Below are 72,089 nucleotides of genomic sequence, written 5' to 3' on the forward strand. Positions count from 1 at the left end.
TTCTTCCTACCCTTGGTTGTTTTTTTGGGTATACTGTTCTCTTCTGCATTTAGTATATGTTGCGTTATTTGGCTTGTAATGACCTCTATGCTTCCCTCTCATGTTAGCAGGTGTACCGACTCCTCACACCATATCCTACATTTCCCCAATCAGCTTTAGCAAAGCACCACCTGGTTATCACACCTCCTTCCTGCATATACACACATTATTATTCATTTTAGTAAGCACTGGATAATGGTCAGTGGAGTTATTCAAAACAAACCATTCGCATGTATGAACCAAACAGTTTGACACTAATATCAGATCCAGGCATGAGACTTTCCCCCTGTGTTCATCTACTCTTGTGCCATGTCCATCATTAAGGCATACTAGTGTTCTTTCCTCCAGCATTTCTTCCACTATATTTCCGTTACTGTCTGTTTGGTTGCTGCCCCATAGACTGTTGTGTGCATGCATGTATGAGCAGCATTACAACTGGATTGTATATTGATACATAAGCTGTATTGGACAATGGCTTGGATTTAATGCTGCAATAATGTCAGCTGTTCGGCAGATGGACAGCCAGAAAACAAAACTTAAAGGAACAGTGAACATTATGTTACGTCAACAGATGGCGCTGTTGGGATGGGATCTGTAATGGAAAAAAGGATTACCCAACACATGGCCAATAGATGGGAATTGTTTATTGTAAAGTGAAAAAACTAAATATGCTTAATTGCAGTGAACACGAAGATGTGTTTTGAGAGCACCTGATGTAGTGAATATTTTCCCACACTCTTCACACCAGTACGGTTTTTCTCCAGTGTGAATACGGTGATGTGTTTTGAGAGCACCTGATGTAGCGAAAGTTGTCCCACACTCTTCACAGCTGTACGGTTTTTCTCCAGTGTGAATACAGTGATGTGTTTTGAGAGCACCTGATGTAGCGAAAGTTGTCCCACACTCTTCACAGCTGTACGGTTTTTCTCCAGTGTGAATACAGTGATGTGTTTTGAGAGCACCTGATGTAGCGAAAGTTGTCCCACACTCTTCACAGTTGTACGGTTTTTCTCCAGTGTGAATACGGTGATGTGTTGTGAGAGAACCTGAACGAGCGAAAGTTTTCCCACACTCTTCACAGCTGTACGGTTTTTCTCCAGTGTGAATACGGTGATGTGTTTTGAGAGCACCTGATGTAGCGAAAGTTGTCCCACACTCTTCACAGCTGTACGGTTTTTCTCCAGTGTGAATAAGGTGATGTGTTTCGAGAGAACTTGAATGAGCGAAAGTTTTCCCACACTCTTCACAGTTGTACGGTTTTTCTCCAGTGTGAATAGGTTGATGTGTTTTGAGATTATCTGATTGAGTGAAAGTTTTCCCACACTCTTCACAGCCGTACCGTTTTTCTCCAGTGTGAACAAGCAGGTGGCGCTTTAAATTTCCAGATGTTGAAAAGGATTGGTCACATTGCTGACAGCTGTGATGTCTTTCTTTTCCTTTCGGTTTCTAGAACGACGGACAGAGAAAGAGAGAAAGTCAATCTAAAAAGCATAAATACACAAGTTAACACAATAAAAACTCACTTAATATAGACCTTGAGTTAACAAAATACTACTTATCTGTTTGTGTTTATTATATTTGTATTATTTTTGATACAGTAATACAGCAATATACTAACCAAAGTATATACCAGAGGTGGGGGACTCGAGTCACATGACTTGACTCTTATATTTTTTGACTTGAGACTTGCTTGACTAACATTGATAAAAGACTCGACTTTGACTTGGTATTCATGACTTGAGACTTGACTTAGGCTTGAGACAGATGACTCGAAAGGACTTTACTTTTTAAAATAAAATATATGCATTTGTTTTTTTATTGTACGAAGTCGCTAGAGGGCAATGAAAGAAAAAAAAAAGAGAGAGAAAGTCTCTTCTCGTTCGCAGGAGAAAGTAGGAAGTGGAGCGCACAAGAGACAGCAGTTTCATTGCAGACTGTTTTGTTTATGTGGGGAAATACATACATTATTTGAGATATATTTCAAACTCTGTCATTTCGGCCAGGGGTGTAGAGTTATTTGTTCAAGCACCGGATCGGCAAAACAGGAGAGTGTGTGAACCAGTCTTCCTTGACCTATGTATTCATGTCTGTGACTCTCACAGTATCTGCTGCCCACAGCTGTTTTATAGAAGGAAAACCTCCTTCACTTCATGAAATCTCTGCAGCACCAGGAGGCAGTAAAGTGTAACTCAGCAGAATCTGAGAAGAGCAGTGCCTTCACTGTGTTTACCTTCATTAGAACCACACACACACACACACACACACACACACACACACACACACACACACACACACACACACACACACACACACACACACACACACACACACACACACACACACACACACACACACACACCCACACACACACACACACACACACACACACACACACACACACACACACACACACACACACACACCACACACACACACACACACACACACACACACACACACACACACAACACACACACACACACACCACACACACACACACACCACACCACACACACACACACACACTGTGTGCTCCTCCGTGGCAAACGGGATTTCGAAAAGTGCTGGGGACATGTCCCCCCCCCTGTCCCCCCTGGAGATTACGCCATGCGTGTGTGTGTGCGTCAAGTGGAATAAATATATGCAAGTTACAACACACACAGTAAAGCTCTGCCCCTCATGTGCTGTATAGGCTGCATGATAGGCTGTTCAATGGGGCTGATGTGTAGATTCTGCCAGAAGGAAAATCAGCGGGGAGGTGCCACATTGCTTTTCTTCCCGACTGCAACGCTGGTCCCGCAAATCAAGCAAGAACGTGATTGGTCGATATTCATTGTGGGGGTGGGGGGAGGAGGGGAGTTAGATAGATATAGAGTTGTAGTAAGTAGATAGAGTTCGCTATGATTTAGGTTTCGTTTGCATGGGGTAGATTCTTTTAATTACATTTCGTTTTTTGTTTTGTGTATTTTTTACATTTTGGATTTTCTTGGCGAGCTATTTTTAGAACGTGCCCGGCGGGCGCCTCACGTTGCCCCTGCAGGCGACTGAGTGCCCGCGGGCACCGTGTTGGCTACCCCTGCTCCAATGCAATAACAGTACTGAAATGAAGGCTATAAGGGCATTAATGGGAGCCCTTTTTTTAAGTAACTAAAACGTTACTTTTCACAGTAACGCATTACTTTTTGGTTTAAGTAACTAGTAGAGTAACTGAGTTACTTTTGAAATGAAGTAACTAGTAATGGTAACTAGATACTGGTTTTCAGTAACTAGCACAACACTGATTAAGAGTGATATTTAATTATTGTTGTGACCAGTCACACATGCATTTCCAAACATTTGGTCTACCTATGTTGCAAATGTATTATCTTTTCAATTTACACACGGCATCTATTGCACGTCTGTCCGTCCTGGGAGAGGGATCCCTCCTCTGTTGCTCTCCCTGAGGTTTCTCCCATTGTTCCCTTAAAACTGTGGGTTTTCTTCGGAAGTGTTTCCTTGTACGATGTGAGGGTCTAAGGACAGAGGGTGTCGTATTGTCATACTGATATTTTGTACAAACTGTGAAGTCCACTGAGACATTGTGATATTGGGCTATAAATAAACATTGATTGATTGATTGACCAGTCGGAGCCTGATACTTAAGTTGCACGTGCATTGGTGTGATTACGGAGCCAGAAAGCGATGCACGTTTACTCGCGTGCGCGGTGCGCCGTGTGTTTGTTTTACAAAAAATGGCGAAGCAAATTAAGTTGTTTGACTGTGGGGTAAAAAGTTCGGCCAACCCGTCAACATCTCAAACGAATGTTCAAAGTGATTCAACTGATAAAGCGCAAGATGAACCTGAACAAAGGCAAGGAGGAAATGTGTAAAGTCTTGGGAGGCGAAATATATAAGTACATTCTGCTCCGTTGTGCATTCATTTCCGGTAAAAGTTCCTTCAAAATAAGAGTCCTGATCTTATTACTACCAAAATAAAAGTGCTAAACGAAACTTTACCTAGGAAAAAATATTGGCATACAAATATAATCACTTCTATAAAAAGGTAACACATTTTAAATATAGTTAGACATATTTAAAGGTAATTTACAGCATTAATAATTAATATATAATTCTTAACTGTGAATGGTTTTCATTTATTTAACATTAGAAATGTATTAGTCTGGCCAATCCAAGACTTCAATGCTGAAGGGCCAATGGATCTATGGTGGGGGTTAGCACAGAGGTCAAGACTTCAATGCTGAAGGGCCAATGGATCTATGGTGGGGGTCAGCACAGAGGTCAAGACTTCAATGCTGAAGGGCCAATGGATCTATGGTGGGGGTCAGCACAAAGGTCAAGACTTCAATGCTGAAGGGCCAATGGATCTATGGTGGGGGTCAGCATAAAGGTCAAGACTTCAATGCTGAAGGGCCAATGGATCTATGGTGGGGGTCAGCACAGAGGTCAAGACTTCAATGCTGAAGGGCCAATGGATCTATGGTGGGGGTCAGCACAGAGGTCAAGACTTCAATGCTGAAGGGCCAATGGATCTATGGTGGGGGTCAGCACAGAGGTCAAGACTTCAATGCTGAAGGGCCAATGGATCTATGGTGGGGGTCAGCACAAAGGTCAAGACTTCAATGCTGAAGGGCCAATGGATCTATGGTGGGGGTCAGCACAGAGGTCAAGACTTCAATGCTGAAGGGCCAATGGATCTATGGTGGGGGTCAGCACAGAGGTCAAGAAAACCCACATTTGAAAGGGAGACAACGGATGACCAAGAAACTAGTGACTTGCTCAATTCATTTGTGAGGGATCTGTGAAGAACAACAGCTGCACTACTGGTATTTTGTATACCAGCAATTGAGGGACAAGTTTACTACCACTTTAGTTTCAAATAAGTGTGTTCATTACTTATTGTAAAGCATTTGACATTTTTTTTGTGTCACGTGCTCATTATTAAGTTGATGCATAACTGTATAGTATCTTAATTATTTAAAATATAAGGGGACTAAAAATGGCAACCGTATTTTCAGTTTTGGCAACCAAAAGCTGATGCCTGGTTGCCAGCCTGGCAACCACTTTTAAAAGTTAGCGTTGAGCCAGTGTAGGCGCAGCCGTGACGTCATCTTCAATGTGTGTCACTACCCGATCTGCAGCCCTGCCCTATCTGCAGTGCGCATGTGCGAGATGGTCCGCCATATTTGACAACTCCATACGGCAACTCTAATAGGACATTTGACACAGTGGCGTTTGGCAAAGCAGAAAAATAACACTCAAAAAATCCGACAATATTAATCTGAACGAGAGAGATGAGTTATTGTTATTACAACGTGACTTCACTATTATTGAACAACTCCTTTCATTGGGTCATTTGATTGGGTTAAGTACATTGTCAGAATAAGTGAGAAATGGATGTAACTTCTGTTAGACAGCCATCATACATACATATTGAAGAAATATTGACTGTGAATGTATGCAATATGTATGGCATTCATAATTTATATCTAATTACATTAACTGTGAATGTCCTTCATTTTATTTCAAATAAAATAAAATATTTTAATAAAGATACGAGACGTTTATGACTCGCGCATGCACGATGCAAATCGGGCAGCCGTCTAGACGTCAAATGTCCTATTAGAATTGCCGTATGGAGTTGTCAAATATGGCGGACCATCTCGCACATGCGTACTGCAGATAGGGCAGGGCTGCAGATCGGGTAGTGACAATGTGAACCACAAAACCAACATCAGCCGTTAGCTGTTAGTCCTCAGAGCTCACAGCTCTTCATATCTGTTCAGAAACTAGACAGAAGTTAAACAAGTACAAACCACAGACTGTCTGTGTCATGGAGAATACAGTCGCTGGTTTATTTATGTCTGTATAGGGCGTTCCGAGCTGAATAAGGGCGTCAAATGAAGGCAAGAAGCCCGCCTGGCGGAAACGCTGGAATTAGGAATATATTGTGATGAAGTGCACACTGACCTGAGCTCCAGGGGTCTCTTTCTTCTCCTCCATGCTGCTCATCAGCTGTCCTGATGAAGACCACAGAGCTGCTTCATTATTAATATGATACAAATATTTAGATATAGTTCATCATAAACTATCAGGAGTGAAGAGGAGGAATTCAAAGAGTTTATTCAATGATATGTTTCTAGATGCTTATATGTAGTGTTTTATCACACCATGTGCAGTGCCTTGTCTCATCTCTATGCTGCTGTGACCTAAACATGTTCCAAATTGATCCATTTAGTCAATGTGATGCTAAGCAGAGGAGAAAATGATAGAAAGGTCAGATAGTTATTAACATTACATTCAAATGACTTTAACCATTACGATACAAAGTTGGTTTTCTGTGTAAATTATTATTAATATAATACAAATATTTAGATATAATTCATCATAATCTGTGTAGCAACTTACATTCTAACTTACAGCTCACAGTTTGTTCACTTTTATTTCATTAAAATGACTTTATTCACATAGAAAGTGACATTAATGGATGTTTGAACCATGGTTATAACGCTATCCGTGTCATTAACCATCACTAAGTTAACACAGAAAGCAAACATTAGCTAGTGAGACTGTTTAATGTACTCCATGTATACAATATTTTCTGTATATTGTGTATTCTTTAGATACTCTAGTGATATGTGTCCTGTGTGTAAACTTGCTGCGAATGCTTCATTTTTATGATATCTTATTGCATCTTTTAAATATGTTTAACTCGTGTAATGCCTGAAAACACTTCTGCTGTGACACAATCATTTCCCAGTTTAAGATAAATCATTATTTAAATAAAGTATATCTATTTATCTAATGAGCTAAACCGTCGCTTAGCTTAGCGTTAGCTGCTAACTGAAGAACCCCATTCATTTCAATGGGAAAAATGCAACGTCACGGTGAATGGCGATGCTAATAAGCTAGTTAGCATATAGTTAAAACCATATCTATGGTAAAGAGCACCAACACAACAACTCAAACCGTCTTAAAGACAACTGGTGTAATAAATAACTAACATAAAGTCAGCTGAGCATTACATATCAACTGTTACTCCCCCAGAGCCGAACTGGAATAATAACTGTAGCTGTTAGCCGATAGCCGTTAGCCGTTAGACGATAGCTTTTAGACGATAGCTGTTAACCGATAGCTTTCAGACGATAGCTGTTAGACTGTAGCTGTTAGACTGTAGCTTTTAGACTGTAGCTGTTAGACTGTAGCTGTTAGACTGTAGCTGTTAGACTGTAGCTGTTAGACTGTAGCTGTTAGACTGTAGCTTTTAGACTGTAGCTGTTAACCTTTTTTTAAAGATAGATTCAGACTATTTTTGTCGCACATTTTAACGTTTTTTTGTGAGTTTCTTTCTTCCAAGATTATAGCTGTTGTGTTAAATAAAATAACTTCTGATTCGTGATTAACTGTAAGCTAAGAGGTGTAAATACACTTAATGAAACCTCTGCAGGTGTTTAATCCACTCACCTCTTATTTTCTCCTTCTTCTCCTCTCGGTTTTTGGCGGATTGCAAAGAACTTTAAAGGTGCATACCGCCACCTACTGGACATGAGTGTGAAGGTCCCGAGTCTGAGACCGCCCCCTGCTTCCTGTCTGTTGCTCAGCAACATGAAAATGTTCCACTCTGACACAACGTCTGTTTCCTTCTCATCATTACTCTTCTTTCCTGAGAAGTGATAAACGTTTCTGGGAGTGGACAGACTTTGTCACTAAGATGGAGTTGTAGAGATATAAAACTTAAATTGTGTGAATTTAAAGTTGAGATTAAGTTCCTGTTTTAAGCTCCAAGCGAGTGGGTGTGTCACCAAATCTACTTTCAGTCTTTTTGCATATTTTTTAATACATTTTCTGCATTTATGTGATCGTTTTAAGTAGTCTGTTGTGGTTGTTTTACATGTCTTGAGGTTGTTTTCGTCATGTTGTGTATATCTGTGGGCTGGAATCATCTTTGGGATCTTTGTGTGTCTTTAGATACATTGTGTGAGATATTCCCCCGGACCCTTTTGGCATTGCGGCCTCTTTGTGATTGTTGTTCATTCATTTAAGTCTTTGTGCATCTTGTTGCGGCGATCCAGCACTCACACAACAGGAAAGAATGAAACAGAGAGGAATCAATAAAACACAAACACAGATATAGCTGATCAGTAATTATTATGTAGTTGTTGCAACAAACAAACACAGCAGCCAGTCGCGGAAATGCCCCCCACAGTAGCAACAATCATACAGCATATATAGCCACTGCAATGAACACACACACATTTTCCCTAAGCATGTTTAACGCACACACATTTTACCATGCAGCCTACCACACAAAGGTCACATGTTTATCTCTCTGAAAGCTATACTTGTATATGTTTAAACGTCATCGTCTCATGACATCCTTAGGATTAGTTAACTAACAAAGGTTAACTGTTTTTATAACCTGAGGCTGTCACGATCTTAGTATTATGTCATGGCAGGGTCAGACTGGGACAATAAGTCAGGCCGGGAATTATACACCCAGCCAAGCCAGTACCAGTTTTTTGTGGCATTTTGCTGGATTTATTTGTCAATATTTACAGCGTTGCTGCCCATAGTGATAGCCCTCTAAATCTACTCCCAAAAAATAAACATATGGAGATGGGTTACTATTTAAAAAAAATTGCAAATCTATTTAGGAACCTATTCATGTGAACATATTTTAAGTGGGGGTGGACCTCAAATCCTATAGGGGGGTCCGGGGGAGAATAAGATATTTTTTTAAATGTTGGACTTAAATGCATCAATCTGGTGCATTTTGAGGGGGAAATAAAGAGAGAGACTACAACTATATGAAACAGAACTGTATACATTTAAATAATCATAAAATCATAAGAACATGGCCATAACCAATAACATACCATATCCAATATGAAAAAACATTGAAACTTGTTTATTTATTTGTTTTTGGTTCATTTATAGTTGTGAGTGTGTCTGTGCTCCTGAATCAGCCTCTCCCTCCTCTCCCTCCTCTCCCTCCTCTCCTCTCCCTCCTCTCCCCCTGCTCCTCTTTGAGGCAGCAGTAAAGACTAGTTTTAGCTCTCAACAAGTTTTTTAAGTTTATCTTCCATTTTTTCACCTAGTTAACGTTTTTTTATTATTATTCATCTATATTTTACTAATCACTCCCCCCTCAAATGGAAATATGTGTTTACATGAATGGTGACCAAACCGTGAGACCCACTGAGAACTAAGTTAACTATCTAAACACTCAGCAGAGTCCTTTACCTCACCTGAGCTGTAGTTATCAGTCTCTCAGTCTGACAGGAGAGGACTCTCCTCCACCTTGTTGTTGAAAGAGCTCCTTATATCCGTTAGCGCAGCTAGCTAGCACCAGATGCTAACAACAACAATAGCCTACACGTAACCGGTGCGCGAGCTTTCTCTCTCTCGCTCGCGCCACACATACACACACCCTCCCGAGCTTGAATGACACACAGAGACCAATCGAGGGCATTAGTGTATGATCTGTATGAAAGTGGCCATGTCGGCAGGCCACGTCATGTACAGCCAGTCACCCTCTGTGAGGCAGAGTCAAACCCACATTTGCGCAGCGTTGCGTTCACAATACATACATAAAAAAAATCCTCAGGCCAGCAGGCCACTTAGCAGGCCAGGCCATCGGGAAACCTCCCGGTGCTCCCGATGGCCAGTCCGGGCCTGTGTCATGGTTTTATTTTGCTATTCTGTTCTCCCTGTGTCTTGTCTTCCTCCCTGTCGTTAGTTTCCCTGGTGCCATTTTCTTAATGTCTTTCGTTTTTTGTAAAGCACTTTGAATTGCCTTGTGTTGAAATGTGCTATATAAATAAATAAATAAATAGCCTTGCCTTGCCTTGTCTCTTCCTGTGTTCAGTGTTGGTTCATTATTTGTCGTTCATGTCTCCCTTCATGTTGGTCACAGTCACCTTTGTTTGGATGCTACCTCGTACCTGTTCATGGATTCTTGTTTTTTCAGCTTTTGAAATTAAAGCTCGCCTTTTGTTTCCTTTTGAAACCTGCTTCCTCCTCAATCTGCATTTGGGTCCTATTTTTCCCCAACCGTGACAGAGGCCTTCTCTGAACTTCCTCTAACCTCGGTGTCAGCTCGCTTAAAATGAATACATCTGTTGATCATTCAGAACGACCATTGTCTCTCTAACTGTGTGACCCAACTCAGTAACACACATCATATGGAATACCATGTGATCTTTAATGAATATCAGAAATACGCTGTATTAAACATTCTGCTATAACACTCTTTCCTTTTTATAATTAAGATCACTTAATCAAAAAAGATTATTATTGCAAGTAACCTATGAGTTCCGCCCTCGAAAGCCCAACATGACTTTCTGAAAAATATTTATCAATGGGTAATCATTTGTACCTACTCACAATAGCCAAAAAAACACCTTTTTGATTATAACACAGAGTGGAAGAAAAGACAATTGCGCTAATCTACTCTACTTAAATGGAAAATTATTTAAAAAACCAAAGTATGCTTAAGAGGAAAACATCTATTTGTCCCATTCAAGTTTAACAAACTTACATACATAATGGAAAATCTTCCAAAACACTTATTGCAAGATAACTGTCGTCCACTCTTTCTACTTCTGTTATATTGTCCAGTAAACACTTCTTCAGGGTGTGCACGTTCCGATCTCCATGCGTAGCCTTTAGATCAGGGGTGCCCAACCTTTTTTGAACCGAGAGCTACTTTTAAAGTTGCCAGTCTGCCGAGATCTACCAGTCCAAATAGAGAGGCGTAACCATTACTGACAGCCAGTACTTCTACTTGTATAAAACTGACCTTTGTACGATTAATACTTCATAAAATACTGCAGATCCTTTATTTTACCTCTTTCTAATCTACACAAATACAAGTATTTAACTGAAGTTACACAACAGTGTTGTTGATACAGAGTTGGAGTTTATTCACACGTCACTACAGTGGGTAATGTTTTCAAGAAGCATTGAACAGTGCTGCCACATATGACACAGGAAAAAAGAAAAGACTCTGAACCCTTTCTTTGCCATTATATAAAAATAGTGTTGCTACAAAAGTATAAATGAGGCTTACTAATAAGACAACTCAGATCTGAAGCTACTCAGGAATCTGCTGCCAAAGTGCAATAAAAAAGTCAACATTAATAGAATCAAACCCTTTTTTTGTTGCATTTTAATAGAGTATAAAAAGAAATGCCTTTAAAATAGGATGCAAGCAACACTAGTTTCTTAACCTGAATTGATAATAGACTATAATCAATTTAAGTTTGCATTCTTATACCATTTTGTACAATAATTATAATGAATAAGTTCAAACAAACTAAAACTTACAGCTGATTAATAACGGTATCTAACTTGAGTTTTTATTATATTGTAGCGACTCTGTATAGGGTGCTGAGTGTGTCACTCAAGCATCCCTGTCTCTCTGCCAATCACAGAGCTGCAGAGTAAGCTGGTCGGTGTGCGGGCCTGTGGTTGGGGGAGCAGAGGGTGAGGACTGGGGGAGTCGTGACGTTGACCCTGTTGTGTGGGTGTGAGTTAGGGAGTGGAGGAGAGAGTGATGATGAACCTGTAACATGTAACCTGTGTCCGTGTGCGGACAAAAGAGTTATTAAACCCCAATAACTTGAAGCCTGTTTCCGACTCCCTTTGTTGAACGTTACAATATCAAAAACCTGTTGAAATGCTACTGGTATTTTTATTGTCCCCAAAAAGCGCGTCGGCAGCCTCCAGGAATGCTTCTTTCACAACTTCGCCGTCTTTGAAAGACTTCATGTGTTTCGCAAGAACGTGACTGACACGATAAGATGCTCTGGTAGCAGCCTTGCTCTTGTTGTTGGGCCTGGTGAAAATGGACTGCTGTGCATTTAGCTGTCCTTTCAGGCCCCTCCCCTTTTGGAGCGTAGGGCAGAATCAGGAGGGAATTCCGTCTCGTAGCGTTTGTGCACCGTTTTGAAATGCCGCTCCTAAATTACTCTTCTTCGATAAAGCCTCGCTCGCATTGCAGATGAGACAGATGGACTTTGAAATGGAATCTTATTTTAGTCCTATTTCCACAGCCGTGTTTATGTTCCTATCGTTCCTGAATCTGGGGGTAACTCTGTTTCCCATGTTAAGCTGCACGCTATGTTCGAGTCATAATCAGGGAAAACACTTTAACTCAAACACCGGAGTTCCTCAGAATAACCTGGAATGTTTTCAGATTAAATAAAAACACACTGACGGGGGCAGAAAGTGTCGAGAGCGGCGTCTTATCAGCGCTTTCAGGGAAACACTAAACCTCCCGCGACGGGTCAGAAAAACGTTGGCGGAAGTAAAGAAATTTCATGTTTTTTCAAAGGAAGGGTTCAGTGTCGGGCTGAAGCTGCTTCTCATTATCCCCCGACACTCACGCTGTACATTACCTCGTCTTCGGTTAACACGAGTGCGACCACTGCTCCCAAGCCCTGTTGTTGCCATTTTATTTTCTGTTAAATAAGGTTAGTTAGACCATGAGTTAGACCCGAGTCTTCCTGACAGTTCACAGTGTGCCGCTGCCCGGTGTAATTCAAATCTACCACCGCGCGCACCACAGACACACAGCTGCTGCCCAGCCGCAGCACCGGAAATGGATCTGCTGGGAGAAAAACTGACTATCAGAAATGTAACGTTATCTTTGATAATATTTCGTCTCCTCATTTTTCGTCAACGAAAGTAAAGAGAGATTTTGGCATAGTTTTTATTTAGTAAACTACATTTTTGTCTCGTCACTTTTCGTCAACGATATTGCATGATGATTTTGTTGCAGTTATTGTTTACTGCCGTCGGTCTCGTCATCGTCTCGTTTTCGTCATGGAAAAAAAGGTCGTTGACGAACATATTTCGTCATAGTTTTAGTCAACGAAATTAACACTATTGTATACCAGAGGTGGGAGTAAGTCATACATGTGCAAGTCTCAAGTTACTGGGGTGAGAGTCAAGCAAGTCAAGTCCTACGAAATCCTGATGAATAACCCCAGTTTAAATCAGTTAAAAGACAGTGGTTATGAAACTAGAGTTTTATTTTCAACATTAACAACAATGGAGAGTGGGGTTCTGAAATCATAAAGTGTGTGTGTGTGTGTGTGTGTGTGTGTGTGTGTGTGTGTGTGTGTGTGTGTGTGTGTGTGTGTGTGTGTGTGTGTGTGTGTGTGTGTGTGTGTGGTTCTAATGAAGGTAAACACAGTGAAGGCACTGCTCTTCTCAGATTCTGCTGAGTTACACTTTACTGCCTCCTGGTGCTGCAGAGATTTCATGAAGTGAAGGAGGTTTTCCTTCTATAAAACAGCTGTGGGCAGCAGATACTGTGAGAGTCACAGACATGAATACATAGGTCAAGGAAGACTGGTTCACACACTCTCCTGTTTTGCCGATCCGGTGCTTGAACAAATAACTCTACACCCCTGGCCGAAATGACAGAGTTTGAAATATATCTCAAATAATGTATGTATTTCCCCACATAAACAAAACAGTCTGCAATGAAACTGCTGTCTCTTGTGCGCTCCACTTCCTACTTTCTCCTGCGAACGAGAAGAGACTTTCTCTCTCTTTTTTTTCTCTTTCATTGCCCTCTAGCGACTTCGTACAATAAAAAAACAAATGCATATATTTTATTTTAAAAAGTAAAGTCCTTTCGAGTCATCTGTCTCAAGCCTAAGTCAAGTCTCAAGTCATGAATACCAAGTCAAAGTCGAGTCTTTTATCAATGTTAGTCAAGCAAGTCTCAAGTCAAAAAATATAAGAGTCAAGTCATGTGACTCGAGTCCCCCACCTCTGGTATATACTTTGGTTAGTATATTGCTGTATTACTGTATCAAAAATAATACAAATATAATAAACACAAACAGATAAGTAGTATTTTGTTAACTCAAGGTCTATATTAAGTGAGTTTTTATTGTGTTAACTTGTGTATTTATGCTTTTTAGATTGACTTTCTCTCTTTCTCTGTCCGTCGTTCTAGAAACCGAAAGGAAAAGAAAGACATCACAGCTGTCAGCAATGTGACCAATCCTTTTCAACATCTGGAAATTTAAAGCGCCACCTGCTTGTTCACACTGGAGAAAAACGGTACGGCTGTGAAGAGTGTGGGAAAACTTTCACTCAATCAGGTAATCTCAAAACACATCACCGTATTCACACTGGAGAAAAACCGTACAACTGTGAAGAGTGTGGGAAAACTTTCGCTCATTCAAGTTCTCTCGAAACACATCACCGTATTCACACTGGAGAAAAACCGTACAACTGTGAAGAGTGTGGGACAACTTTCGCTACATCAGGTGCTCTCAAAACACATCACCGTATTCACACTGGAGAAAAACCGTACAACTGTAAAGAGTGTGGGACAACTTTCGCTACATCAGGTGCTCTCAAAACACATCACCGTATTCACACTGGAGAAAAACCGTACAACTGTGAAGAGTGTGGGACAACTTTCACTTGTTCAAGTAATCTCAAAACACATCAACATATTCACACTGGAGAAAAACCGTACAGCTGTGAAGAGTGTGGGACAACTTTCGCTACATCAGGTGCTCTCAAAACACATCACCGTATTCACACTGGAGAAAAACCGTACTGGTGTGAAGAGTGTGGGAAAATGTTCACTACATCAGGTGCTCTCAAAACACATCTTCGTGTTCACTCAGGAGAAAAACCATAGTGCTGTTAAGAGTGTAGGAGCCGCAATTAAGCATATTTAGTTTTTTCAGTTTACAATAAACAATTCCCATCTATTGGCCATGTGTTGGGTAATCCTTTTTTCCATTACAGATCCCATCCCAACAGCGCCATCTGTTGACGTAACGTCAGAATTGACAGGCATAATGTTCACTGTTCCTTTAAGTTTAGTTTTCTGGCTGTCCATCTGCCGAACAGCTGACATTATTGCAGCATTAAATCCAAGCCATTGTCCAATACAGCTTATGTATCCAATATACAATCCAGTTGTAATGCTGCTCATACATGCATGCACACAACAGTCTATGGGGCAGCAACCATACAGACAGTAACGGAAATATAGTGGAAGAAATGCTGGAGGAAAGAACACTAGTATGCCTTAATGATGGACATGGCACAAGAGTAGATGAACACAGGGGGAAAGTCTCATGCCTGGATCTGATATTAGTGTCAAACTGTTTGGTTCATACATGCGAATGGTTTGTTTTGAATAACTCCACTGACCATTATCCAGTGCTTACTAAAATGAATAATAATGTGTATATATGCAGGAAGGAGGTGTGATAACCAGGTGGTGCTTTGCTAAAGCTGATTGGGGAAATGTAGGATATGGTGTGAGGAGTCGGTACACCTGCTAACATCAGAGGGAAGCATAGAGGTCATTACAAGCCAAATAACGCAACATATACTAAATGCAGAAGAGAACAGTACATGTATACCCAAAAAAACAACCAAGGGTAGGAAGAAAGTGGTGCCATGGTGGAATGAGGAATGCAGCAGGGCTATTAAAGAGCGAAACGATGCACTTAGAGAAAAGAAAATCATGACACAAAATAATGTTATAGAGTTTCAAAGGAAAAGGGCAGCTGCTCGAAGGACAATAAAATACACACAAAAGAGAACATGGAGAGAATTGTGTTCTACCATTGGCAGAGGAGTAACATTAGGTGATGTCTGGTCCATGTTTAAGCGGATGAGTGGGGAAAAGGAAATCCATGGGGAGAGGCTGGCAGTGACAGATGAAGAGAAGGCAGGTATGTTAGGAAGGACACTTGCAGCAGTACATAGTGGGGAGCATCTCAGTGATATTCATAGGCAGCAAAAACAGCACTTACTAGCAGAGAATGAAAAGGTGAAGGAGAAGAGACAGGATAATATCAGCTCTGGATGTGGAATTAGTAAGAGTGAGTAATGATGTGGGAAAAACATTGAAAATGAAAGAGATAATGGCAATAGTGTACTTTGACATTGAAAAGGCGTATGACTCTATGTGGAGGGAGGGGTCACTGATCACATTGAGTATATGGGTATTGGAGGGAGAATGTTCTATTGGGTAAGGGCCTTTTTAACAGACAGGACATTTAGAGTAAAGGTTGGAGCAGATATTTCCAATTATTTAGAAATAGAAAATGGTATCCCCCAAGGGAGTGCAGTCAGTCCAATATTATTTAACATCATGATTAATGACATATTGACATGCTTAGACACATGCATCCAATCGGCTCTGTACGCAGATGATGGGGCTATTTGGATGAGGGAAGACATGCCCCATACGTAATGGAGAAGCTAGAGCGATTAAAAAAGTAGAGGTGGTCATATAACTGGGGATTCAAAATGTCAGAAAGCAAGTCATGCTACAGGTATTTACAAACAAACACAAGATTGATGGCCAACAGCTAACACTATATGATCGTCCAAAGACAAAGGTGAATGAGTTCAAATACCTAGGACTGTGGTTTGATAGCAAAAATGCATATTAATCAAGTGGAAAACAAAATGCTAAAAAGTATTAAATGTATTGCGAGCTGTAGCTGGATGCAACTGGGGCGCAGACAAACAAGCATTGATAGACATTTACAGATCAATGATGAGGTTGTAGACTATAGACTATGGTCGTATAGTGTATGGAGCAGCAGCAAAAACATCGCTTTAAAAAATGGATAGACTACAATATAAAGCATTGCGGCTGTGTATTGGAGCGATAAAGTCATCCCCTATCAATGCAGTTCTGATAGAAGCAGGAGAGACACCTCTGGAGATCAGAAGAGAGAAACTTGCTCTGTCATACTGGGTCAGGCTTCAAGGGAGTGGAGAAGAACATATCACAAACAGAAAACTACAGGATTGCTGGGAATATACAAAGTTCCAGGGGCGTGGGTTTGGCTGGACGAGTGAGGAGAGAACGAGGGCATGTGGAGTGGAGAATATCACGTTTGCCAAAGCAAGCCCATTTAGCCGTGTTCCTCCATGGCTTTCCCCAGAAGCTAACATAGATGTGAGTATCATAGAAAGGAAAAAGAGTGGCAAATAAATGAAGTGGGAATTAAAACGAGTATGTACCTGAATACAAATATTTAGATATAATTCATCATAATCTGTGTAGCAACTTACATTCTAATTTACAGCTGACAGTTTGTTCACTTTTATTTCATTAAAATGACTTTATTCACATAGAAAGTGACATTAATGGTTGTTTGAACCACGGTTATAACGCTATCCGTGTCATTAACTATCACTAAGTTAACACAGAAAGCAAACATTAGCTAGTGAGACTGTTTACTCCATGTATACAGTATTACTAATTAAATGGATGACCATTGGGAGGTGGTGGCGCTTGTCTTTTAAACTCAACCCTGTGAAACATAATATGATGTCTAAACATCTGAGCTCTGTTTAATATATTAAGATTTTTTAGTGGTTTTTGATGTTTTTCACAACTTTGTAGCGGTAGAGAAATGGGATTTGAAAAAAGAAGTTTAATTTATTCAATCTTTCAAAATATGTATTAAGAATATAATGTGAGTCAAAGCATTCAGAGCTTCATGTTGACTCCTTCATAGAGTAAGCAGAGTCAACTGAAATACAGTTCTCTTAATCCTCTCTTAGTTTTCCTCTGATGTTCTGTACATGGTGCTTATCAGAAATGCATCCATCATGGGGCATTTTCCTGCATTTTTAAATGTAATTAAAAGGGTATTTTTCCATCAGTGCAGATGAACCCAGCAGGAAGAGCACAGATCTAATCAGAGCTCAGACTAATGATGTCTGTCAGCCATTAGAATGATTCATTACACCTCTACTTTTACGGCTACAACATCACCGAATGTTGAGGAAGCGCCAGCCAATCAAATCATATGCCAGTACAAGCTCTAGCCAATCAAAGCGCGTGCTTGTGTGTCCGGGGCGGGAGATTAATGTGATTGGTTGTTAGTCGCAGGCCAGACACGCCCACCGGCAAGCTGCCGTGTGGACGCACCGTCACTCAAGTAGAAGTACAGACACTCGTGTTTAAAAATACTCTGGTGAAAGTAGAAGTACTGACTAAACTTCTTTACTCAAGTCAAAGTAAAGAGGCTTTGAAATGTACTTCAGTAAAAAGTACCCATAACTAGCAGCTGTTTTAAAGAGTACCTGACCTCCCTTTATATTAATAGAACAATAATGTCATTGTTAGCTAATGAATGTTTCCATGCTGAACAACGGCAACATGACAACGTTTCCATTGGTCCCTCTTCTTTAGAGAAGACCAGGAAATGATGGATACACGGATCGTGTTCAAATCAATAGGCACGCAATGACTCTAAAGAATAATGATCACGCCACAAAACACACATTCAGACTAAAAGAACCAGCTGTTTGGAAAATGAGAGAAGTAGAAAGTACAAGTATTTGAGTTCAACATGTAAGAAGTAGAAAGTACAGGTATTTGAGTTCAACATGTAAGAAGTAGAAAGTACAGGTATTTGTGTTCAACATGTGAGAAGTAGAAAGTACAGGTATTTGAGTTCAACATGTAAGAAGTAGAAAGTACAGGTATTTGAGTTCAACATGTAAGAAGTAGAAAGTACAGGTATTTGAGTTCAACATGTAAGAAGTAGAAAGTACAGGTATTTGAGTTCAACATGTAAGAAGTAGAAAGTACAGGTATTTGTGTTCAACATGTGAGAAGTAGAAAGTACAGGTATTTGTGTTCAACATGTGAGAAGTAGAAAGTACAGGTATTTGAGTTCAACATGTAAGAAGTAGAAAGTACAGGTATTTGAGTTCAACATGTGAGAAGTAGAAAGTACAGGTATTTGTGTTCAACATGTGAGAAGTAGAAAGTACAGGTATTTGAGTTCAACATGTAAGAAGTAGAAAGTACAGGTATTTGTGTTCAACATGTGAGAAGTAGAAAGTACAGGTATTTGAGTTCAACATGTAAGAAGTAGAAAGTACAGGTATTTGGGTTCAACATGTAAGAAGTAGAAAGTACAGGTATTTGGGTTCAACATGTGAGAAGTAGAAAGTACAGGTATTTGGGTTCAACATGTGAGAAGTAGAAAGTACAGGTATTTGAGTTCAACATGTAAGAAGTAGAAAGTACAGGTATTTGTGTTCAACATGTGAGAAGTAGAAAGTACAGGTATTTGAGTTCAACATGTAAGAAGTAGAAAGTACAGGTATTTGAGTTCAACATGTAAGAAGTAGAAAGTACAGGTATTTGTGTTCAACATGTGAGAAGTAGAAAGTACAGGTATTTGAGTTCAACATGTAAGAAGTAGAAAGTACAGGTATTTGGGTTCAACATGTAAGAAGTAGAAAGTACAGGTATTTGGGTTCAACATGTGAGAAGTAGAAAGTACAGGTATTTGGGTTCAACATGTGAGAAGTAGAAAGTACAGGTATTTGAGTTCAACATGTAAGAAGTAGAAAGTACAGGTATTTGTGTTCAACATGTGAGAAGTAGAAAGTACAGGTATTTGAGTTCAACATGTAAGAAGTAGAAAGTACAGGTATTTGAGTTCAACATGTAAGAAGTAGAAAGTACAGGTATTTGTGTTCAACATGTGAGAAGTAGAAAGTACAGGTATTTGGGTTCAACATGTAAGAAGTAGAAAGTACAGGTATTTGGGTTCAACATGTGAGAAGTAGAAAGTACAGGTATTTGGGTTCAACATGTGAGAAGTAGAAAGTACAGGTATTTGAGTTTCAACATGTAAGAAGTAGAAAAGTACAGGTATTTGTGTTCAACATGTGAGAAGTAGAAAGTACAGGTATTTGAGTTCAACATGTAAGGAGTAGAAAGTACAGGTATTTGTGTTCAACATGTAAGAAGTAGAAAGTACAGGTATTTTAGTTCAACATGTAAGAAGTAGAAAGTACAGGTATTTGAGTTCAACATGTAAGAAGTAGAAAGTACAGGTATTTGAGTTCAACATGTAAGAAGTAGAAAGTACAGGTATTTGTGTTCAACATGTGAGAAGTAGAAAGTACAGGTATTTGAGTTCAACATGTAAGAAGTAGAAAGTACAGGTATTTGAGTTCAACATGTAAGAAGTAGAAAGTACAGGTATTTGAGTTCAACATGTGAGAAGTAGAAAGTACAGGTATTTGTATTCAACATGTAAGAAGTAGAAAGTACAGGTATTTGGGTTCAACATGTGAGAAGTAGAAAGTACAGGTATTTGGGTTCAACATGTGAGAAGTAGAAAGTACAGGTATTTGAGTTCAACATGTAAGAAGTAGAAAGTACAGGTATTTGTGTTCAACATGTGAGAAGTAGAAAGTACAGGTATTTGAGTTCAACATGTAAGGAGTAGAAAGTACAGGTATTTGTGTTCAACATGTAAGAAGTAGAAAGTACAGGTATTTGAGTTCAACATGTAAGAAGTAGAAAGTACAGGTATTTGAGTTCAACATGTAAGAAGTAGAAAGTACAGGTATTTGTGTTCAACATGTGAGAAGTAGAAAGTACAGGTATTGTGTTCAACATGTGAGAAGTAGAAAGTACAGGTATTTGAGTTCAACATGTAAGAAGTAGAAAGTACAGGTATTTGAGTTCAACATGTGAGAAGTAGAAAGTACAGGTATTTGTGTTCAACATGTGAGAAGTAGAAAGTACAGGTATTTGAGTTCAACATGTAAGAAGTAGAAAGTACAGGTATTTGGGTTCAACATGTAAGAAGTAGAAAGTACAGGTATTTGAGTTCAACATGTAAGAAGTAGAAAGTACAGGTATTTGTGTTCAACATGTGAGAAGTAGAAAGTACAGGTATTTGAGTTCAACATGTAAGAAGTAGAAAGTACAGGTATTTGGGTTCAACATGTAAGAAGTAGAAAGTACAGGTATTTGGGTTCAACATGTGAGAAGTAGAAAGTACAGGTATTTGGGTTCAACATGTGAGAAGTAGAAAGTACAGGTATTTGTGTTCAACATGTGAGAAGTAGAAAGTACAGGTATTTGTGTTCAACATGTGAGAAGTAGAAAGTACAGGTATTTGAGTTCAACATGTAAGAAGTAGAAAGAACAGGTATTTGAGTTCAACATGTAGAAAGTACAGGTATTTGAGTTCAACATGTAAGAAGTAGAAAGTACAGGTATTTGAGTTCAACATGTAAGAAGTAGAAAGTACAGGTATTTGTGTTCAACATGTGAGAAGTAGAAAGTACAGGTATTTGAGTTCAACATGTGAGAAGTAGAAAGTACAGGTATTTGAGTTCAACATGTGAGAAGTAGAAAGTACAGGTATTTGAGTTCAACATGTGAGAAGTAGAAAGTACAGGTATTTGAGTTCAACATGTGAGAAGTAGAAAGTACAGGTATTTGAGTTCAACATGTAAGAAGTAGAAAGTACAGGTATTTGTGTTCAACATGTAAGAAGTAGAAAGTACAGGTATTTGTGTTCAACATGTAAGAAGTAGAAAGTACAGGTATTTGAGTTCAACATGTAAGAAGTAGAAAGTACAGGTATTTGAGTTCAACATGTAAGAAGTAGAAAGTACAGGTATTTGTGTTCAACATGTAAGAAGTAGAAAGTACAGGTATTTGAGTTCAACATGTAAGAAGTAGAAAGTACAGGTATTTGAGTTCAACATGTAAGAAGTAGAAAGTACAGGTATTTGTGTTCAACATGTAAGAAGTAGAAAGTACAGGTATTTGAGTTCAACATGTAAGAAGTAGAAAGTACAGGTATTTGTGTTCAACATGTGAGAAGTAGAAAGTACAGGTATTTGTGTTCAACATGTGAGAAGTAGAAAGTACAGGTATTTGAGTTCAACATGTAAGAAGTAGAAAGTACAGGTATTTGAGTTCAACATGTGAGAAGTAGAAAGTACAGGTATTTGAGTTCAACATGTGAGAAGTAGAAAGTACAGGTATTTGAGTTCAACATGTAAGAAGTAGAAAGTACAGGTATTTGTGTTCAACATGTGAGAAGTAGAAAGTACAGGTATTTGAGTTCAACATGTAAGAAGTAGAAAGTACAGGTATTTGGGTTCAACATGTAAGAAGTAGAAAGTACAGGTATTTGGGTTCAACATGTGAGAAGTAGAAAGTACAGGTATTTGGGTTCAACATGGAGAAGTAGAAAGTACAGGTATTTGTGTTCAACATGTGAGAAGTAGAAAGTACAGGTATTTGTGTTCAACATGTGAGAAGTAGAAAGTACAGGTATTTGAGTTCAACATGTAAGAAGTAGAAAGAACAGGTATTTGAGTTCAACATGTAAGAAGTAGAAAGTACAGGTATTTGAGTTCAACATGTAAGAAGTAGAAAGTACAGGTATTTGAGTTCAACATGTAAGAAGTAGAAAGTACAGGTATTTGTGTTCAACATGTGAGAAGTAGAAAGTACAGGTATTTGAGTTCAACATGTGAGAAGTAGAAAGTACAGGTATTTGAGTTCAACATGTGAGAAGTAGAAAGTACAGGTATTTGAGTTCAACATGTGAGAAGTAGAAAGTACAGGTATTTGAGTTCAACATGTGAGAAGTAGAAAGTACAGGTATTTGAGTTCAACATGTAAGAAGTAGAAAGTACAGGTATTTGTGTTCAACATGTAAGAAGTAGAAAGTACAGGTATTTGTGTTCAACATGTAAGAAGTAGAAAGTACAGGTATTTGTGTTCAACATGTAAGAAGTAGAAAGTACAGGTATTTGTGTTCAACATGTAAGAAGTAGAAAGTACAGGTATTTGAGTTCAACATGTAAGAAGTAGAAAGTACAGGTATTTGTGTTCAACATGTAAGAAGTAGAAAGTACAGGTATTTGAGTTCAACATGTAAGAAGTAGAAAGTACAGGTATTTGAGTTCAAAATGTAAGAAGTAGAAAGTAAAAAGTGGTCAGAAAAATAAGTAGTGGAGTAAACTACTGATACCAGAAACATGTACTTAAATACAGTAATGAAGTATTTGTACTCCTCTACTTCCCACCTCTGGTCAGCGGGTGGAAAATCCAGTCGAGATAAGCCAATAAATAGCAACCAGGTTCTCATTTCTCAGCGGCTGATAACCCAACCTTATCTGACAGGAACTATAAACAGTGCGCTGAGAGAAGCCCACATGATGAGATCAGAACACACTGATCCTCAGACGCTTCCTGTGTGGGCCGTCCCTCTCCATCAGCAGCGCCAACACTTTCAACAGGTCAAAACAGAAAGTACTAATTATGTTCGATTGAAAAATATATCCAAATATTGAGGCAGCTTGTAACAGAACGCAGGAAACTTATCATGAAAGTCTATTCTTTATATTAGTTTTGTCATGTCCCTTTGTTCTGTCTTATTGTAGAAAGTATTCCTCCTCTCGTTTCAGAACTCCATGTCCCCGCCCCTATGTGTCTCCTGTGTTCGTGATTGGTTTACCCGCCCTGATTGTTTCCACCTGTTCCCCTCACCTTGTGTATATATTAGGCTTGTTTGAGACAAGCGAGACCTGCGCAGTTGCGATCAACGTCTTGCTAGTGCGTTGTATGATGGTTAGTCATTTTGTCCGACTTGCTCTGGAGGCTCGCCTTACCTACCCTACCTCACCTTGTTTCTACACGGACCACTATTGCGGTAAGCATGTTGTAACTTCCGGTTGTTGTCATCTCCGGGTATCCCGTGTGCCCGTTCTGTTGCTGATAGCTTATTATCTTAACTTAATCGATCGTTTTAAAACTCTTGATCACGGCAACTGCCTGACGTTGTAATCACACGTTACTATAACTTAAGCTCTCACAACTCTCCTTCTCTTAGCGACTGTAACTCCACAGTTGCCTACACTCTTTTCGGGTTTGCTAACGGTAGCTACTTTAGCTTGATAGCTAGCCATGGCTCTTTCCCCACCCTCGGGTGCTATTTCCTGCTCTAACTGTCTCATGTTTGGTTACTTCCCTACCTCCTTTACTGGTACCGGTACATGTGTTAAATGTAGTATAGTTGTTAGGTTGGAGGCGGGAATCATAGCCATAGAAGCCCGGCTCCGCATCTTAGAAAGTAACTCAGCTACAGTAAAGCCCATGTTAGCCGGTGCGGACCGGCAAAAGGTAGCTCCTATTAGCCGTCCCCCGGCAACTCCCGAGCAGCAGGGAGACTGGGTGACTGTTCAGAAGGGGCATAACGCGAAACCCGCAGGTCCCCACCAACCCGTTCACGTATCTAACAGATATTCCCCACTCAGCGAGACACCCGCTGAGAAGCCAACTCTGGTTATTGGTAGCTCTATTATGAGACACGTGAAATTAGAGACCGAAGCCTCCACAGTCGCATGCATTCCGGGGGCCAGAGCGGGCGACGTTGAGGCTCATCTTAAACTGCTGGCTAAAAATAAACGTAAATACAGTAGGATTGTTATTCACGTCGGTGGTAATGATGTTCGTATACGCCGATCAGAATGCACCAAACTTAATGTGGAGTCGGTGTGTAGTTATGCTAAAACAATGTCGGACACCGTAATCTTCTCTGGTCCCCTCCCCAATCTGATCAATGATGACATGTATAGCCGCATGTCATCATTTCAGCGCTGGTTGTCTTGGTGGTGCCCAGCAAACAATGTGGGCTTCGTAAATAATTGGACAGCGTTCTGGGGAAAACCTGGTCTGATTAAGAGAGACGGCATTCATCCTATACTTTGGAAGGTGCAGATCTAATTTCGGCAAACATTTCAGGGCTTTGTGGACTTAATCCATGACAAACTGGAGTTGAGACCAGGAGGCGGAGTCGCAGTCTTACACGCTTCTCTGCGCTCTCTCCTAGGCAGTCATCCATAGGAATCCCGAACCCAATAAAATACCCAATATTAGCGGTGTGTGTGTCTGCCCAAGGACAAGTTAAGGTAAAACCTAATAGAGGTGTCATACATAATAACCTAATAAAAGTAAATGTAACAACTACTACAGTGCAACAAAACAGGAATATTAAATGTGGTCTCTTAAACATAAGATCTCTAGCATCTAAAGCAATATTGGTAAATGATTTAATATCAGATTATAATATTGATATATGCTGTCTCACTGAAACTTGGTTGAGACATGAAGAATATGTCAGCATAAATGAGGCCACTCCACCCAGCCATATCAATACTCATATTGCCCGAGGCACGGGCCGAGGAGGTGGAGTTGCAGCAATCTTTGACTCAAGTTTACTTATCAATACTAAACCAAAATTAAATTATACCTCCTTTGAAAGTCTCGTTTTTAGTCTTACGCATCCGACCTGGAAAACTTTGCAGCCAATCTTATGTGTTACAGTGTACCGTGCACCAGGTCCTTATTCAGAATTTTTATCTGAATTCTCTGAGTTTTTATCAACTTTGGTTCTTAAAACAGACAAAGTAATTATCGTAGGTGACTTTAATATTCATGTTGACGATGATAAAAATAGCCTTACTGTTGCATTTAACTCTATATTAGATTCTGTTGGTTTCTGTCAGAGTGTAAATAAACCAACCCAACTGCTATAATCACACTCTCAACCTTGTTCTGACTTATGGTATTGAAATTGAGCAACTATTAGTCGAACCGCATAATCCTGCTTTATCCGACCATTTCTTAGTAACTTTTGAAGTACTGTTACTAGACTACAAAGCATTAGTCAAAAGCTCCTGCAGCAGAAACCTATCTGTTAGTGCTATAGCCAAATTTAAGGAAGAGATTCCACCAATACTTAACTCGATAGCATGTCTGCATGTAAGGGAGGAAACTTATACAAAATGTACACCACCCCAAATTGATCATGTTGTTGATAGTGCTACAGATGCGCTGCGAATAAAATTAGACTCTGTTGCTCCTTTGAAAAAGAAGAAAATAAAACAACATAGACTAGCTCCATGGCATAATGCCGAAACCCGCAAAATAAAGCAAAAGTCGAGACAACTTGAAAGGATATGGCGTTCTACTAAACTTGAAGAATCTCGTTTAATTTGGCATATTACTCTCAATGAATATAAGAAAGCACTGCGTAAAGCGAGAGCAGCCTACTACTCTTCATTAATAGATGAGAATAAGAATAATGCAAGATTTCTTTTCAGCACTGTAGCCAGGCTGACAGAGAGCCACAGCTCGATTGAGCCTTCTATTCCCATAGCACTCAGTAGTAATGATTTTATGTGCTTTTTTAACGATAAAATTGTTACTCTTAGAAACAAAATTAATGACCTCTTGCCTTTGACCAGTATAGTGTTATCAACAGCTCCCGGAAACGTAAGTTCTAATATTACACTAGATAGTAAACTAGAATGCTTTTCAGCCATAAACCTTGAACAATTAAATTCAATGATTCTCTCTTCTAAACCATCAACGTGCATGTTAGACCCAATTCCAACTAAGCTGTTGAAGGAAGTTTTTCCATTAATTAGCACTTCTTTATTAAATATTATGAATATGTCTTTATTATCAGGCTATGTTCCACAATCATTCAAAGTAGCAGTGATAAAACCGCTTCTTAAAAAGCACAACCTCGATCCAGAGGTTTTAGCCAACTATAGACCTATTTCTAATCTTCCGTTCCTCTCAAAAATTCTTGAGAAAGCGGTCGCAAAACAGTGGTGTGATTACTTAAAAAACAATGATTTATTTGAAGCTTTTCAGTCTGGCTTTAGAACACATCATAGCACAGAGACAGCTCTGGTTAAAGTCACAAATGACATTCTAATAGCCTCTGACAAGGGACGTGTCTCTATTCTTGTTTTGCTCGATCTCAGTGCTGCATTTGATACTATCGACCATGATATCTTATTGCAAAGACTAGAGCACTTAGTTGGCATACAGGGAACTGCTTTAGACTGGTTTAGGTCCTATCTATCTGAACGCTCTCAGTTTGTACGTGTCAATGATGAATCTTCCACGCAAACCAAAGTTAGCCATGGAGTGCCACAGGGCTCAGTGCTCGGACCTATTTTGTTCACATTATATATGCTTCCGTTAGGCAATATTATAAGGAATCATTCTGTAAACTTTCATTGTTATGCGGATGATACTCAACTATATTTATCAATCAAGCCTGATGAAATTAATCATCTAAATAAAATTCAAGACTGCCATAAGGACTTAAAAACGTGGATGACCTTAAACTTTTTGATGTTAAACACGACCAAAACTGAAGTTATTGTACTTGGCCCGAAGAATCTACGAAACAAATTATCTAAGGATATACTAACTATGGATGGCATTAATTTGGCCTCCAGTGAGACTGTAAGGAATCTTGGTGTTATATTTGATCAGGATTTATCCTTTAACGCCCACATAAAATCAATTTCAAGGACCGCCTACTTCCATCTACGTAACATTGCAAAAATCAGGCATATCTTGCCTCAAAACGATGCAGAGAAACTAGTCCATGCATTTGTTACTTCAAGGCTGGATTATTGTAACTCTTTATTATCAGGGTGTACCAAGAAGTCAGTCAAGTCGCTTCAGCTGATTCAAAATGCTGCGGCTCGTGTACTAACCAGAGTTAGGAAAAGGGACCACATTACTCCTGTTCTGGCTGCCTTACACTGGCTCCCTATAGAACACAGGATAGAAATTTAAAATTCTTCTTCTCGCCTACAAAGCCTTAATGGGCAGGCGCCATCTTACCTTAAAGAACTCATTATACCCTACTGTTCTACTAGGGCATTGCGTTCCAAGAATGCAGGGTTGTTGGTTGTTCCTAGAGTCTCTAAAAGTACAATGGGAGCCAGAGCCTTTCTTATCAAGCTCCACATTTGTGGAATCAGCTTCCAGTTTGTGTTCGGGCGGCAGACACCCTATCCGTTTTTAAGAGTGCGCTTAAGACCTTCCTTTTTGATAAAGCTTATAGTTAGGGCTGATTAGATCCAGCCCCTAGTTTTGCTGATATAGGCTTAGTTTGTCGGGGGACATCTTACTTCTTCCTTCTCTCTGTCTATACCTGTGTACTCCCATGTTCCGATTAACCCAGCTTCCCCAAATGTCTTTCTTTTTGGTGTCTATATACGCCGGGATCCGGAGTCATGGATGATCCTGCGCTCCTCTGTCCTGGATCGCGAGCCCTGGATCTTGAGTCGTGGCTGTGGTCCTGGATCATAGGTCCTGGATGGATATCCTCGTGGATTCATCTTCCTATTATACACACATGCATTTCCAAACATTTGGACTACCTATGTTGCAAATGTATTATCTTTTCAATTTACACACGGCATCTATTGCACGTCTGTCCGTCCTGGGAGAGGGATCCCTCCTCTGTTGCTCTCCCTGAGGTTTCTCCCATTTTTCCCTTTAAACTGTGGGTTTTCTCCGGAAGTTTTTCCTTGTACGATGTGAGGGTCTAAGGACAGAGGGTGTCGTATTGTCATACTGATATTTTGTACAAACTGTAAAGTCCACTGAGACAAATGTAACATTTGTGATATTGGGCTATATAAATAAACATTGATTGATTGATGAGACGTTGAAATCTCGCGGGACAAAGACGCCCGCAGCCTTGAGAGCGAGGCGCGCCGAGGCGGCGCAGTTCCTCTCCACGAGCTGCGGAAGCGAAATGCTTGATGGGAAACGACTCGCTGGTATCTCGAGCTGAGCGCTCATTGGTGATTTTTACCACGTGCTGGTGATGAAACTCTCCAATTGGCTCGGCAAAAGTTTGTTGTTGTTTTGTGTCCGTTTTACGTCGCCACTTCCATTCACATTTTTTTTTATGCCACCTGGACTCTTTCACAAGGAGGACTTGTACTCACGGAGGAGATGGAGACGGCACAATACCTCGCAGATCTCTTCTGGAGGAGATGAATAAGAGAATATCTCTCAATCATGCAACAGCGAGTCAAATGGCACAACCCCAAACCGAACCTTCGCCCCAATGATCTCGTCGTCATCGTGGATAACACGGCACCAAGAAATTCCTGGCAAATGGGCCGGGTGATAAAGACACTGTCAGGGTCGAAAGCGCTTGTCCGAAGTGTCTTGGTGAAAACCAAGGGTAGCACCTTACAGCGACCAATTGACAAGCTCTGTCTGCTTCTGGAAGCAGTTGATTGAACACAAGGTGTCATGTGCTAGTAACCTCTGACACCCAGTATCACACACACATGCCCCCCCCCTTTTCCTCTTGAACTCATGCAAACACACCAAACATTGGACTATGAACTATGACAATGATTGTATATTGATGACAGTTACATTTTGAGTAACTGCTTGTTTTTTGGCTCTATTATAATGTATTAATTGTTTTGCTACTGCGTCAACAATTAGGGGCCGGTATGTTAGAGCCGCAAAGTTATTATTTCGATTCATAATTTGATAAATGATTTAATGATGGAAAATTATTTAAATTGCCATGGTGAATATGTTTTGATGAAATCATTGTTAATTTAATATCGTAAATATGATCTGTTTCCTTGTACCTTCCGGTGTGTATTTAAGTGAGGTAATTGAGGACAGCCGGTGTGCTCGGAGACCTGATGAGACGGGGAGCGGAACAGTTTTTCGACTTGATGTAATGGCATCCAAGCTTTCCTCTTGCCACTATAGAGCGGGGTTGACGACACGCAATCCAAAACAATAAGCAGCCGAAGGTTTTCAGTCAAAAAAATGTAATTTATTAACAAAAGAGTATTGACTTAAATAGTGTCAAAATAACAAATCTTTAAACAGTATTTCGGCGATATGCTTTCCTAACTAAACTATACTTTGTGTGCAGTCCAATTTGCAACACCAATCTCTGTCTGCAATTTGCGGTCGAAAAACTGTTCCGTGAGTGACCGGGAGGGGCCCTGACCGTCCGTCAATATGTGACGGAATGGGAGTGAGAACGTGTTGCACGCGCGCGCGCGCACACACACTAGAAAGTACAGTTATTTGTGTTCAAATGTAAGATGTGAAAGTGTCTGCGCACACATCTGGGAGCCATCTTGTTTCGTGTCACTTTGAGTTTACTTGACGAGGTAATGTACAGCGTGAGTGTCGGGGGATAATGAGAAGCAGCTTCAGCCCGACACTGAACCCTTCGTTTGAAAAAAAAATACCAGTAGCATTTCAACAGGTTTTTGATATTGTAACGTTCAACAAAGGGAGTCGGAAACAGGCTTCAAGTTATTGGGGTTTAATAACTCTTTTGTCCGCACACGGACACAGGTTACATGTTACAGGTTCATCATCACTCTCTCCTCCACTCCCTAACTCACACCCACACAACAGGGTCAACGTCACGACTCCCCCAGTCCTCCCCCTCTGCTCCCCCAACCACAGGCCCGCACACCGACCAGCTTACTCTGCAGCTCTGTGATTGGCAGAGAGACGGGGATGCTTGAGTGACATACTCAGCACCCTATACAGAGTCGCTACAATATAATAAAAACTCAAGTTAGATACCGTTATTAATCAGCTGTAAGTTTTAGTTTGTTTGAACTTATTCATTATAATTATTGTACAAAATGGTATAAGAATGCAAACTTAAATTGATTATAGTCTATTATCAATTCAGGTTAAGAAACTAGTGTTGCTTGCATCCTATTTTAAAGGCATTTCTTTTTATACTCTATTAAAATGCAACAAAAAAAAGGGTTTGATTCTATTAATGTTGACTTTTTTATTGCACTTTGGCAGCAGATTCCTGAGTAGCTTCAGATCTGAGTTGTCTTATTAGTAAGCCTCATTTATACTTTTGTATCAACACTATTTTTATATAATGGCAAAGAAAGGGTTCAGAGTCTTTTCTTTTTTCCTGTGTCATATGTGGCAGCACTGTTCAATGGTTCTTGAAAACATTACCCACTGTAGTGACGTGTGAATAAACTCCAACTCTGTATCAACAACACTGTTGTGTAACTTCAGTTAAATACTTGTATTTGTGTAGATTAGAAAGAGGTAAAATAAAGGATCTGCAGTATTTTATGAAGTATTAATCGTACAAAGGTCAGTTTTATACAAGTAGAAGTACTGGCTGTCAGTAATGGTTACGCCTCTCTATTTGGACTGGTAGATCTCGGCAGACTGGCAACTTAAAAGTAGCTCTCGGTTCAAAAAAGGTTGGGCACCCCTGATCTAAAGGCTACGCATGGAGATCGAAACGTGCACACCCTGAAGAAGTGTTTACTGGACAATATAACAGAAGTAGAAAGAGTGGACGACAGTTATCTTGCTATAAGTGTTTTGGAAGATTTTCCATTATGTATGTAAGTTTGTTAAACTTGAATGGGACGAATAGATGTTTTCCTCTTAAGCATACTTTGGTTTTTTTAAATAATTTTCCATTTAAGTAGATTAGATTAGCGCAATTGTCTTTTCTTCCACTCTGTGTTATAATCAAAAAGGTGTTTTTTTGGCTATTGTGAGTAGGTACAAATGATTACCCATTGATAAATATTTTTCAGAAAGTCATGTTGGGCTTTCGAGGGCGGAACTCATAGGTTACTTGCAATAATAATCTTTTTTGATTAAGTGATCTTAATTATAAAAAGGAAAGAGTGTTATAGCAGAATGTTAATACAGCGTATTTCTGATATTCATTAAAGATCACATGGTATTCCATATGATGTGTGTTACTGAGTTGGGTCACACAGTTAGAGAGACAATGGTCGTTCTGAATGATCAACCGATGTATTCATTTTAAGCGAGCTGACACCGAGGTTAGAGGAAGTTCAGAGAAGGCCTCTGTCACGGTTGGGGAAAAATAGGACCCAAATGCAGATTGAGGAGGAAGCAGGTTTCAAAAGGAAACAAAAGGCGAGCTTTAATTTCAAAAGCTGAAAAAACAAGAATCCATGAACAGGTACGAGGTAGCATCCAAACAAAGGTGACTGTGACCAACATGAAGGGAAGACATGAACGACAAATATGAACCAACACTGAACACAGGAAGAGCAAGGCAAGGCAAGGCAAGGCAAAGGCAAGGCAAGGCAAGGCAAGGCAGGCAAGGCAAGGCAAGGCAAGGCAAGGCAAGGCAAGGCAAGGCAAGCGGCAAGGCCAAGGCAAAGGCAGCAAGGCAAGGCAAGGCAAGGCAGGCAAGGCAAGGCAAGGCAGGCAAGGCAAGGCAAGGCAAGGCAAGCAGCAAGGCAAGGCAAGGCAAGGCAAGGCAAGGCAAGGCAGGCAAGGCAAGGCAAGGCAATGCAAGGCAAGGCAAGGCAAGGCAGGCAAGGTAGGCAAGGCAAGGCAAGTCAAGGCAAGGCAAGGCAAGGCAAGCAAGGCCAAGGCAAGGCAAGGCAAGGCAAGGCAAGGCAAGGGCAAGGCAAGGCAAAGGCAAGGGCAAGGCAGGCAAGGCAAGGCAGGCAAGGCAAGGCAAGGCAAGGCAAGGCAAGGCAAGGCAAGGCAGGCAGAGGCAAGGCAAGGCAAGGCAAGGCAAGGCAGGCAAGGCCAAGGCCAAGGCAAGGCAAGGGGCAAGGCAAGGCAAGGCAAGGCAAAGCAGGCAAGGCAAGGCAAGGCAGGCAAGGCAAGGCAAGGCAAGGCAAGGCAAGGCAAGGCAGAGGCAAGGGCAAGGCAAGGCAAGGGCAAGGGCAAGGCAGGCAAGGCAAGGCAAGGCAAGGCAAGGCAAGGCAAGGCAAGGCAAGGCCAAGGCAAGGCAAGGCAGGCAAGGCAAGGCAAGGCAAGGCAAGGCAAGGCAAGGCAAGGCAAGGCAAGGCAGGCAAGGCAAGGCAAGGCAAGGCAAGGCAAGGCAAGGCAAGGCAAGGCAAGGAAGGCAAGGCAAGGCAAGGCAAGGCAGGCAAAGGCAGGCAAGGCAAGGCAAGGCAAGGCAAGGCAAGGCAAGGCAAGGCAAGGCAAGGCAAAGGCAAGGCAAGGCAAGGCAAGGCAAGGCAAGGCAAGGCAAGGCAAGGCAAGGCAAGGCAAGGCAAGGCAAGGCAAGGCAAGGCAAGGCAAGGCAAGGCAAGGCAAGGCAAGGCAAGGCAAGGCAAGGCAAGGCAAGGCAAGGCAAGGCAAGGCAAGGCAAGCAAGGGCAAGGCAAGGCAAGGCAAGGCAAGGCAAGGCAAGGCAGGCAAGGCAAGGCAAGGCAAGGCAAGGCAAGGGCAAGGCAAGGCAGGCAAGGCAAGGCAAGGCAAGGCAAGGCAAGGCAAGGCAAGGCAAGGCAAGGCAAGGCAAGGCAAGGCAAGGCAAGGCAAGGCAAGGCAAGGCAAGGCAAGGCAAGGCAAGGCAAGGCAGGCAAGGCAAGGCAAGGCAAGGCAAGGCAAGGCAAGGCAAGGCAAGGCAAGGCAAGGCAAGGCAAGGCAAGGCAAGGCAAGGCAAGGCAAGGCAAGGCAAGGCAAGGCAAGGCAAGGCAAGGCAAGGCAAGGCAAGGCAAGGCAAGGCAAGGCAAGGCAAGGCAAGGCAAGGCAAGGCAAGGCAAGGCAAGGCAAGGCAAGGCAAGGCAAGGCAAGGCAAGGCAAGGCAAGGCAAGGCAAGGCAAGGCAAGGCAAGGCAAGGCAAGGCAAGGCAAGGCAAGGCAAGGCAAGGCAAGGCAAGGCAAGGCAAGGCAAGGCAAGGCAAGGGCAAGGCAAGGCAAGGCAAGGCAAGGCAAGGCAAGGCAAGGCAAGGCAAGGAAAGCAAGGCAAGGCAAGGCAGGCAAGGCAAGGCCAAGGCAGCAGGCAAGGCAAGGCAAGGCAAGCAAGGCAAGGCAAGGCAAGGCAAGGCAAGGCAAGGCAAGGCAAGGCAAGGCAAGGCAAGGCAAGGCAAGGCAAGGCAAGGCAAGGCAAGGCAAGGCAAGGCAAGGCAAGGCAAGGCAAGCAAGGCAGCGGCAAGGCAAGGCAAGGCAAGGCAAGGCAAGGCAAGGCAAGCAAGGCAAGGCAAGCAAGGCAAGGCAAGGCAAGGGGCAAGGCAAGGCAAAGCAGGCAAGGCAAGGCAAGGCAAGGAGGCAAGGCAAGGCAAGGCAAGGCAAGGCAGGCAAGGCAAGGCAGCAAGGCAAGGCAAGGCAAGGCAAGGCAAGGCAAGGCAAGGCAAGGCAAGGCAAGGCAAGGCAAGGCAATTTATTTATTTATTTATTTATTTATTTATTTATTTATTTATTTATTTATTTATTTATTTATTTATTTATTTATTTATTTATTTATTTATTTATTTATTTATTTATTTATTTATTTATTTATTTATATAGCACCTTTCAACACAAGGCAATTCAAAGTGCTTTACAAAAAACGAAAGACATTAAGAAAATGGCACCAGGGAAACTAACGACAGGGAGGAAGACAAGACACAGGGAGAACAGAATAGCAAAAATAAAACCATGACACAGGCCCGGACTGGCCATCGGGAGCACCGGGAGGTTTCCCGATGGCCTGGCCTGCTAAGTGGCCTGCTGGCCTGAGGATTTTTTTTATGTATGTATTGTGAACGCAACGCTGCGCAAATGTGGGTTTGACTCTGCCTCACAGAGGGTGACTGGCTGTACATGACGTGGCCTGCCGACATGGCCACTTTCATACAGATCATACACTAATGCCCTCGATTGGTCTCTGTGTGTCATTCAAGCTTGGGAGGGTGTGTGTATGTGTCCAGTGCTGGAATTGGGCCGGTACTCACCGGTACGCAGTACCGGCACTTCTGGTTCTGACCCATGGAGTACCGGCACTTCTTGCTCAGTACCGGCATGCTGGCGGTACTCCGGTACTCATGCACCGTGCCAGTACTCAACACTCTCCCGCCGTTCTTATTATACATCCATATATATATATATATATACAGCCGCCCGGTACTCAGTAGATGCGTCATGAGGTGCCGAACGGACATTCTCATCGCTCTAACGGCTGGAGTTTCACAGCGGCTGTCAGCTGTTTACTCCTGTCATTCAAACAGAACGTGCTGGAGAGGGGGCGGGGCTTATCTTCTCCATGTAAATACTGTGGTGGAAACGACTATGTCAAAATTAACCTATTTGACCGTGATTTAATAGTAATACACGTTTCAAAATAATAATAATAATAATGCCGAAGTAACAACATACTGAAAACTGTTAGTAAAACCATGTTTTAATGCTTTACAATTTACATACCTAGATGCACGTGTGTTGTGTTTATGCAGTGCAACTCCCACCCAGTGGGTGGCTATATAGAGTGATAGAACAGAGCAGGCACGCCCCCGAGAGAAGGAAAGCAAGTCACGTCACAAATTAGCATTTCTAAAATGTTAGCGTGGATTAATAAAAGTGCAAAAAGACAGCGGTTGTCGCCGGAAGAAACTTCAAATACAGAGAATGCTGTGCCTGTGTTGGAAATTGTGTCTGATGGGGAGCTTTCTTTGGTTGATCCTCCTGCTCCAAGTTCTAGTGCATTAGCATTAGCACTAGCTCCGCCGCCTCCTCCAGAGCCTCTAACGTTAGCTGCTGCTGGCGCAACTGCCACCACCAACACCGGGCAAAGCGATGCACCTGACTGCTGGACAACGGACCAGGTGCAATATTTTTGCAAGACCAATGCATGGCTCCTTCTTAAAGATAAGAAGCTAGGATGTCGGATATGCAGAGATCATGTCAAATCTTTGGGAATACACACTGGACAAGGACTGAAACTGTCAACTGAATGGGGTGAGTGTGCAGTGTCTCATTTCGGTGTTGACAAGGGCAAACAACAAGCTAGCCTGAGAAAAAAAATCAAAGAACATAAAGAATCACAAGCCCATGTAAAAGCTGCTGACATCCTTACATCTTTTTCACGTGAAACTATTCAACATCAAGTGCAGGCTATGCATAAATCTGAATTAGACACCACTATCAGAGTTTTTCGAACGGCATATAAAATTGGCAAACATAGCCGGCCATTCACAGACATGCCAATTGATTTGAATGTACAGAAACTGAATGGGCTGAACGTGGGCAGGGTTTTGCACTCCAATAAAACCTGTGGCGAAATCATCGACCACATAGCTCATGAGCTGAAGAAAAAAAATGGCAAAAGACATTACAGAAAACCAAAGAAAACTCTGTGTTTTGGTCGATGAATCTACCACTATTAGTGGTAAAACGGTGCTTGTTGTGTGTCTACGCTCAGCATTAGCTGATGCTGAGCCCGAAACGTTTTTTTGGGAGCTGATCGAGTTGGATGGAACAACGGCTGATGACATCACAAAGGCGTTAATGGAGTGTCTAGGAAGAGATTTTAACGAGGACTTTTTAGGTCAGTGTTTCGTTTCTTTTGCATGTGATGGGGCTTCAGTCATGCTAGGGAAGAGAACAGGCGTTGCTACCCAGTTGTGTAGTAAATTCCCAAGCCTGTTTGTGTGGCACTGCTCCAATCATCGTCTAGAGCTGGCAGTTGGGGATGTGGTCAAGGAGGTCTCAGGGCTCAATCATTTCCAGATCTTTTTTGACAAACTCTATTCCTTGTTCCATGTCTCCCCCAAAAATCAGAGGCAGTTAGCGCAGTGTGCGCAAGCAGTCGGACAGCGTCTCCTGGTGATAGGGCGTGTTTTGTCCATCCGCTGGGTGGCTTCAAGTGAAAGGAGCGTCAGAGCAGTCTGGGAAAACTACCGAGTGCTTCATGATCACTTCACAAATGCTGCAAACGACACGAGCAGGGATTCCAGAGACAGAGCAAAGTACAAGGGCCTGGATGATGTGCTCACATCTGCAACGTTTGTCAGCAATCTGGGACTGATGTACGATGCGCTCACAGAGCTCAGCGACCTCTCTCGGCAACTCCAAAAAAGAGAGATGACACTGCCTACAGCAGATAGGCTCTTAACTCGAGAAATACGAGTTTTTGAATCCATGGTCACCATGCCTGGCCCACACATGACTACAGTTCATACAGCTCTAGCTGAGAAGTCCTTCAAGGGTGTTGCCCTGCGTGAGAATGGCAGGCTTGTACAGATTCATGCAGGTCAGTTTTTCCGCAGTATGGTAGAGAATCTGAGACACAGAATGACTTCCACAACCTCCTCTCATGTCAGCACAAGAGAAATCCCATTACATGGCCGGGAGGCCCGGGACAATCAGCTAATCCAGGACATGAAAGTTATCCATCCTGGAAGTTGGCCTGAAGAGGAGTTAGACGTACAGTATGGGGACGTAGAGGTGCTACGTTTGTGCGAAGTGCTGAAAGTGGACAGAAGAGAGACTGTTCAGGGCTTTCGCGAATACAAGGAAACCAGGGCATCCCGTACACCTGCTGCCATGGAGCCTCTACTGAAAGCAGTCCGAACCATCGCTGTCTCCACTAGTGAGTGTGAGCGGGCATTCAGCTGCATGAACGATATCCTTACTGCAAAAAGGAATGCTCTCTCTGTCAGCCGACTGTCCAACCTGGTTTTCATTAAATGTAATGGACCATCACTAGGACAGTTCAATCCGGAACAGTATGTGAGGTCCTGGCTGGCAAAGGGAAGGAGAAGTGCTGATGAAAGAGCCTGTCCAGCTCCAGCCCCTGATACTGATGTCCCCAAGGCCTTCTGGAGCCTTTTCTAACAATGTGAAGTATATTGCAAAGCAGCTCACCCAGTGAGAAGACTTTTGGCATAATGTGCCGATTTGTACAGATCCTGGAGATAGAAGGACTTCAGACCAACCAGGGAGTTATCTGATCAGCTTGGTGTTCAATGTAACTCTTTACCATGGCTCAGACTTTGTTACTTGCAGTTACAGTTTCTCATTTTAGATTGTGCAAATTTTGCATTTGTTTTTACATGTTCTTTGTTCATGCTCTTTATCATTTTTCTGAGTTGGAAAGTTAGATTGCATCATAGTTTACTTTATACATATTTGTATTCTTCAGTGGTGAAGTATATTTCAAAGCAGCTCAGCCATGTGAGAAGACTTTTGGCACTTTTTCGTTTTTCGTTTTCTGAGTTGGAAAGTTAGATTGCATTCAAAATGTACAGAAATACTTAATTTTGTTAAAGCTTTTTATAAAAAATGCTTCTGACCAGAGCTTTGTTTCCTTGTCATTAATGTTGAACACCACCAGAGGGGCTCTCACCTGAAAGGTCTCTGCTTCATGTGTCTTCAGCAGAAGATCTAGACTTTGATTGCTATATTTTCAGTTGATATTGACCTTACTGAGCTTTAGCCATATCCGCTGCCTATCATAAAAAATGTTAAGTACAGTGAACCTTTCTAAAATATACAGTAGTAAAGAGACAAACCCACCAGCATTATAGTAGCCAAATTCTTGTTTGTGGGCTGTATATATAAAATTGACTTGAAAAAGTTGCTGATTTTAGAGTACTGGCACCTTTTTCATTCCAATTCAAGCACTGTGTGTGGCGCGAGTGAGAGAGAGAAAGCTCGCGCACCGGTTACGTGTAGGCTATTGTTGTTGTTAGCATCTGGTGCTAGCTAGCTGCGCTAACGGATATAAGGAGCTGTTTCAACAACAAGGTGGAGGAGAGTCCTCTCCTGTCAGACTGAGAGACTGATAACTACAGCTCAGGTGAGGTAAAGGACTCTGCTGAGTGTTTAGATAGTTAACTTAGTTCTCAGTGGGTCTCACGGTTTGGTCACCATTCATGTAAACACATATTTCCATTTGAGGGGGGAGTGATTAGTAAAATATAGATGAATAATAATAAAAAAACGTTAACTGTGAAAAAATGTAAGATAAACTTAAAAAACTTGTTGAGAGCTAAAACTAGTCTTTGCTGCTGCCTCAAAGAGGAGCAGGGGGAGAGGAGGGAGAGGAGAGGAGGGAGAGGAGGGAGAGGAGGGAGACAGGAGAGGCTGATTCAGGAGCACAGACACACTCACAACTATAAGTGAACCAAAAACAAATAAACAAGTTTCAATGTTTTTTCATATTGGATATGGTATGTTATTGGTTATGGCCATGTTCTTATGATTTTATGATTATTTAAATGTATACAGTTCTGTTTCATATAGGTGTAGTCTCTCTCTTTATTTCCCCCTCAAAATGCACCAGATTGATGCATTTAAGTCCAACATTTAAAAAAAAATCTTACCGGGGGAGAACCCCCCTATAGGATTTGAGGTCCACCCCCACTTAAAATATGTTCACATGAATAGGTTCCTAAATAGATTTGCACATTTTTCTAAATAGTAACCCATCTCCATATGTTTATTTTTTGGGAGTAGATTTAGAGGGCTATCACTATGGGCAGCAACGCTGTAAATATTGACAAATAAATCCAGCAAAATGCCACAACAAACTGGTAGTGGCTTGGCTGGGTGTATAATTCCCGGCCTGACTTATTGTCCCAGTCTGGCCCTGCCATGACATAATACTAAGATCGTGACAGCCTCAGGTTATAAAAACAGTTAACCTTTGTTAGTTAACTAATCCTAAGGATGTCATGAGACGATGACGTTTAAACATATACAAGTATAGCTTTCAGAGAGATAAACATGTGACCTTTGTGTGGTAGGCTGCATGGTAAAATGTGTGTGCGTTAAACATGTTTAGGGAAAATGTGTGTGTGTTCATTGCAGTGGCTATATATGCTGTATGATTGTTGCTACTGTGGGGGGCATTTCCGCGACTGGCTGCTGTGTTTGTTTGTTGCAACAACTACATAATAATTACTGATCAGCTATATCTGTGTTTGTGTTTTATTGATTCCTCTCTGTTTCATTCTTTCCTGTTGTGTGAGTGCTGGATCGCCGCAACAAGATGCACAAAGACTTAAATGAATGAACAACAATCACAAAGAGGCCGCGATTCCAAAAGGGTCAGGGGGAATATCTCACACAATGTATCTAAAGACACACAAAGATCCCAAAGATGATTCCAGCCCACAGATATACACAACATGACGAAAACAACCTCAAGACATGTAAAACAACCACAACAGACTACTTAAAACGATCACATAAATGCAGAAAATGTATTAAAAAATATGCAAAAAGACTGAAAGTAGATTTGGTGACACACACCCACTCGCTTGGAGCTTAAAACAGGAACTTAATCTCAACTTTAAATTCACACAATTTAAGTTTTATATCTCTACAACTCCATCTTAGTGACAAAGTCTGTCCACTCCCAGAAACGTTTATCACTTCTCAGGAAGGAAGAGTAATGATGAGAAGGAAACAGACGTTGTGTCAGAGTGGAACATTTTCATGTTGCTGAGCAACAGACAGGAAGCAGGGGGCGGTCTCAGACTCGGGACCTTCACACTCATGTCCAGTAGGTGGCGGTATGCACCTTTAAAGTTCTTTGCAATCCGCCAAAAACCGAGAGGAGAAGAAGGAGAAAATAAGAGGTGAGTGGATTAAACACCTGCAGAGGTTTCATTAAGTGTATTTACACCTCTTAGCTTACAGTTAATCACGAATCAGAAGTTATTTTATTTAACACAACAGCTATAATCTTGGAAGAAAGAAACTCACAAAAAAGCGTTAAAATGTGCGACAAAAATAGTCTGAATCTATCTTTAAAAAAAGGTTAACAGCTACAGTCTAAAAGCTACAGTCTAACAGCTAAAGTCTAACAGCTATCGTCTGAAAGCTATCGGTTAACAGCTATCGTCTAAAAGCTATCGTCTAACGGCTAACGGCTATCGGCTAACAGCTACAGTTATTATTCCAGTTCGGCTCTGGGGGAGTAACAGTTGATATGTAATGCTCAGCTGACTTTATGTTAGTTATTTATTACACCAGTTGTCTTTTAAGACGGTTTGAGTTGTTATGTTGGTGCTCTTTACCATATATATGGTTTTAAATATATGCTAACTAGCTTATTAGCATTGCCATTCATCGTGACGTAGCATTTTTCCCATTGAAATGAATGGGGTTCTTCAGTTAGCAGCTAACGCTAAGCTAAGCGACGGTTTAGCTCATTAGATAAATAGATATACTTTATTTAAATAATGATTTATCTTAAACTGGGAAATGATTGTGTCACAGCAGAAGTGTTTTCAGGCATTACACAAGTTAAGCATATTTAAAAGATGCAATAAGATATCATAAAAATGAAGCATTCGCAGCAAGTTTACACACAGGACACATATCACTAGAGTATCTAAAGAATACACAATATACAGAAAATACTGTATACATGGAGTACATTAAACAGTCTCACTAGCTAATGTTTGCTTTCTGTGTTAACTTAGTGATGGTTAATGACACGGATAGCGTTATAACCGTGGTTCAAACATCCATTAATGTCACTTTCTATGTGAATAAAGTCATTTTAATGAAATAAAAGTGAACAAACTGAGCTGTAAGTTAGAATGTAAGTTGCTACACAGATTATGATGAGTTATATCTAAATATTTGTATTATATTAATAATAATTTACACAGAAAACCAACTTTGTATCGTAATGGTTAAAGTCATTTGCATGTAATGTTAATAACTATCTGACCTTTCTATCATCTTCTCCTCTGCTTAGCATCACATTGACTAAATGGATCAATTTGGAACATGTTTAGGTCACAGCAGCATAGAGATAAGACAAGGCACTGCACATGGTGTGATAAAACACTACATATAAGCATCTAGAAACATATCATTGAATAAACTCTTTGAATTCCTCCTCTTCACTCCTGACAGTTTATGATGAATTATATCTAAATATTTGTATTATATTAATAATGAAGCAGCTCTGTGGTCTTCATCAGGACAGCTGACGAGCAGCATGGAGGAGAAGAAAGAGACCCCTGGAGCTCAGGTCAGTGTGCACTTCATCACAATATATTCCTAATTCCAGCGTTTCCACCAGGCGGGCGTCTTGCCTTCTTTTGACGCCCTTATTCAGCTCGGAACGCCCTATACAGACATAAATAAACCAGCGACTGTATTCGCCATGACACAGACAGTCTGTGGTTTGTACTTGTTTAACTTCTGTCTAGTTTCTGAACAGATATGAAGAGCTGTGAGCTCTGAGGGCTAACAGTAGGGCTGCAACAAACGACTAATTTGATTATTCGGATCGTTAACGTTTTAACTGTACTACTACTGATATCGATACTGCTTATCGATCCGGTCCTTTTAATGATAGTATTAACGGTTCTTTTGACAAGAAATAAGGTAAACTAACTAAACAAATTGTGAACAAAACTAACATTGCTTTTTATTTTAATTAAATGCATAATATTTCACATCAAAAGAAACAACAATGTTTTAACAAATCGTATTAAATAATGTGATGACAGAACTGTAAACAGAATAGCTGAAACTTTAACAAAATAAATAACTCAGTTTCCTCTAATCATTAACCTATGTTTTTATAACTGAGTTAACTCCGTGTGTTGCAGCTAGCATACATAACACCTGACGTGGAAACGTTATTCGTGGACGGGGCTACAGAGCTGCTAGAAAGACAGTGGAACCCGGTGCATTCCTCCGTCTGGATGTGGAGCACTTTTGATAAATGTTTAGACACATTGCTCGTGTTACCGCCCTTACATGATAAACTGTTATTGCACTTTTGGTAACGAGCATTGTCCACATCGAGACGGGTAAAGTTTAACCACACTTCGGAGCGCGTTCTCTCCGCCATCTCCTCCGTGTGTGTGTGTGTGTTGCATGCATGTAGCAGCTGCGTGTGTGTGTAAACTGCCCCGCCCCCTCGCAAGCAGGCGGGGGAGAGATCTCTCGTCTGAATTGGGAAGATCGAAATACATTATAGAAGCATTTTGTAGTCATATTGCATATTAGAAACGGAGTTGGCGACACTAATACTGCAATATAATGTTTATGTAGCGATAATACATATGACATATGTTTTAAATGTCTCCTGTACCGATAAAAAAGAGCGATAACGTTGGAGCTTAACGGGGTGTAGAACACATGTGATGACGTCACCAACGAATCGACGATTGAATTAGTTGCCAACTAATTTGGTAATCGATTAAGTCGATTAGTTGTTGCACCCCTAGCTAACGGCTGATGTTGGTTTTGTGGTTCACATTGTTTTGTGGTTCACATTGTAATAACAATAACTCATCTCTCTCGTTCAGATTAATATTGTCGGATTTTTTGAGTGTTCTTTTTCTGCTTTGCCAAACGCCACTGTGTCAAATGTCCTATTAGAGTTGCCGTATGGAGTTGTCAAATATGGCGGACCATCTCGCACATGCGCACTGCAGATAGGGCAGGGCTGCAGATCGGGTAGTGACACACATTGAAGATAACGTCACGGCTGCGCCTACACTGGCTCAACGCTAACTTTTAAAAGTGGTTGCCAGGCTGAACAAAAGAATGTTCAAATGCTTTACAATAAGTAATGAACACACTTATTTGAAACTAAAGTGGTAGTAAACTTGTCCCTCAATTGCTGGTATACAAAATACCAGTAGTGCAGCTGTTGTTCTTCACAGATCCCTCACAAATGAATTGAGCAAGTCACTAGTTTCTTGGTCATCCGTTGTCTCCCTTTCAAATGTGGGTTTTCTTGACCTCTGTGCTGACCCCCACCATAGATCCATTGGCCCTTCAGCATTGAAGTCTTGACCTTTGTGCTGACCCCCACCATAGATCCATTGGCCCTTCAGCATTGAAGTCTTGACCTTTGTGCTGACCCCCACCATAGATCCATTGGCCCTTCAGCATTGAAGTCTTGACCTCTGTGCTGACCCCCACCATAGATCCATTGGCCCTTCAGCATTGAAGTCTTGACCTTTGTGCTGACCCCCACCATAGATCCATTGGCCCTTCAGCATTGAAGTCTTGACCTCTGTGCTGACCCCCACCATAGATCCATTGGCCCTTCAGCATTGAAGTCTTGACCTCTGTGCTGACCCCCACCATAGATCCATTGGCCCTTCAGCATTGAAGTCTTGACCTCTGTGCTGACCCCCACCATAGATCCATTGGCCCTTCAGCATTGAAGTCTTGACCTTTGTGCTGACCCCCACCATAGATCCATTGGCCCTTCAGCATTGAAGTCTTGACCTCTGTGCTGACCCCCACCATAGATCCATTGGCCCTTCAGCATTGAAGTCTTGACCTCTGTGCTGACCCCCACCATAGATCCATTGGCCCTTCAGCATTGAAGTCTTGGATTGGCCAGACTAATACATTTCTAATGTTAAATAAATGAAAACCATTCACAGTTAAGAATTAGATATTAATTATTAATGCTGTAAATTACCTTTAAATATGTCTAACTATATTTAAAATGTGTTACCTTTTTATAGAAGTGATTATATTTGTATGCCAATATTTTTTCCTAGGTAAAGTTTCGTTTAGCACTTTTATTTTGGTAGTAATAAGATCAGGACTCTTATTTTGAAGGAACTTTTACCGGAAATGAATGCACAACAGAGCAGAATGTACTTATATATTTCGCCTCCCAAGACTTTACACATTTCCTCTTTGCCTTTGTTCAGGTTCATCTTGCGCTTTATCAGTTGAATCACTTTGAACATTCGTTTGAGATGTTGACGGGTTGGCCGAACTTTTTACCCCACAGTCAAACAACTTAATTTGCTTCGCCATTTTTTGTCAAACAAACGGCACACGGCGCACGCGAGTAAACGTGCATCGCTTTCTGGCTCCTTAATCACACCAATGCAATGCAACTTAAGTATCAGGCTCCGACTGGTCACAACAATAATTAAATATCACTCTTAATACAACAAATATTTAACATTTATCTATTTTGGGGTGCACATTTAGCTGTTTGCTGTCCTTATTTCTTATGCTAGAAACTGGTTGCCACTGATGGCAACCAAAGGCCAAGAAGTGGTTGACATTTTTTCTGAATGGTTGCCAATGGCAACCGTTACTGTCGAGCCCTGACTGCATTACTATAGTTACTGCCCCAGTTCCTAAACTGTATTGGAAACGCATCATAAAGTGAGCCTGGCCTACCAAGGCCTACCAAGGCCTACTAAGGCCTAACTATGCCGTACTAAGCCGTACGAGGCCCTGCAGTGGAAATGCGCCATAAGTGGATGTCATTGAAGACCTTTACAAGAGCAGTCTCAGTGCTGTGGTTTGGACGAAAGCCTGACTGGAACACATCCAAACAGTTATTTAAATGCAAGAAATGACTCAACTGTTGAAAAACTACTTTTTCAATGATTTTACCTAGAAATGGGAGGTTTGATATGGGCCTGTAATTGTTCATTACTGAAGCATCTAGATATTCTTTTTTTAAGAGCGGGTTAATGACTGCAGTTTTCAGGGCCTGTGGAAAAATACCTGAGTGAAGAGATTTGTTTACTATATGAAGTAGATCTGAGGCCATGCAAGGAAAAACATCTTGGAAAAATCCTGTTGGAATAATATCAAGGCAGCAGGAGGAGGATTTCAGAAGTTGAATAATGTCCTCTTGGTTTTTATCATTAATCTGATGGAATTGTGTCATGGTGTTTGAATTGATGTTAAGTGGACATAGGGACAAAACATTTGCTGTACCTGATGCAGAGGCACTGACTGCTTGTCTGATTTTCAGAATGGGGGGGATACTGACACTGTAGGGTTTGTTAGTCTGTCGACGGTAGCAATGGCAATGATGTCAGAGATGAAAGACTGTCGTGCGTTTTTCAATTTCAAATTATAAAAGCCAAGTCTCTCTTTTATAGATTTCAAAGTGAACCTGGAGATTTGTTTTTCTTCACCTGCGTTCAGCTTTTCGACACTCTATTTTTTCTGTTTTCACGGTCTTGGCCTTTCTCCATGGAGATCTTTTCTTGCCAGTCACTTCCTTTACCTTAGTTGGAGCAATGGCATCTATAATATTTTTTATTTTTGAATTAAAATGATTTAACTGAGATGTTAGCAGGGGCAAGTGTGGAAGAAACATTCTGAGTAAACATTTCCCTAGTGTTTTCAGTTAAATATCGCTTTGTGGTTACCTCTTTTTGAACATTTCTGTGAACAGAAATAGAGCTCTCAAAGGAATGATCAGAGAGTGCAACATCAGTCACCACAACCTCAGAGATATTCAGAGCCTTTGAGATAATTAAGTCCAGAGTGTGCCCCTTATTGTGCGTGGGCTCCGTCACATGCTGAGTCAGTCCATAGTTATCAAGAACACAAAATAGTTATTTTGCCCCTCTGTCCTGGGGGTTGTCAACATGGATGTTAAAATCACCAACAATGACTAGACGGCCAAAGTTAATACACACTATAGACAGCAGTTCAGTAAAGTCATCAAAAGAAGCTAAAAGAAGCTAGTAAAGAGTACAGCTGAACTCCCGCAGCCCTGGGGGGCCCCTACATTGGTTGTGACGGCAGATAATAATAATAATAATAATAATAAATGATATTTATATAGCGCCTTTCAAGGGACCCAAGGTCGCTGTACATGGTGGACAAACAAAACAAACAGACAATCAACGGGCAAACCAAATAAATAAATAAAGGAAGCCAGGGGACCAGAAAAGGGCTAGGGCTCGAAGGCCAGGGTGAACAGGTGTGTTTTTAGTGATAATTTTAAGATATCCAGGGAGGCAGCATTACGGATCTCGGCAGGAAGTGCATTCCAGAGGGTGGGGGCCGCAACACTGAATGCCCTGTCACCAACAGTTCGGAGGCGAGAGCGGGGGATGGAGAGCAGGCCCGTGTCTGAGGACCGCAGACTCCGAGAAGGGGTGTAGGGATGGAGGAGGTCCGATAAGTACTGGGGGGCGAGGGTATGGAGGGATTTGTCCGTGAGGATGAGTGTTTTGTATTGAATCCGGGACTTGACCGGCAGCCAATGTAGGTGGATGAGGGTGGGGGTGATATGGTGCCATGGCTTGGTGTGGGTGAGAAGCCTGGCAGCAGAGTTCTGGACATATTGGAGCCTATCCAGGGTTTTGCTGGGAACCCCGGACAGGACTCCATTGCAATAGTCCAGACGGGATGTAATGAAGGCGTGTACCAGGGTTTCTGCCACAGAGTCGGAGAGAGAAGTCCGGATTCTGGCAATGTTTTTTAGGTGGTAGAAGGCGGATTTGGTGACAGCTTTGACATGCGCCTGGAAAGAGAGGGTGGTGTCCAGGATGACTCCCAGGTTGCGGACTTCAGTGGACGGGGAGATAGAGCAGCCGTCAATGGAGAGAAGCAGGTCTCCAACCTTCTGGAGCTGCGTCTTGGGAGCCACAATCATGAGCTCTGTTTTATTGCTGTTGATTTTGAGCAGGTTTGATGACATCCAGTTTTTTATGTCCTGTAGGCAGTTGACAAGGGATTGAGGGGGGAGCTGAGTGGACGGTTTGGTGGAGAGATAGAGCTGTGTGTCATCAGCATAAGAGTGAAAGCTGAGACCATGTTGGCGGATGATTTGACCAAGTGGGAGCATGTAGATATTGAATAGGAGGGGTCCAAGCACAGAGCCTTGAGGTACACCTTGGTTGACTGGGGCGGGAGGGGAGCTGCAGTCACTGATGGTGACAAAGTGTTTCCTGTTAGACAAGTAGGACTCGAACCAGGCAAGAGCTGTGTCACTGAGGCCAAGGTAGTCAGACAGGCGGCTGAGGAGGATGGAATGGGATATGGTATCGAAGGCTGCTGAGAGGTCCAGGAGGATGAGAATGCTGATGAGGCCAGAATCAGATGCGATGAGGAGGTCGTTTGTGATTTTGATGAGGGCAGTCTCAGTACTGTGATATGGTCTGAAGCCAGACTGGAGGGGTTCGTAGAGCTCATGCAGTGACATGTGGTGTTGCAGTTGTGCGGCAACTGCTCTTTCCAGGATCTTGCTCACGAATGGGAGGTTTGAGATCGGCCGGTGGTTGTTGAGGTCCTCCGGGTCCAAGCCAGGCTTCTTCAGGATTGGAGAGACTGAGGCAGTTTTGAGGCAGGGTGGGACTGTGCCAGAAGACAGGGACAAGTTCACAATGTCAACAATTATGGGGCAGATGGTGGATAGAGCTGCCTTGACCAAGGCTGTGGGCATGGGGTAAAGAGAGCAGGTCGATGTCTTGGCCTTAGTAATCAGCTTGGTAATTTGGATGACATCCACTGGGGAGAAGGTGGAGAGGCAACACCTAGGTGGACGAGTAATACCTTGTGGCTGGGGTGCGGTTGAAGTAGGTGGGGGGCCAGGCACCAGAAGCTGCTGGTGGATGGAATCAACTTTTGCCTGGAAGAAATCCAGAAACTTCGAGCAGAGATCAAGAGCACCTGGGGGATGGGGGGGGATCAAGGGGGCGGAGAAGCCGGTTTATGGTTGAGAACAGCATTCTCGGTTGGGATTGTTGGATGCCAATGAGGGTGGAGTAGTAGGAAGACCTAGCCAGGGAGAGGGCTTCTTTGTAGACCTTTACATGGTCCTGGTATGCTTCGTGGTGGACGGCGAGGTCAGTTCTTGTTTTGAGTCTCTCTAGCCGACGACCAGAAGCCTTCAGGGCGCGGAGTTCAGTGGTGAACCAAGGGGCCGAACGGGTGAAGGAGACAGTCCGGGTTTTGAGGGGGGCTAGAGAGTCAAGGCTGAGGGATAGAGCTGAGTTGTAGCGAGCAACCAGGCCATCCACAGTGGTGGTAAGGGGAATGGAGGCTAGGTGCACTGCTATCATGCTGGTCAGGGCTGGTGCACTCAGTGATTTTGTGTTTCTGAATGTGATGGTGCGTTTTGCACGCTGAGTGGGCAGGGGGACAGGAACAGTAAAGAGTATGGCAAGATGGTCCGCAACAGCTAGGTCCAGGCACTGGAGATGGGAGGGAGGGGTGCCTATAGAGCACACTAGGTCCAGCGTGTGACCTTTGGTGTGGGTGGAACCTTGGACGTGCTGTGTGATGTTGAAGCAGTCGAGTAGTGTGAGAAATTCAGAGGCAAAGGTGCATGTACTAGAGTCGACATGGATGTTAAAGTCACCAAGCAGTAATGTGGATGGAGACCTGGAGCAGACACAGGTGAGCAGCTCAGCGAACTCAGACATGAAGATGGCGGAGGCTTTGGGGGGGCGGTATATGAGGACAACCTGTAGCTGTGATGAACCAGCCAGAGAAAAGGCGATACACTCAAACGAGGTTGTATTTACCACAGCTAGTTGTTTTATCGGGATTTCTGCTCTGTGGATAACAGCCAGCCCACCACCCCGACCCAGGGAGCGGGGCTTCTGTAGGTAAATATAGCCTGGGGGTGTGGCTTGGTTTAAGGTGAAAAAGTCTTGTTGATTTTGCCAGGTCTCCGTTAGGCAAACAAAGTCCGTTTTCCTATCAGTGATGATGTCCTGAATGAGTGGTGCTTTATTATTGAGGGAGCGGGTATTCAGCAGCATGAATGTGGGGGCGTTGCTACTGGATGCTGGTGGTGTGAGCAGAATGACACGGTCGACACAAACCAGGGCCTTCAGATTGCCAATGCACGTGCGAGGTTTGTTGTGATGACGTAGGGAGGCAGGGACGGTCGCGCAGGACCAGCTGGAGAGAGGCTCCGACCCAGCGACAACAAACCTACGCCGAGAGCCTCTATGGATGTACTGGGGTCTGCTACGTAACAGCCCAAGCTTGTTGATGACTGCTAAGCAGAGATGTTCACAAGTCTTTTTTTGCAAGTCCAAGTCAAGTCTCAAGTCTTTGGTCACGAGTCCAAGTCAAGTCTCAAGTCTTTGTGGGGTGAGACTTGATCAAGTCTCAAGTCTTTGGTCACGAGTCCAACTCTCAGGTCTCTAAAAAATAAAAGTCTCATGTCTCTTCTGGTTGTAATAAGCCTTCTATTGTCTGCTGCTATCCAGTCTGTTAAGAATACTGCACAGCTATATCTAAGAAATTCAAAGCATTTACTGTATTATTATCACTCCTATATCTATTAGCATACAGTATCAGTACTGATTAGTTGTTTGTTATATGATCACTTTAAACAGGCTATTGCAATGCAATATGAGGACAAACATCACAGTTTAGCTAAATGCAAACAACTTATAAGCAAAACACTTCAGAATCAAAAATCAGTATCACAAATACTTTATTAATCCCCCGTAGGGAAACTGTGTTAAAAGTACTTAAAAGTAAACATTTGTTCTGTGCCATTTGCAACTAAAAAACTATTGCTGCAATATTATCTGAAATATACTGAACTGGTGATATTAAAACATGACCTGTTCCAAAAGAGATATCTACCATTAACACCATTTACCAGCCAAATGCTGGTAATCATGCAAGTGGCTGGTGCTGTATGTTGCACGCACCAGCCAAACATAACAATGGCAATCTATTGAGTGGCTGGTAACATTTCAACATTCACTAGGCTAGCCATTTGGCCAGTGGACAAAAATGTTCAAATGTGACCTCTGCAACCGTATTGTTTAATTACACTGGGTCTCTAATTACATCTTTTAAGTCTACTATAAATAAACATATTCCTCTATCCTCTCACTCAAACCCAGTGTAATGGTAACCTGATAAACCTGTAACATTAACGTTACGTGGTCAACAATAAACCTGTAACCTGCCTATAAACCGACAGATGTATGTATGTATGTAACTATGTATTTTTCTACGTTTAACGTTAGCCAGTAGATGGTGGCAGCGGAACGTAATGATTAACGTTACCGACCTTTATGTCATGTCAAGAGTTGGATGTCAACGCCACTCAACGCAAACAAGTGTGACAAGCAAACATTCACTCCTCTTTTCAAATATTCAGTTACAAAGCTAGTAGCAAGCTAAGTTAACATTACATAGCTGATGCTGAGCTAAACATGTTTGCTAACCGTCCATATGCGTTAATGTGACTGACCTCTCCGGGTGAGTTTTCAAGTGCCTGATGAAATTTGACGTTGTTGCAGAGATGGGGACTCGAGTCTGTGACTCGGACTCGAGTCGCACTTAAGTCGCACACACAGAGACTTCAGACTTGACTTGGACTCCTGCTCAAAAGACTTCGGACTCGACTTGGACTCGTGTTTTGTGACTCGTGAACAATCATTGTGTTTTCTATTTTTGGCGTATTAAAGGTGGTAAGTTTGAGAAACCGGCTCGAGATCGCTAGAATTTGAAAATACACAACCGGAGAAAATCTGCCACTTCCTCACAGAGCCCCTCCTCCAACACACACGAACGCGCACATGACCAATGAGGGCACGAGATAAGTTTGTGCCCCGATGGGAGGCTGACAGGCAGGTAGGCCATCCAGTTACTTTAGCCGGGCCGGCTATCGGGATGTTAAGAGCATTCCATGGAATATAACAAAGTGTATCTCGAGCCGGTTTCTCAAACTTACCTACCCCACCTTTAACATTAACATTAACATCATGGTAACACCATGGGGGGGGGGTTTTCGGTTAACGCGAGTGCGACCACTGCTCCCAAGCCCTGTTGTTGCCATTTTATTTTCTGTTAAATAAGGTTAGTTAGAGACCATGAGTTAGACCCGAGTCTTCCTGACAGTTCATAGTGTGCCGCTGCCCGGTGTAATTCAAATCTACCGCCGCGCGCACCACAGACACACAGCTGCTGCCCAGCCGCAGCACCGGAAATGGATCTGCTGGGAGAAAAACTGACTATCAGAAATGTAACGTTATCTTTGATAATATTTCGTCTCCTCATTTTTCGTCAACGAAAGTAAAGAGAGATTTTGGCATAGTTTTTATTTAGTAAACTACATTTTTGTCTCGTCACTTTTCGTCAACGATATTGCATGATGATTTCGTTGCAGTTATTGTTTACTGCCGTTGGTCTCGTCATCGTCTCGTTTTCGTCATGGAAAAAAAGGTCGTTGACGAACATATTTCCTCATAGTTTTAGTCAACGAAATTAACACTACTGTATACCAGAGGTGGGAGTAAGTCATACATGTGCAAGTCTCAAGTTACTGGGGTGAGAGTCAAGCAAGTCAAGTCCTACGAAATCCTGATGAATAACCCCAGTTTAAATCAGTTAAAAGACAGTGGTTATGAAACTAGAGTTTTATTTTCAACATTAACAATAATGGAGAGTGGGGTTCTGAAATCATAATGTGTGTGTGTGTGTGTGTGTGTGTGTGTGTGTGTGTGTGTGTGTGTGTGTGTGTGTGTGTGTGTGTGTGTGTGTGTGTGTGTGTGTGTGTGTGTGGTGTGTGTGTGTGTGTGGTGTGTGTGTGTGTGTGTGTGTGTGTGTTGTGTGTGTGTGTGTGTGTGTGTGTGTGTGTGTGTGTGGTGTGTGTGTGTGTGTGTGTGTGTGTGTGTGTGTGTGTGTGTGTGGTTCTAATGAAGGTAAACACAGTGAAGGCACTGCTCTTCTCAGATTCTGCTGAGTTACACTTTACTGCCTCCTGGTGCTGCAGAGATTTCATGAAGTGAAGGAGGTTTCCTTCTATAAAACAAGCTGTGGGCAGCAGATACTGTGAGAGTCACAGACATGAATACATAGGTCAAGGAAGACTGGTTCACACACTCTCCTGTTTTGCGATCCGGTGCTTGAACAAATAACTCTACACCCCTGGCCGAAATGACAGAGTTTGAAATATATCTCAAATAATGTATGTATTTCCCCACATAAACAAAACAGTCTGCAATGAAACTGCTGTCTCTTGTGCGCTCCACTTCCTACTTTCTCCTGCGAACGAGAAGAGACTTTCTCTCTCTTTTTTTTTTCTTTCATTGCCCTCTAGCGACTTCGTACAATAAAAAAACAAATGCATATATTTTATTTTAAAAAGTAAAGTCCTTTCGAGTCATCTGTCTCAAGCCTAAGTCAAGTCTCAAGTCATGAATACCAAGTCAAAGTCGAGTCTTTTATCAATGTTAGTCAAGCAAGTCTCAAGTCAAAAAATATAAGAGTTAAGTCATGTGACTCGAGTCCCCCACCTCTGGTATATACTTTGGTTAGTATATTGCTGTATTACTGTATCAAAAATAATACAAATATAATAAACACAAACAGATAAGTAGTATTTTGTTATCTCAAGATTTATATTAAGTGAATTTTTATTGTGTTAACTTGTGTATTTATGCTTTTTAGATTGACTTTCTCTCTTTCTCTGTCCGTCTGTTCTAGAAACCGAAAGGAAAAGAAAGACATCACAGCTGTCAGCAATGTGACCAATCCTTTACAACATCTAGAAATTTAAAGCGCCACCTGCATGTTCACACTGGAGAAAAACGGTACGGCTGTGAAGAGTGTGGGAAAACTTTCACTCAATCAGGTAATCTCAAAATACATCAACGTATTCACACAGGAGAAAAACCGTACAACTGTGAAGAGTGTGGGAAAACTTTCGCTCATTCAAGTTCTCTCGAAACACATCACCGTATTCACACTGGAGAAAAACCATACAACTGTGAAGAGTGTGGGACAACTTTCGCTACATCAGGTGCTCTCAAAACACATCACCGTATTCACACTGGAGAAAAACCGTACAACTGTGAAGAGTGTGGGAAAACTTTCGCTTGTTCAAGTAATCTCAAAACACATCAACGTATTCACACTGGAGAAAAACCGTACAGCTGTGAAGAGTGTGGGACAACTTTCGCTACATCAGGTGCTCTCAAAACACATCACCGTATTCACACTGGAGAAAAACCGTACAGCTGTGAAGAGTGTGGGAAAACTTTCGCTCGTTCAGGTTCTCTCACAACACATCACCGTATTCACACTGGAGAAAAACCATACTGGTGTGAAGAGTGTGGGAAAATGTTCACTACATCAGGTGCTCTCAAAACACATCTTCGTGTTCACTGCAATTAAGCATATTTAGTTTTTTCAGTTTACAATAAACAATTCCCATCTATTGGCCATGTGTTGGGTAATCCTTTTTTCCATTACAGATCCCATCCCAACAGCGCCATCTGTTGACGTAACGTCAGAATTGACAGGCATAATGTTCACTGTTCCTTTAAGTTTAGTTTTCTGGCTGTCCATCTGCCGAACAGCTGACATTATTGCAGCATTAAATCCAAGCCATTGTCCAATACAGCTTATGTATCCAATATACAATCCAGTTGTAATGCTGCTCATACATGCATGCACACAACAGTCTATGGGGCAGCAACCATACAGACAGTAACGGAAATATAGTGGAAGAAATGCTGGAGGAAAGAACACTAGTATGCCTTAATGATGGACATGGCACAAGAGTAGATGAACACAGGGGGAAAGTCTCATGCCTGGATCTGACATTAGTGTCAAACTGTTTGGTTCATACATGCGAATGGTTTGTTTTGAATAACTCCACTGACCATTATCCAGTGCTTACTAAAATGAATAATAATGTGTATATATGCAGGAAGGAGGTGTAATAACCAGGTGGTGCTTTGCTAAAGCTGATTGGGGAAATGTAGGATATGGTGTGAGGAGTCGGTACACCTGCTAACATCAGAGGGAAGCATAGAGGTCATTACAAGCCAAATAACGCAACATATACTAAATGCAGAAGAGAACAGTATACCCAAAAAAACAACCAAGGGTAGGAAGAAAGTGGTGCCATGGTGGAATGAGGAATGCAGCAGGGCTATTAAAGAGCGAAACGATGCACTTAGAGAAAAGAAAATCATGACACAAAATAATGTTATAGAGTTTCAAAGGAAAGGGGCAGCTGCTCGAAGGACAATAAAACACACACAAAAGAGAACATGGAGAGAATTGTGTTCTACCATTGGCAGAGGAGTAACATTAGGTGATGTCTGGTCCATGTTTAAGCGGATGAGTGGGGAAAGGAAATCCATGGGGAGAGGCTGGCAGTGACAGATGAAGAGAAGGCAGGTATGTTAGGAAGGACACTTGCAGCAGTACATAGTGGGGAGCATCTCAGTGATATTCATAGGCAGCAAAAACAGCACTTACTAGCAGAGAATGAAAAGGTGAAGGAGAAGAGACAGGATAATATCAGCTCTGGATGTGGAATTAGTAAGAGTGAGTAATGATGTGGGAAAAACATTGAAAATGAAAGAGATAATGGCAATAGTGTACTTTGACATTGAAAAGGCGTATGACTCTATGTGGAGGGAGGGGTTACTGATCACATTGAGTAATATGGGTATTGGAGGGAGAATGTTCTATTGGGTAAGGGCCTTTTTAACAGACAGGACATTTAGAGTAAAGGTTGGAGCAGATATTTCCAATTATTTAGAAATAGAAAATGGTATCCCCCAAGGGAGTGCAGTCAGTCCAATATTATTTAACATCATGATTAATGACATATTTACATGCTTAGACACATGCATCCAATCGGCTCTGTACGCAGATGATGGGGACTATTTGGATGAGGGAAGACATGCCCCATACGTAATGGAGAAGCTAGAGCGATTAAAAAAAGTGGAGAGGTGGTCATATAACTGGGGATTCAAAATGTCAGAAAGCAAGTCATGCTACAGGTATTTACAAACAAACACAAGATTGATGGCCAACAGCTAACACTATATGATTGTCCAATGACAAAGGTGAATGAGTTCAAATACCTAGGACTGTGGTTTGATAGCAAAAATGCATATTAATCAAGTGGAAACAAAATGCTAAAAAGTATTAAATGTATTGCGAGCTGTAGCTGGATGCAACTGGGGCGCAGACAAACAAGCATTGATAGACATTTACAGATCAATGATGAGGTTGTAGACTATAGACTATGGTCGTATAGTGTATGGAGCAGCAGCAAAAACATCGCTTTAAAAAATGGATAGACTACAATATAAAGCATTGCGGCTGTGTATTGGAGCGATAAAGTCATCCCCTATCAATGCAGTTCTGATAGAAGCAGGAGAGACACCTCTGGAGATCAGAAGAGAGAAACTTGCTCTGTCATACTGGGTCAGGCTTCAAGGGAGTGGAGAAGAACATATCACAAACAGAAAACTACAGGATTGCTGGGAATATACAAAGTTCCAGGGGCGTGGGTTTGGCTGGACGAGTGAGGAGAGAACGAGGGCATGTGGAGTGGAGAATATCACGTTTGCCAAAGCAAGCCCATTTAGCCGTGTTCCTCCATGGCTTTCCCCAGAAGCTAACATAGATGTGAGTATCATAGAAAGGAAAAAAGAGTGGCAAATAAATGAAGTGGGAATTAAAACGAGTATGTACCTGAATACAAATATTTAGATATAATTCATCATAATCTGTGTAGCAATTTACATTCTAACTTACAGCTGACAGTTTGTTCACTTTTATTTCATTAAAATGACTTTATTCACATAGAAAGTGACATTAATGGTTGTTTGAACCACGGTTATAACGCTATCCGTGTCATTAACTATCACTAAGTTAACACAGAAAGCAAACATTAGCTAGTGAGACTGTTTACCCCATGTATACAGTATTACTAATTAAATGGATGACCATTGGGAGGTGGTGGCGCTTGTCTTTTAAACTCAACCCTGTGAAACATAATATGATGTCTAAACATCTGAGCTCTGTTTAATATATTAAGATTTTTTAGTGGTTTTTGATGTTTTTCACAACTTTGTAGCGGTAGAGAAATGGGATTTGAAAAAAGAAGTTTAATTTATTCAATCTTTCAAAATATGTATTAAGAATATAATGTGAGTCAAAGCATTCAGAGCTTCATGTTGACTCCTTCATAGAGTAAGCAGAGTCAACTGAAATACAGTTCTCTTAATCCTCTCTTAGTTTTCCTCTGATGTTCTGTACATGGTGCTTATCAGAAATGCATCCATCATGGGGCATTTTCCTGCATTTTTAATGTAATTAAAAGGGTCTTTTTCCATCAGTGCAGATGAACCCAGCAGGAAGAGCACAGATCTAATCAGAGCTCAGACTAATGATGTCTGTCAGCCATTAGAATTATTCATTACACCTCTACTTTTACGGCTACAACATCACCGAATGTTGAGGAAGCGCCAGCCAATCAAATCATATGCCAGTACAAGCTCTAGCCAATCAAAGCGCGTGCTTGTGTGTCCGGGGCGGGAGATTAATGTGATTGGTTGTTAGTCGCAGGCCAGACACGCCCACCGGCAAGCTGCCGTGTGGACGCACCGTCACTCAAGTAGAAGTACAGACACTCGTGTTTAAAAATACTCTGGTGAAAGTAGAAGTACTGACTAAACTTCTTTACTCAAGTAAAAGTAAAGAGGCTTTGAAATGTAATTCAGTAAAAAGTTCCCATAACTAGCAGCTGCTTTAAAGAGTACCTGACCTCCCTTTATATTAATAGAACAATAATGTCATTGTTAGCTAATGAATGTTTCCATGCTGAACAACGGCAACATGACAACGTTTCCATTGGTCCCTCTTCTTTAGAGAAGACCAGGAAATGATGGATACACGGATCGTGTTCAAATCAATAGGCACGCAATGACTCTAAAGAATAATGATCACGCATCAAACACACATTCAGACTAAAGGAACCAGCTGTTTGGAAAATGAGAGAAGTAGAAAGTACAGGTATTTGAGTTCAACATGTAAGAAGTAGAAAGTACAGGTATTTGAGTTCAACATGTAAGAAGTAGAAAGTACAGGTATTTGAGTTCAACATGTAAGAAGTAGAAAGTACAGGTATGAGTTCAACATGTGAGAAGTAGAAAGTACAGGTATTTGAGTTCAACATGTGAGAAGTAGAAAGTACAGGTATTTGAGTTCAACATGTAAGAAGTAGAAAGTACAGGTATTTGAGTTCAACATGTGAGAAGTAGAAAGTACAGGTATTTGAGTTCAACATGTAAGAAGTAGAAAGTACAGGTATTTGAGTTCAACATGTGAGAAGTAGAAAGTACAGGTATTTGAGTTCAACATGTAAGAAGTAGAAAGTACAGGTATTTGAGTTCAACATGTAAGAAGTAGAAAGTACAGGTATTTGTGTTCAACATGTAAGAAGTAGAAAGTACAGGTATTTGAGTTCAACATGTGAGAAGTAGAAAGTACAGGTATTTGAGTTCAACATGTAAGAAGTAGAAAGTACAGGTATTTGAGTTCAACATGTAAGAAGTAGAAAGTACAGGTATTTGAGTTCAACATGTAAGAAGTAGAAAGTACAGGTATTTGAGTTCAACATGTAAGAAGTAGAAAGTACAGGTATTTGAGTTCAACATGTGAGAAGTAGAAAGTACAGGTATTTGAGTTCAACATGTAAGAAGTAGAAAGTACAGGTATTTGAGTTCAACATGTAAGAAGTAGAAAGTACAGGTATTTGTGTTCAACATGTGAGAAGTAGAAAGTACAGGTATTTGTGTTCAACATGTGAGAAGTAGAAAGTACAGGTATTTGAGTTCAACATGTAAGAAGTAGAAAGTACAGGTATTTGTGTTCAACATGTAAGAAGTAGAAAGTACAGGTATTTGAGTTCAACATGTAAGAAGTAGAAAGTACAGGTATTTGAGTTCAACATGTGAGAAGTAGAAAGTACAGGTATTTGAGTTCAACATGTAAGAAGTAGAAAGTACAGGTATTTGTGTTCAACATGGAAGAAGTAGAAAGTACAGGTATTTGGGTTCAACATGGAAGAAGTAGAAAGTACAGGTATTTGTGTTCAACATGGAAGAAGTAGAAAGTACAGGTATTTGAGTTCAACATGTAAGAAGTAGAAAGTACAGGTATTTGAGTTCAACATGTAAGAAGTAGAAAGTACAGGTATTTGGGTTCAACATGTAAGAAGTAGAAAGTACAGGTATTTGAGTTCAACATGTAAGATGTAGAAAGTTCAGGTATTTGAGTTCAACATGTGAGAAGTAGAAAGTACAGGTATTTGAGTTCAACATGTAAGAAGTAGAAAGTACAGGTATTTGTGTTCAACATGTAAGAAGTAGAAAGTACAGGTATTTGAGTTCAACATGTAAGAAGTAGAAAGTACAGGTATTTGTGTTCAACATGTGAGAAGTAGAAAGTACAGGTATTTGAGTTCAACATGTAAGAAGTAGAAAGTACAGGTATTTGGGTTCAACATGTAAGAAGTAGAAAGTACAGGTATTTGAGTTCAACATGTAAGAAGTAGAAAGTACAGGTATTTGGGTTCAACATGTAAGAAGTAGAAAGTACAGGTATTTGAGTTCAACATGTAAGATGTAGAAAGTTCAGGTATTTGAGTTCAACATGTGAGAAGTAGAAAGTACAGGTATTTGAGTTCAACATGTAAGAAGTAGAAAGTACAGGTATTTGAGTTCAACATGTAAGAAGTAGAAAGTACAGGTATTTGAGTTCAACATGTGAGAAGTAGAAAGTACAGGTATTTGAGTTCAACATGTGAGAAGTAGAAAGTACAGGTATTTGAGTTCAACATGTAAGAAGTAGAAAGTACAGGTATTTGGGTTCAACATGTAAGAAGTAGAAAGTACAGGTATTTGAGTTCAACATGTAAGATGTAGAAAGTTCAGGTATTTGAGTTCAACATGTGAGAAGTAGAAAGTACAGGTATTTGAGTTCAACATGTAAGAAGTAGAAAGTACAGGTATTTGAGTTCAACATGTAAGAAGTAGAAAGTACAGGTATTTGAGTTCAACATGTAAGAAGTAGAAAGTACAGGTATTTGAGTTCAACATGTGAGAAGTAGAAAGTACAGGTATTTGAGTTCAAAATGTAAGAAGTAGAAAGTAAAAAGTGGTCAGAAAAATAAGTAGTGGAGTAAACTACTGATACCAGAAACATGTACTTAAATACAGTAATGAAGTATTTGTACTCCTCTACTTCCCACCTCTGGTCAGCGGGTGGAAAATCCAGTCGAGATAAGCCAATAAATAGCAACCAGGTTCTCATTTCTCAGCGGCTGATAACCCAACCTTATCTGACAGGAACTATAAACAGTGCGCTGAGAGAAGCCCACATGATGAGATCAGAACACACTGATCCTCAGACGCTTCCTGTGTGGGCCGTCCCTCTCCATCAGCAGCGCCAACACTTTCAACAGGTCAAAACAGAAAGTACTAATTATGTTCGATTGAAAAATATATCCAAATATTGAGGCAGCTTGTAACAGAACGCAGGAAAACGACAAGCATTGGGTTTGGGAGTGAAAAAGCTCAAAGTAACGGATAACTAGTTGGTTGAAAGTAAAGAATAAAAACACACTAAAAGTGGATAAATGGTTAAAGCGCTAAATGTAAACCAAAAAGAAAAACATACATTTAAAAGTAACTGCATGCATCTTTGAAATTCATAGATCTGTGGTTGGTCAATGGAAATATATATTATTAGCAGTTTGAATTGTTAGCAAAAGGTTATATATAAATAAAATATTTAGCCAAAAGTAGGTCTTCAGTAAAGGATACAAGTTGTTGTCACTGTTAGTGAATACAATGGGCTCAAAGTATTACAATAAATGGTTAAAACGTCGAACTTCTGCCACTTCTTTAACTAGAGACTCAAGCAGAGCATGGACATTATATTGTGAATATAGATCCTCTTGCATGTAGTTAATAACACCAGGTTTTAAACCAATGCATGAACACATTATGAAGAGTTCCTGTGACGGAGCTGCTTGAGTTCCTGCAGAGAAATGTCTTTGTTGCTTTTCAGTTCATCGTTCCTATAACAACTCCAGGTACATATCACAGACAACACAGATGTTGAGAAACTTAAAATATAAACACACACACACACACACACACACACACACACACACACACACACACACACACACACACACACACACACACACACATATATATAGAAGCACACACACACACACACACACACACACACACACATATATATATATATAGAAACACACACACATATAGAAGCAGACACACACACACATAGAAGCAGACACATAGAAGCAGACACATAGAAGCAGACACACACACACATAGAAGCAGACACATAGAACCACACACATAGAAGCAGACACATAGAAGCAGACACATAGAAGCAGACACATAGAACCACACACATAGAAGCAGACACACACACATATATAGAAGCAGACACACACACATATAGAAGCAGACACACACACATAGAAACACACACACATAGAAACACACACACACATAGAAGCAGACACACACACACACACAAACACAAGAAAAAAAAGGCAAATGTCCGCCGATCCCTCTTGCTGCACACACCTGCTCCTTCGATCCCTCTTGCTACACACACCTGCTCCTTCGATCCCTCTTGCTACACACACCTGCTCCTTCGATCCCTCTTGCTACACACACCTGCTCCTTCGATCCCTCTTGCTGCACACACCTGCTCCTTCGATCCCTCTTGCTGCACACACCTGCTCCTTCGATCCCTCTTGCTGCACACACCTGCTCCTTCGATCCCTCTTGCTGCACACACCTGCTCCTTCGATCCCTCTTGCTACACACACCTGCTCCTTCGATCCCTCTTGCTACACACACCTGCTCCTTCGATCCCTCTTGCTACACACACCTGCTCCTTCGATCCCTCTTGCTACACACACCTGCTCCGCCGATCCCTCTTGCTGCACACACCTGCTCCTTCGATCCCTCTTGCTACACACACCTGCTCCTTCGATCCCTCTTAGCTACACAACACCTGCTCCTTCGATCCCTCTTGCTGCACACACCTGCTCCTTCGATCCCTCTTGCTACACACACCTGCTCCGCCGATCCCTCTTGCTACACACACCTGCTCCTTCGATCCCTCTTGCTACACACACCTGCTCCGCCGATCCCTCTTGCTACACACACCTGCTCCTTCGATCCCTCTTGCTACACACACCTGCTCCTTCGATCCCTCTTGCTGCACACACCTGCTCCTTCGATCCCTCTTGCTACACACACCTGCTCCGCCGATCCCTCTTGCTACACACACCTGCTCCTTCGATCCCTCTTGCTACACACACCTGCTCCGCCGATCCCTCTTGCTACACACACCTGCTCCTTCGATCCCTCTTGCTACACACACCTGCTCCTTCGATCCCTCTTGCTACACACACCTGCTCCGCCGATCCCTCTTGCTACACACACCTGCTCCTTCGATCCCTCTTGCTGCACACACCTGCTCCTTCGATCCCTCTTGCTACACACACCTGCTCCTCCGATCCCTCTTGCTACACACACCTGCTCCTTCGATCCCTCTTGCTACACACACCTGCTCCGCCGATCCCTCTTGCTGCACACACCTGCTCCTTCGATCCCTCTTGCTACACACACCTGCTCCTTCGATCCCTCTTGCTACACACACCTGCTCCTTCGATCCCTCTTGCTACACACACCTGCTCCTTCGATCCCTCTTGCTACACACACCTGCTCCTTCGATCCCTCTTGCTGCACACACCTGCTCCTTCGATCCCTCTTGCTGCACACACCTGCTCCTCCGATCCCTCTTGCTACACACACCTGCTCCTTCGATCCCTCTTGCTGCACCACACCTGCTCCTTCGATCCCTCTTGCTGCACACACCTGCTCCTTCGATCCCTCTTGCTACACACACCTGCTCCTTCGATCCCTCTGCTGCACACCCTGCTCCTTCGATCCCTCTTGCTGACACACACCTGCTCCTTCCGATCCCTCTTGCTACACACACCTGCTCCTTCGATCCCTCTTGCTACACACACCTGCTCCTTCGATCCCTCTTGCTACACACACCTGCTCCTTCGATCCCTCTTGCTACACACACCTGCTCCTTCGATCCCTCTTGCTGCACACACCTGCTCCGCCGATCCCTCTTGCTGCACACACCTGCTCCTTCGATCCCTCTTGCTACACACACCTGCTCCTTCGATCCCTCTTGCTACACACACCTGCTCCTTCGATCCCTCTTGCTGCACACACCTGCTCCGCCGATCCCTCTTGCTGCACACACCTGCTCCTTCGATCCCTCTTGCTACACACACCTGCTCCTTCGATCCCTCTTGCTGCACACACACTTTTCCTTCCGGCTCCGTCTAACTAAATAGGGGGAAAGGAAATGGAGGCGCCAACCAACAGCGAATCACTGGCTCGGTGGGCGTTACCGTGAGTGACTATAACAGAAATATAAATTTGTTTTTACATATTGATGTAAAGATCTCCGCTATTCTGAGACCCTCACAGTATTCCAGTCCCTTTTCAAAACTCATCTCTTCTCCTCTGGTCTCTCATAGCCCCCCCCCCCCCCCCCATCAATCCATGCCGGCTGATCAAGTCTGATAGTCCTATACCCCCCCCCCCCCCCCCCCCCTAACCTTCCCTTATATTGTAAAGTGATGTGAGTCCTTGAAAAGCCCTATACAAATATAATGTATTATTATTATTATACTGACAGGTTTCAGATCTTGCTGTGTAAAGTAATCTTCCTGAGAGGTGTCACTTGTGATGTCGTCTGTGTGTTCCACAGTGAATGTATTCCTGACAGCAACAGGTGGTAAGAATCAAAGGTTCCCAGAGGATCCCATAGGAAATGCATGCGGGTCATTTTCGACCCACTTATGGAAGCTTGGGGTAGCAATACAAAAACTACCATTTCTTAAAATGTAAATTTAAAATGTGAATGGCGTGATATCCAAAACATGTTTTTGAGGAATAGCTGGAATATGAAATGATAACCATTTTTAATTACAAAGATACTTCAAGGAAACCACCTCACCGGGTCCAAAAAGACCCACTTAAGCATCTAAGGGTTAGTCGTTATAAAACACTTATTAATGCCTTATTCTGCACGACCATATTCTACAAGTAATAATCCATTAGTTGAGAGTTTTTCCTCAATGACCCTCTAATTAGTGCTGATTGGTTGTAAGTCAGGAAGTTGTTGTACATGAGTCTTAATATGCTCAATATGGGCCTAATGAGGCAGCAGCACCACAAGAATAGTAATTCTCCCATAATAACACTTAACAGATATGATCTATTCTCATGTAACAAGACATGAAACTATAAGTGTTAATTAAGTCTAAATAGCTCAAAATGAGGTGTTTCTATCTAAGGATATGTTTTGGGGTGTTGACAGTTCAGCTACCAATAGCAAGGTGATATTGACCTGTATGTTTCATATGTATTACATTGTTATTTATTAAAGTTAATATACCAGACATCATGTTCAGGTTGGGAGTCACACTTTAGTTTTTGTTGATTTATTTATAATTGGATTTCTTTATAATTTGTGTTTGTGCTATGTTTGAATTCAAAGATGATGATGTTGATAAATGAGTGTGTGAACGGTGTGTGTGTAGAAAGCTTCAGAATATAGAGTGGAGTGAATGTGGACGCTTTGGTTTCTGTAAGAGATTTCTGCTGAGAGAGGAGGAGAACAACATCATGGAGAGAAAGACATTTGCAACTCACTCCTCTCCGGCATCAGCTCTACCTCCCTCAGTAGACTCCAGCGTGTCCAGAACGCAGCCGCCAGACTCCTCCCCCACACCAAGTCATCACATCACCCGGTCCTCAAAGAACTCCACTGGCTCCCCGTTTCTCACTGCCTCCATTACAAACTCCTGGTCCTCACTTACAAAGCCCTCCACCATCTAGCCCCCCCCCTACCTCACTGACCTCCTCATCCTCTACCGACCCCCCCGGACCCTCAGATCCACCTCAGCCGGTTTGCTTTCCATCCCCAAGGCCAAACTCCGGAGCTTCAGGGACAGAGCCTTCTCTGTGGCAGCCCCGAAGCTCTGGAACTCCCTCCCCCAAGACCTCCGTGAGTCCCTCACCCTGTTCCAGTCCCGCCTCAAAACCCACCTCTTCAACTCTATATCCATAAGCCCCCCCCCCTCTCAACCAACTTCCTCCTGACTGCTTTTCTGTTTTGTTTTTGGTTTATTTTTGTTTTTTGCCTGTCCTTGTTTGTCTACCCTCCCTCAAAATGTAAAGCGTCTTTGGGTTCAAGAAAAGCTCTATAAGTACAATTTATTATTATTTGAGCAATTTCCAACATTTTAGGAAAACTGTCGAAATAATAAAATATAAAATACGACGAGTAAAGTTTAAATAATAACTAATCTGATCAATACTCTATGTAATAATAATTAATCTGATCAATACTCTATGTAATAATAACTAATCTGATCAATACTCTATGTAATAATAATTAATCTGATCAATACTCTATGTAATAATAAACTAATCTGATCAATACTCTATGTAATAATAATTAATCTGATCAATACTCTATGTAATAATAACTAATCTGATCAATACTCTATGTAATAATAACTAATCTGATCAATACTCTATTTAATAATAACTAATCTGATCAATACTCTATGTAATAATAATTAATCTGATCAATACTCTATGTAATAATAACTAATCTGATCAATACTCTATGTAATAATAATTAATCTGATCAATACTCTATGTAATAATAACTAATCTGATCAATACTCTATGTAATAATAACTAATCTGATCAATACTCTATGTAATAATAATTAATCTGATCAATACTCTATGTAATAATAACTGTATTTATTATTGTGATCAATCAGCTGTTATATTAGGAAAGGGAGGGGCTGAGCCTCAGGAAATGGTCTCCAGCACGGAACGGGGAATCGGTACAGTCTCTGACCTCACGCTACACTGATCATCTTTGTTTATTTGTTTATTTAATTTTATGGAAGAAGTCCATAAATCCGCAGAGGAAGGCAAATCAATCAGCGCCTCCAGAGTTTTATTTGGACTGTTTTTAACGTGAGTCAAGACGCGGATCCCTGTTAATGTGGCACCGTTTTAAATATCCTACAAGAATGGGCCACGGCATAGTCAAAGACTCCGGACCGCTGGAAGAACTGATGGTAAAGACGCATCGCTGACTGGAAACCCGGCTTGGATATTTGTGAATGGAAGAAGGAGACTCCGCGAACAGAGAGTATGGATTGCGCAACGATCAGCTGTTGAGCCATGCGGAGGGCCGCGAGTAAACAAAAGACAACAAGAACAGTGAGTAGTACATGGACTAATACAATGGATGAGATGCACTTTTAAGCCAGAAGGAAGATATTAAAGCTGATCGGGATATGGATATATGTTGGATGCCTGCCAAGATAAAAGGAAACGGAATGGAGCAGAGAGAAATGTTTGTTACGACGCAATGCTTGGATTAAAGTGCAGGGGTGCCGCCAGGGGTTTTGGGCCCCATGCAAATATATCACATTGGGCCACAACAATATTAGTTTTGATATATATATATATATATATATATGTTGTATTCCAATTCCAGTCTCCCTTCAGATGTGTTAAGTGGCATGTCATTCAACACAATGCTGCTCACCTCCTTCAGTTGGGAGAACAGCTGGTTCAGGTTCAGCCCCATGGGGGGGCAGCAGGGCTGCTGAGCCTAGAGATGGATCTGTAGTTTGTACAGAGCAGGTCAGGTCAGCAGGCCAAACAAAGAAAAGAGGGCAAAGAGGGGGTAAACCCTTATGCTTTCCTGAACTGAATGTTTGAGTGTCTAAATGTATATACTTTGGGGGATAATAACTTTCCTAATGAACCAACACGTTTATTTAAAGGTCCCATGTCTTGCTTTTCTGTTCTTACCCGTTCCCTTGTGTGTGTTTTTACAATCTTTATTAATTATTAATTACAATCTTCTTAACCTGAAATGATGAGTTAAATAAATGTAGAACTTGAAAGTGTGAGTTTTAATAAGACTGAAATGTGAGTTTATTTGACTAGGAGGTAAATAAGGTTTCCTCGCTCTATGTCAGATTGGTATTTGTTTCAACTCTGAGTTTAAAGTTAAATCAACTTAAACAACGTAAAAAACAATGTTAACCCAACTACAACCTTTAAGTCATATCAACGAGGTTTACTTGCATTAATGAGTTGAAACAAAGATTGTCTTCAAGTTGACTTGATTTGCAGCAGGTGGACTTTCATTTGCAAGTTGAACTGACATGAGCTGTTTCACAGTGTGTAGGTTTTCATTTATTTCAAAGTTGTAATTGTATTTATTTCCTTCAAATGTGCAGAGGACTCCCCAAGTGCTGTGTTTAAGTTATTTTAAAGTAAGCTATCAGATATGTTTTGCGGCTCCAGACAAAAGAATGGGTGGAAAAGGGGTCAAAATGTCTCTGTGGGTCAAACAGGTTGCAGACCCCTGCCATAGTTTATGGGCGCTGTACGCTATGTATGCCTAGTTCTGTTAAGATAGGATAATAATATACTTTATTGATCCCAAATTGTTTTGTTATCAAATATCGTTAATAGCATTCATATGTTTTTTCTTCCACCCAATTCCCGGCGCCCCCCATGGATGGAAGCGCCCTTAGCATTCGCCTACACTGCCTATGCCAAGGGCCGTTTGACTCAGAGATGATTTCAATACTAACCTGTGAGAACTAAAGCCTTGAGGTTCAGTTCTCAGAATCAAAGCAAACACATCATGTTCCAACCAGGAGAAACACTTTTGAAATCAGCTCACTCTCAGAGTTTCATGGATTTTAAAGAAGTTTTATTATTTTTTTGGTACATAGCAAATGACAGCATTTATTACAGTGATGTTGAACATCTCATGGTTTCTGGAGGATTCTGCTGTGTTCAGAATTCAAGACGATGTGCTTCATCGTAACTCATGGAAACCAAATGGGTCAAAACTCTTCATGATAAAATCAAGTAGAATTTGTGATGCAAGATTTAAGCAAAATCATGACAAATCTTCAAATACAACATTTGTTAAAAAAAGCCACATCAAAAAACCTTAATAGGCGAAAGCTAAATTCTTCAGAAAAGCAAAAAACAACAAAATCACTCAATTCTTATGAAGCAAAAACATTTCTCGGTTCCAAAATCACAACACTTGTTTACGGACAATGTTAACATTTTAAGTACGAAATAATTAGTCTCCTGAATTTGGGAAAATCCTAAATCACAAAAATAATCTGAGTTCTTTGTAAAAAGTGAAATTCTAAAGGAATTAAAATGTTTCATAAAAGTCCAAAAAGTAATGATTACATATTATTGATCATCTTGTGAAATAAGTTCAATCCTCAATAATACAAAAACAAGCACATCTTGATCACACAACAAAGCACATGACCTTTCAAAAAGGAAACTTCTACAAAATGAAGTACATTTTTAATTACAACATGTTCGTATTTAATATCTTCTGAATGTGGGAATGCTCTCCAAAAGGTGGAGTTCTGAAAAACAGCTCAATTACTACAACATACAGAAAATACCATAAAACATGATATAACGTAAGAGAAATACTGAATGATTGAAAATGATTACAAACTGAGCTCAGAACATGTGAAATAAGAACATTAAAGAAAAGTTAAAATCTTGTACATTTTGGCAAAATTACAAATATAATCGGATTTCTCTAAAAAAGCTATTTTTATACAAACAATCTCTTCAGACCAAAATCAAGCAACATTCTTCTGTCAATAAAAACACATCAGCATTGTGAAATAAGAAGTGTGTGGACTATTTACTTTTGTTCAATTCCTATCTGGATATTGTTCAGCTAAATCTGGTCCTGCTGCTGAAATGACCCATGTGACCCACAAGGGGATCAAATATCCTATCTCGCTGAGCAGATGAATTGTTGTGAAAAACGTAACATTTTAAAATCTGTACTTTGTCTCATTTGTTGATTGAATATAAAAAAAACCTTGTTGTGCTCGAGGTCTACAAATGCAACACTAGGTGGCGCTGTAACGCGCTCCTCCTGTTATCTCAGGAATCACTACATTAGATCCAAACACTGGGTTTTGTAACACTGTTTCTAGAGGATATGTGAACATTAATATATGGCATTAATTGTCCGACTTAGTTCCTGAGCGGCCTGGGTTGGTGTGTCTGCTTTCAAACTGCACCGACTGCATTGACTTTTCTAAATAAAACTAACTTGTGATGTTTTTTAAAGATCTTCATCTTCAGTGGGAACCAATGGGCTTGGAGCTGACAGGAAGTCAGGAAACATGAGACACTAACACATTGCTGGTGACGTTCAGAGTAAAAGCTATATTTTCTAACGTTGGTTAAAAGCTATAAGAGCTGATAAACCCGTGTGTGTGAGAGGAGCTCCTTGGAGCTGCTACTCTGCTCCCTGAGCTCCTTCCTCTTCAGCAGGAACACCCAGGTCATCATAATCCAGCTCAATGTCCTCCTGTCGGCTCGGCCTCCGCCCCCTGGTGGCCTGGAGAGACATGACAGCACACAGTGAGACTTCCTGCATCACTCCTGTTCAATAACACACACTGTTTCATTCAGTCAGTGGAACAACAACATGTTTCAGTCCCTCATCATTCAGTCAGTGGAACAACAACACATGTTTCAGTCCTCATCATGTCAGTCAGTGGAACAAAAACATGTTTCAGTCCCGCATCATGCAGTCAAGTTGGAAACAACCAACAACATGTTTCAGTACCTCAAAAAAATCATTCAGTCAGTGGAACAACAACAGTGTTTCAGTCCTCATTCATGCAGTCAGTGGACAACAACAACAATGTTCAGTCCCTCATCAATTCAGTCAGTGGAACAACAACAACATGTTCAGTTCCCTCATCATTCAGTCAGTGGAATACACAACATGTTTGCCAACCGTCCCTCATCATTCAGAGTCAGTGGAACAACAACATGTTTCAGTACCTCATGTCATTCAGTCAGTTGAACAATCAACATGTTTCAGTAACCTCATCATTCAGTCAGTGGAACAACAACATGTTTCAGTACCTCATCATTCAGTCAGTGGAACAACCAACATGTTTCAGTACCCTCATCATTTCAGTCAGTGGAACAACAACAACAATGGTTTCAGTAGCCTCATCATTCAGTCAGTGGAACAACAACATGTTTCAGTCCCTCATCATTCAGTCAGTGGAACAACAACAACATGTTTCAGTCCCTCATCATTCAGTCAGTGGAACAACAACATGTTTCAGTCCCTCATCATTCAGTCAGTGGAACAACAACATGTTTCAGTACCTCATCATTCAGTCAGTGGAACAACAACATGTTTCAGTCCCTCATCATTCAGTCAGTGGAACAACAACAACATGTTTCAGTCCCTCATCATTCAGTCAGTGGAACAACAACAACATGTTTCAGTCCCTCATCATTCAGTCAGTGGAACAACAAACATGTTTCAGTCCCTCATCATTCAGTCAGTGGAACAACAACATGTTTCAGTCCCCTCATCATTCAGTCAGTGGAAACAACAAACATGTTTCAGTCCCTCATCATCAGTCAGTGGAACAACAACATGTTTCAGTCCCTCATCATTCAGTCAGTGGAACAACAACATGTTTCAGTACCTCATCATTCAGTCAGTGGAACAACAACAACATGTTTCAGTCCCTCATCATTCAGTCAGTGGAACAACAACAACATGTTTCAGTCCCTCATCATTCAGTCAGTGGAACAACAACATGTTTCCAAGTCCCCTCATCATTCAGTCAGTGGAACAACAACAACATGTTTCAGTCCCTCATCATTCAGTCAGTGGAACAACAACAACATGTTTCAGTCCCTCATCATTCAGTCAGTGGAACAACAACAACATGTTTCCGTACCTCATCATTCAGTCAGTGGAACAACAACATGTTTCAGTCCCTCATCATTCAGTCAGTGGAACAACAACAACATGTTTTCAGTCCCTCATCATTCAGTCAGTGGAACAACAACATGTTTCAGTACCTCATCATTCAGTCAGTGGAACAACAACATGTTTCAGTACCTCATCATTCAGTCAGTGGAACAACAACATGTTTCAGTCCCTCATCATTCAGTCAGTGGAACAACAACAACATGTTTCCGTACCTCATCATTCAGTCAGTGGAACAACAACAACATGTTTCAGTCCCTCATCATTCAGTCAGTGAAACAACAACATGTTTCAGTCCCTCATCATTCAGTCAGTGGAACAACAACAACATGTTTCAGTCCCTCATCATTCAGTCAGTGGAACAACAACATGTTTCAGTACCTCATCATTCAGTCAGTGGAACAACAACATGTTTCAGTCCCTCATCATTCAGTCAGTGGAACAACAACATGTTTCAGTCCCTCATCATTCAGTCAGTGGAACAACAACAACATGTTTCAGTCCCTCATCATTCAGTCAGTGGAACAACAACAACAACATGTTTCAGTCCCTCATCATTCAGTCAGTGGAACAACAACAACATGTTTCAGTCCCTCATCATTCAGTCAGTGGAACAACAACATGTTTCAGTCCCTCATCATTCAGTTCAGTGGAACAACAACAACATGTTGTCAGTCCCTCATCATTCAGTCAGTGAAACAACAACATGTTTCAGTACCTCATCATTCAGTCAGTGGAACACACAACACATGTTTCAGTCCCCTCATCATTCAGTCAGTGGAAACAAACAACATGTGTTCAGTCCCCACCTCAGCATGCAGTCAGTGGAACAACAACAACAATGTTTCAGAGTCCCTCATCATTCAGTCAAGTGGAACAAACACCATGTTTCAGTCCCGCATCAATCAGTCAGGTGGAACAACACAACATGTTCAGTCCCTCAATCATTCAGTCAGTGGAACAACAACAACATGTTTTCAGTCCCCTCTCATTCAGTCAGGTGGAAACACAAACATGTTTCAGTCCCTCATCATTCAGTCAGTGGAACAACAACACAACATGATTTCAGTCCCTCATCATTCAGTCAGTGGAACAACACAACATGTTTCAGTCCCTCTCATTCAGTCAGTGGAACAACAACAACATTGTTTCAGTCCCTCATCATTCAGTCAGTGGAATCAACACAAACAACATGTTTCAGTCCCTCATCATTCAGTCAGTGAACAACAACAACATGTTTCAGTCCCTCATCATTCAGTCAGTGGACACAACAACAACATGTTTCAGTCCCTCATCATTCAGTCAGTGGAACAACAACAGGTTTCAGTCCCTCATCATTCAGTCAGTGGAACAACACACACATGTTTCAGTCCCTCATCATTCAGTCAGTGGAACAACGAACATAGTTTCAGTCCCTCATCATTCAGTCAGTGGAACAACCACAACCCATGTTTCAGTCCCTCATCATTCAGTCCAGTGGAACAACAACAAAACATGTTTCAGTCCCTCATCATTCAGTCAGTGGAACACAACATTTTCCGTCCCCTCATCATTCAGTCAGTGGAACAACAAACATGTTTTCACATCCCTCATCATTCGTCAGTGGACACAAACAACATTTTTCCGTAACTCATCATTCATTCGTGGAACAACAACAACATGGAACAACAACTGTTCCGTACCTGCAGTAGAAGTAAAGTCCGATGGTCACCAGCAGCACCAGCAGCTGAGTCAGCGGCAGGACGACGGCTCGGATGATAAAAGGTTCTGGATCTGATGGAACACCTGGACAGCATCACATCAAGAGTCAGCAAACACACAGAGACCTGAACCCACTTCAGCATGGAGACTCCTCTCTACAGTTATATTACAATAAACGACATCTTCTTAAGATCTTCATTCAACCCCAAGCCTTTCTCCTGTTCATACCAGACAGTAGGACTGTAGGGAGAAGCTGCTAGCTGTATCTGTTGAACAGTCAGTACTCATGGCAATACTCCAATGTAAACTACAGCTGACTGGAGAATGTGTGTTCTGGATTCATGTCTTCACGGTTCATTGCACTTATTGTACGTTGCTCTGGAAAGCTACATGTGATGTAAGGGTGTGACTGCTTCAGGGCTCACAGTAA

The 72,089-nt window shown here is 41.5% G+C and overlaps 2 protein-coding genes across 2 annotated transcripts in view; one reads left to right on the plus strand and one right to left on the minus strand.

Moving 5' to 3' along the window:
* Nucleotides 1-7,525, minus strand: part of LOC117536526 (gastrula zinc finger protein XlCGF49.1-like) — a 17,349-nt gene extending 9,824 nt beyond the window's left edge. The window contains exons 1-3 of the mRNA XM_034201432.1: nucleotides 7,501-7,525; nucleotides 6,007-6,056; nucleotides 1,065-1,485 (exon numbers count right to left, since the gene is read on the minus strand). Of these exons, the coding sequence (XP_034057323.1) occupies nucleotides 1,065-1,485; nucleotides 6,007-6,048 (463 nt within the window). The 5' untranslated portion in view covers nucleotides 6,049-6,056; nucleotides 7,501-7,525. The remainder of the gene's footprint in view (nucleotides 1-1,064; nucleotides 1,486-6,006; nucleotides 6,057-7,500) is intronic.
* A 6,507-nt stretch (nucleotides 7,526-14,032) lies between these two features.
* On the plus strand, nucleotides 14,033-53,264 carry LOC117536527 (zinc finger protein 761-like; the record flags this gene model as incomplete). Its single annotated transcript, XM_034201433.1, has 2 exons — nucleotides 14,033-14,663; nucleotides 52,780-53,264. Coding segments are annotated over 2 exons (1,116 nt in total), but the record flags the coding sequence as incomplete, so codon positions are not given.
* Nucleotides 53,265-72,089: the final 18,825 nt, after the last annotated feature.

The sequence above is a fragment of the Gymnodraco acuticeps genome, unplaced genomic scaffold, assembly GCF_902827175.1.
Source record: "Gymnodraco acuticeps unplaced genomic scaffold, fGymAcu1.1, whole genome shotgun sequence".
Lineage (NCBI taxonomy): Eukaryota > Metazoa > Chordata > Actinopteri > Perciformes > Bathydraconidae > Gymnodraco > Gymnodraco acuticeps.